Raw genomic sequence first — 72089 nt, forward strand, 5'->3', positions numbered from 1 at the left:
TCTCCGCGGCGTATATAAGCTTGGCATGTGCGGGTGAGCTATTTAGTCGCTGACCGTTACAGATTTATAGAAGAAGACACAAAACACGGCGCAATGGACAGCCGTATGTAAGAACTCTTTGCATTTAAAAAGTATGGAGGCAAAATCTATAATGTTAGTCCGTTGCGAAAGATAACGATGTATTGACAATAAATCCTAAACCGGTCATGAAGAAATTCAAATTTTTGTTATTTTTATGCTAGACCAGTGTTATGAGCAGTCCGACTAGCTTGAATCAGACTTTTTTTTTAATTATTAAGATTTTATCATTATATAATTAATATTAAACGGAAATGATGCTTGCGCAAAGCATTTTTTTTTATATATTCTTGTGAAGGACATGTGCTCAACACTTCAGTTCCGCTAGTTGCAGTACAGGAGCAGACGCCTTCACTTTTGGGTCGTGTTGATGCAGTTTGTTGTCGTCTGTGGTGTCGGTGTTGAGTGGAGCGGTGGGGCTCGGGAGTTCGTGGCCGGTGTTATTCGTGATCACTGGTGTAGAACGCTAATGCGTCTTTTTTTTTTTTTTTTTTTTTTTTTACACTGCCACGCTGTTACCATTCCGAACTTTGAATATACACGGGCCCGTAGCTCTGCATTATGCTGAATGGCGAGCTAATTCTCTGCTGACGTCGCTTTCCTGGTACCACTCGTGGATACTGCAAGCGTTTAAACAGTGTACACCGTCTCGCCTACATCCCCGGTGACGTATTCGACCTGATGAAACGTTTTGCTTCCGTCATATTTAAGTACGCAAGGCAGTTATCTCGTTGCTCTGGTTCCGGGTATAAAAGCAAGGCAAAACGCTCGTAGTTCCCGCCCTCAGTACACGTTGGACATCTTCCACACTTTGACACCGGATAACTGAATGAACGAGGATCTACATTCACTTCAGAAATCACTCTCGCCGCTTCCTCACCGTTTAGCAGCAGGATCAGCTGGCGACAAGCCGCGGATGAAAGCATTCGTGGCTTGTGAGCATCAACAGCCCAAGCGCACTCGGTGCCGACGCCGGCGATGCGGGTTTCTGTCAACGGGGAGGCCAGCACAAACCGTGACCGTTCCAGCTCTTCGTCATGGCACGGTGTTGCAGAGAGCAGAGTAAAATACAACTACACGGACCACCGAAGCAAACGCACTGCTATTGTAAATCTTGGCTTGTGATTGCGCCTTTGTAGATCATCCGAAAAGCGCGAAACACGGAGTCCGCATTGTCCTAAGCTTCTTCTGTTTTTTACCTGCAGTTTGTACCCGCTTTTAGATATGCCTACTGAAACTGAAACAGGGCAGTGCCATAGAAAACAGACAAAGTTGGGAAAGCTTGCTCGCTCTCTCCAATTTCTCAACTCTCAAGTGATTGTACCATAGTAAATGCACCAGCGCCTTTCCAAAACAAAGAAAAAGCCCTATGTTCACCACGCAAAAAATGGTCTCAGTTCATGCATCTGTGGGCAGGTAGGAAATCTTGCCCCAATTTATTCACACCGCATGATGAGCGCACCAAACTCGCACGAGATTTAAAGGAAAATATCAGGGGTGACTTAAATTTCCATGAAATTCTGTTACCGGTCGTTTGCAGGACCGAGTCATCTACTCGAGCTGTGTGCGTCGCTGTGCAAACGCAGTCCAACACGAAGCATAAAAACGGCAGATCTACACTGTTAGCAAGTGCCGTGTATTTGGTGAATATTTGGGGTGAAAAACACGCTATTTACACAAATTACCATAAATTTACACGATGAGTAACGGATAATACGTTCAGATATCATGCGAGGTTGTAAAAAACGTGTTTTGGTTCGGTCATACACGCATAACCGTGTAGCCGACCTCCATAACACGCATCGCCTCCGGCGACGACCGCGGCATTGCCGGCTATCGAAGCACCGGAATGCTTGGGGACACACTTAGAAAGGACCGTCGAGACAAATGCCGCGGAAAGAAACATGTCTCGGAAACAGATATGCACCAAAAGCAATTACGCCATGTCGCGGGACGTTGGCGAAACCCGCGCTTACCGTGGCTCGCCGCCATTTTCTGGTCGATGGCAATGCGGCTTCCCTCATGTCGCCCATGTTTGCATTTAGTTTAGGGCTCTTGATAATAGTTTCTTACACACCACAAATAAAGTCATGGGTCCAATTATTCGTTCAAAACAGTTAAAATGGATATAAAAAGCGTGTCTTCGATGTGAACACGTGACATTGCAGTTGGTTTCGTTTTTGCTTCAACCTTCAACTGCTTCAACTGCAAGCGATCTGGCCGATCTGGCCATGGCAAGCGCAACGTCGATGTACGGTGGAAGCAAGAGCCGGTTGGCTTTCGTTCTTTTTGTTTGACCGGAGAAATTTCTGGCAGCCGCTATTGTTTTGGTTTGACGGGACGCGAGAAGCTTCGCAGTTTGCGAGCACATAGTGAAGACGTGACCGGAGAAGTGCCCCTGTGATGTTCCCGGAAGACGGAAAGTACCATTCGTCGTGTGTGCTTTGAAAGCGAGGGGGGAGTCACGGGTCCACGAGTGCGCAACCACAAGCCAAGGTTCACGACAGCGCTGCGTTCTTCGGCGATCTCGTTCTGTTTGGGGCAACACGGCGATGCGAGAAAGGGCCGAAACGTTCGTGGTGTGTGGTGCGGTGCTTGTAGGTAGAAACCCGCACTAACGCGGAGCTCATATTGGTTGTTGTGGGGTTGCGTTTGGCGGGTTTAGCCCCGTCGTCGTCAGCTGATCCGGTCCAGCTGGTCGGGGAGGACGCAGCGAGCGTTCTTAAAAGTAAATCTTCCTTCGTTCCGTTTCAAAATGTGGAAGATTCCCGACGCATACCGTGAGTAAAATGCTGCGGACGTTTTCAACAAAATTACGTCGTTTTAATTGAACAAGGGACTTCGGATAGTTTCCCTAAATCTGCCGTTTCTATGCTTCGTGTCGTTAGACTGCATTTGCACAGCGACGTGTTCGCACAGCGACGCACACCGCTCGAGTAGATGATTCGGTCCCGCAAACGACCGGTTATACAGAATTTCAGGGAAACTTAAGTCACCACCGATGTTTTCCTGTAAATCTCGTGTGACTCGTGTGAGTTTGTTGCGCTCATCATGCGGTGTGAATAAACTAGGGCAAGATTTTCTACCTGCCCACAGATGCATGAACTGAGACCAATTTTTTACGTAGAGAGCATAGTGGTTTTTCTTTACATTGGGAAGAGGCCCGAATTTGTCTCTTTTCCCTCTGGCACTGCCCCAAGTTTCAAGTTGCAGTTTCAGTAGACATACCTACTAACAGGTACAAACTGCTCTAAAGCAGGTAAAAGACTGGGAAGTCAGGACGGTGCGGACACCGTGTTTTGCGCTTCTCGCAAGGTGACTGACGCTTTTGCGAGGTATGCGGAATATGCAAACGATTTTGTTATGCCCTTCGTTTGCGTCTCCAGAAAAAAGAATAAGATTATTTACAAATTTAGGCGCAATCACAAGCCAAGATTTACGATAACAGTGCGTTCGCTTCGGTGGTCCGTGTAGTGGTATTATACGCTGCTTTCTGCAACACCGCGTCATGACGAAGAGCTGGAACGGTCACGGTCTGTGCTGGGCTAGCGGTTGACAGAAACCCGCATCGGCACCGAGTGCACTTGGGCTGTTGATGCTCGAGCCTTTCATACGCGGCTTGTCGCCAGCTGATCCTGCTGCTCGACGGTGAGGAAGCGGCGAGTGTGACCTCTGAAGTAAATGTAAATCCTCGTTCATCCAGTTATCCAGTGTCAAAGTGTGGAAGATGTCCAACGTGTACTGAGGGCGGGAACTACGAGCGTTTTGCCTTGCTTTTATAACCGAAACCAGAGCAGCGAGATAATTGCCTTGCGTACTCCAAAATGACGCAAGCAATATGTTTCAACAGGTCGAGTACGTCACCGCGGATGTAGGCGAGACTGTGCACTGTTTAAACGCTTGCAGTATCCACGAGTGCTACCAGAAAAACGACGTCAACAGAGAAGGAGCTCGCGATTTTAGCGTAATGCAGTGCCACGGGCTCGTGAATTTTCAATGTGGCTATATAAAAATATAAAAAAAAAAAAAACGCATTAGCGCCACATTAATGATCACGAATAACACAGGTCGCAAACTCCCAAGCCTCACCGCTTTGCTCGACACCAACACGACATACGACAACAATCTGCATCAAAACGCCCCAAAAGTGAAGGCGTCTGCTCCCGTACGCGTACTACAACTAGCGGAAGTGAAGTGTTGGGCGGATGTCCTTCACAATAATATATATAAAAAATGCCTTGCACAAGTATAATTTCCATTGATTATTGAATACGTACTGATAAAATCCCAATCATTTGTTTTTCTATCTGATTCAAGCGAGTCGGACTGCTCATAACACTGGTCGAGCATGACAATAACAAAAATTTGAACTTTTTCATGGCCGGTTTAAGATTTATTGTTAGTACATCGTTGTTTTTCGCAAAGGACTAATTTTACAGATTTTGTCTCCATACTTTTTAAATGCAAACAGTTCTTACATACGGCTGTCCATTGTGCCGTGTTTTGTGTCTTCTTCTATAAATCGGTAACGGTCAGCGACCAACGAGCTCACCCGTACATGTCAAGCATATATACGCCGCGGGGAGACTCCGTTGTTAGTAGGAAGTGTCGGGCGTAGTGTCGGTGTTGTGTTTGTGTATGTGTCGCTGCTGTGTCCTACGTGGTGCTCGTGTTGTCTGTGATGTATGTAGAGTAGCAGCCTACTCGTGATAGTTCCCAGCGTAATAACCGACTTCTGCTTTTTTTTTCATTGGTTGCTAGAAATCGCACTAGGTGGCGCAAGTTACCGTCCGATTACAAGAGTTTGCTTGAGCTATTTATCCATGTAAGTTCAATATTCGTTTTTTTTGTTTTTGTTTTTGTCTAGCGGTTTTGTCGTAGCTGCCGACGCCACCGACCGCCGACGATGCACGTACAATCGGGAGCAAAAGTTTGCGGGGCATGGGAGCGCGTGCCGAAATGCATCGCCGCGCCTTGCGACGGCGCGCCGCCGCAATAAAAAGCCGCGCTTTGCGCATGCGCGCCTTTCGTGTTCGCATCCATGTCTCTTTCGCTCGTTTCCTTCCGACGCACTCCTGATAACAGGAGTCGGCGCCAGGGGCGCGAGTTAAGGCTCTGTTATACTCCGACGTAACGCGCGCGCAAGCGAACGCTGGCCGAAGTCGGCTACGTCACGTCGGTCACGCCGCGCGCGTCGAAAATTCGACCTCTCTATACTCCGGCGGCCCTGGCGACTCCCGCGGCGCGCGTCGGTGGGTCGCCAGCGCGGCGCATGCGCGGAATCTGGCTACGAGGGCACGTTTCCTGTGAGAGTGCGCCACTTCCGGTTCCTTTTTGTTTCAAATAGCAGACAAAAATGCTCGCGCTTCTTGGGCGCCAACAGGGGGGTAAAGGTGGGTGAGGAGGAGTGGCAAATCCCGTGCGCCGACATCCTGGGTCCCGAGTGAACGAACGCAAAAGAGAGCGACAGAATACGAGAGAAAGAAAGCAACGTTGCCATGGTAACGCGAAGAGTGAAAACTCTTAGCAATATAAACAGTGTTAATTTAACGTTGTAAACTAAATTATGAGCTATTCTAACGCTTATAAAAAGCAATAAACTCATTACGCTGCATTAACTTCCCTTCTGTCGAAATCTCGGAAATCTGGTGGTTGCGCAGTTTCGTATTCCTCAACCGCGCCCAGCCGCGCCGCACCGGCGAAGCCGGGTTTATGGTTTAGTTTAGCGTTAACGCGAGGCCGTACATCTGCGCGCTTTTCAAAAAGAAAGCTTCGAAAGGAACGTGAATATCTTTCCACCGGTAAGTTCGTGAATTGTTGAAGTTCACGAAACTGCTCTGATGATGTAACCGTGTTTGGGACCCAGAAGGTCTGCCTGCATGATCCGCCGCTTGCGGCAGCCAGAATGTATGGGAAAATGGCGGACCTTTTCCTCTAGAGTTAGTATGTATGATCTCTATGGGCGCCAAGTTCGAGCGAAGGCGTCGACGTACCTTGCACGACGAAAACTCGCGCTTGCACTGTTGGTGCACCACCTGCGCCGCAAGCGTAGGCGGTCAATGTACATACGGTACATCTTTGTCAAGCGCACGGTCTACGGTACTCAAGCTTCCTCGTGTCGTAGACACACGGGTGAGGACGAATTCCCTCGATCAGATTCTCGACGACCGAGTCCGATTCTTCAAACATGACGCCATACGGAGTGGTGCTCCTGTCGTCTGCTTTGCTCGTATTCGCCGCGCTGCCCGCGCGAGGGCTACTGGGAGCCAGCGCGTGATGCATCCTGGTCCGGCGTCGCTGACGCGGCCGGCGCGGAATAGGGCATGCTCCATTTTGGTGCCGAGGCGGTTATGCTGCGTCGAACGCCGCCGGTCGCGTCGGTTACGCCAAGACGCCGGAGTATAGAGCGTCGGGTTTTCGCCGACGTGGCGTCGCTGTGACGCGCTCGCACGCGCGCACGCGTTACGTCGGAGTATAACAGAGCCTTTAGCGCTTCGCTGGCTGTCATGCTGCGCGTCTGCTTCAGCCGCCGCGCTTTGTCACGGAGCTCGCGTAGGGAAGGGGAGGGGGTTAACCAGGCGCTCCGTCATCCAGCGCGGCTGCTGTGGCGGCTGAAGAGGACGCCAGCGAAACGGCAACTTGCGCCCCTGGCGCCGACTCCGGTTATCAGGAGTGAGTCGGACAGAAACGAGCGAAAGAGACATGACTGCCAGCACGAAGGGCGCGCATGCGCAAAGCGCGGCTTTTTAATGCGGCGGCTCGCCGTTGCACGACGCGGCGATGCATTTCGGCACGCGCTCCGGTGCCCCGCAAACTTTTGCTCCCGACTGTACGTACCTTTGCACGTAGCTACGTCCGCCGCTCGGAGACTGTTTACTGTGCATAAAAGACATCGAACGAGAACGAACGCGTCCTGTATGCTTTCAGTTCGGCTGAAAGGCGCGGCTGGCTGGGCTCGTCCCTCGCCTGTTCTCGGCTGCTGGCCGCCATGTTTCATAAGGAACACGTTGAACCGTGCTTCTCGGAAGGCAAACACGGTGTAGCGTGTTAACTTTACACAGCACCTCATGTGTAGACGAAAAATACAGATGGCTCCGTGTAAAACGAACACGTTTCGACGTGTCCGCTATGGGACAACGGTTTACACGTCTGGGCGTGTTATTTTTGCTAACAGTGTAGGACAACAATCCGGAGTCCATTGTTCAATTTAAACGACGTAATTTTGTTGAAAACGCCCACAGCTTTTTACTCACGGTATGCGTCGGTATACTTCCACATTTTGAAACAGAACGAGGGAAGATTTACTTTTAAAAACGCTCGCTGCGTCCTCCCGGACCAGCTGGACCGGATCAGCTGATTACGACGGACTAAACCCACAGCAACCAATTCGCGCTCCGTGTTAGTGTGGCTTTCTACCTCCAAGCACCGCACCACACACCACGGACACTTCAGCTCTTTGTCGCATCGCCGCGTTGCACCAAACAGAACGAGATCGCCGAAGTAAACGCAGCGCTGTCGTGACCCTTGGCTTGTGGTTGCGCACTCGTGGACCCGGTGACACCCTTCGCTTTCCAAGCACACACGACGATTGCGAATGATGCTTTCCGTCGTCCGGGAACATCACAGGGGCACGTCTCCGGTCACGTCTTCGCTACATGTGCTCGCAAACCGAGCACCTTCCAACCTTCTTGCCCAACCGAAAGAATACCGGCGCCATGTTAAACGTGCGTTGTTGCCAGATTTTCTCCGACCAAATAAAAAACAACGAAAGCAAACCGGTTCTAGCTTCCAGCTTACATCGGCGTTACGCCGTGGCCAAATTTTCTCTGTCAGCTCTAACTTAAAGATGACCCACAGATGCAGCAACACTGGACACCACGGAGCGCCGTAAATTCTGAGGAGGATGCATGGGAAGCGGCGGCACCTTCGCTTGCAGTTGGAAGGGTCGAAGCCAAAACGAAACCAACTGCAATGTCGCGTGTTCAGATCAAGGGCACGCTTTTTATAGCCATTGTAACTGTTTAGAACGAGTAATTATACGCCTAACTTTATTTTTGGTGTGTGAGAAACAATTATCAAGACCCCTAATATAAATACAAACAAAGGCGACATAAGGGAAGCCGCATTGCCATTGTCGACCACAAACAATGGCAGCCAGCACGCACGGTAAGCGCGGGGTTCGCCCCGTCTCGCGACATGGCGTAATTGCTTTTGGTGCTTATCTGTCTCCGAGACATGTTCCTTTCCGCGGAATTTGACTCCACGGTCCTTTCTAGGTGTGTCCCCAAGCGTTCCGGTGCTTCGGTAGCCGGCAGTGCTGCGGTCGTCGCCGGCGGTGGTGCGTGTTTTCGAGGTCGGCTACACGGTTATGCGTGTATGACCGAACGAAAACACGTTTTTTACAACCTCGCATGATTTTTGAACGAATTATCCGTTACTCAACGTGTAAATGTATGGTAATTTGTGTAAATAGCGTGTTTTTCACCCCAAATATTCACCAAATACACGGGACTTGCTAACAGTGTAGAAGGTAGCGGCGATGATCGACGTCGATACTGAAAATCGGAAGCGGGTACAGACCAAGCGTAACAAGTCGGTGATGACCACCGGTACCAATGATCAACACCTTGTATCTACTTTTAGAGCGCAGCTCTTAGGGGCCCGTTTCCGGCTTGAGCGGCGTCGCCGTCGCCGTCGCCGTCGCCGTCGGCGTAACCGCGCGGTGCATCATGGGAAATGTCCCATAATGCACCGCGCGAGCCCCCCCCACCGGGGTCACGTGACCTCGTGGGGGGTCACGTGACCCCCCCCCGAGGTCACGTGACTCCCCTGAGGTCACGTGACCCCCTCCTCAAGGTCACGTGACCCCCTCCTCGAGGTCACGTGACCCCCCGAGGTCACGTGACCCCCGCCGATGTCGCGTGACCCCCCGATGACGTCATCGTCACTGGTGACGTCACCGGCATCCACATCGTCATCGTCATCATCACTGATGACGTCACCGGCATCCACATCGTCATCGTCATCATCACTGATGACGTCACCGGCATCCGCATCGTCATCGTCATCATTACTGATGACGTCACCGGCATCCACATCGTCATCGTCATCATCACTGATGACGTCACCGGCATCCCCATCGTCATCGTCATCATCACTGATGACGTCACCGGCATCCACATCGTCATCGTCATCATCACTGATGACGTCACCGGCATCCACATCGTCATCGTCATCATCACTGATGACGTCACCGGCATCCGCATCGTCATCGTCATCATCACTGATGACGTCACCGGCATCCGCATCGTCATCGTCATCATCACTGATGACGTCATCAGTGACGTCACTGATGTCGTCACCGGCATCCGCATCGTCATCGTCATCATCACTGATGACGTCATCAGCGACGTCACTGATGACGTCCCCGACATTCGCATCGTCATCGTCATCATCACTGGTGAAGCCATCAGTGACGTCACTAATGACGTCATCGGTACCCGCATCGTCATCGTCACGGATGACGTCATCAGTGATGACATCATCGGCATTGGGGGTCACGTGACCCCCAAGGTCACGTGACTCCCCCCCCCCTGGTTAGTTTACCCCCCCCCCCCCCCGTGCCCTTCCCTCCTCCTCCTCAAGAGCTGCGCTCTAATTCGGCGTTACAGGGAGTTGTAAGCGGCTTTCATTTTTTACACCGAGCCCACTTTGAGGTCTGCAATTACTTCTTATGCGGAGGGCAAGTTCGTCTGCTTCTCGCGCAGGGGGTAGCGGTGACGTCAGAACGTCGAGCCCTGATTGGCTGATCGCGACCCCCTATCCGAGCGTCGTCTGCTCCTTTGCAACGTCGTCTGCTCGTAACGTCGTCTGCGTCTGTCTTACCTTTCCCGCGACTTGCGGAAGTGCAGAGGCCAGATTCACGAAACGATCTTACGCCAAAAATGTGCGTAAGACAAAACTTAAGAACAAATTCGTATTCAAGAAACGAAATTTTCGTAAGTTTTGCGCAGGTTACGACAAAATCCTACGACAGCTCCGAAGCTGTCTTACGCACTTCTTACGATCAAATCAGCATGGCCGACAACGTCGCGGTCGCGACGACCCACGGGTGTTTATTTTTTTACGTGCGGTTCTGACGCGTCCCGACTTCAAGCAGCAAGAAAAAAGTAAAAAGTACTTGAAACAGACCACGACGAACAAGAACGCTGGATCCACAAACACCCGGGAAAAGCTCCAACGGCCACGATTTCACCGAACGCGACCAAACGAGCTGGGCAGTTAGGCCTAGCAGGCTCTCCGCGACTCGGCGACCGTCTGCCCACGACCAGCTGGCGTGCTGAGTGGAATATGCCCGCGCGACCCTTGTGAACTCTTCCCGTATTATACTTTGATCGCTGACCTCAGTTTTAGATTAAAATGTCAATTTCTTCCTCTTTTTATCTCCTTGTTTCCCGAGGCAACGGTGACTCTCGTCGATGAAAAAGCGGTGAATCTCCGACAGACGCAGCAAAGGTAAAGCAGTCATCGCTTTGACCGCTTTGACTAGCAGAAGTAAAGCAGACGACGTTAACTGCGCCAACCCGCCGACGCCGTTAAAGAGTGAGGGGTCTCGCCGCACACGAATGGAGGGAAAAAGTATTTGGGAGAAAACTTGCCTCGGTTCTAAGCAAAAAAACCTCGGCGCCCCGGGACACCTCGCCAGGGAGTCCTTTGACTTCCCTCCTTGATGCGCGTCTGCTAGTTGTTGGACAAAAACAACGTACCGCTCGAGTTATTTCCTCTGCCCTCTCTTAAAGGCGAGGTCGAGTTCGCTCCGAAAGTCGCAGGAAAGGTAAGTCAGACGCAGACGACGTTGCGAGCAGACGACGTTGCAAAGGAGCAGACGACGCTGAGATAGGGGGTCGCGATCAGCCAATCAGAGTTCGGCGTTCTGACGTCACCGCTACTTCCTTTCTTATGCGCAGAAGACAAAAATGAGCCCACTTGCGAGGCGTATTGCAATCACCGGGTCAAAGTTTGGTCCACGGGCCGCTTTTGTTTGAACGAGCAGACGACAAAAAGCAGACGTTTGAAAGAGCAGACGAAAGTTCGAACGATCAGGCGGCCGTGTGAATTTGAAGACGCACTGAACCCGTGGGTGGTTCGGACAAATTGGCGGTTTTCTCTCGTTTATGTTGGAACAAAGCAAATACATCTGGCGACCACAAAGTGTTGCCCGCGCACGCAATCGTAGTTCGACAGCGACTCGTTTGCCCTTTTCACGGCTACTATCCACGTTCTCGGACGAACGGAGGGGGCAAAAACACATGATAACTGATCTTCAAACCTTTCCAGACTCTCTTGGTACAACCCTCGTCACAGAATTTTGACGAGAAAGCAGGTTTTTAGAGCGCAGCTCTTAGGGGCCCGTTTCCGGCTTGAGCGGCGTCGCCGTCGGCGTCGGCGTCGCCGTCGCCGTCGCCGTCGCCGTCGGCGTAACCGCGCGGTGCATCATGGGAAATGTCCCATAATGCACCGCGCGAGCCCCCCACCAAGGTCACGTGACCTCGTGGGGGGTCACGTGACCCCCCGAAGTCACGTGGCCCCCTCCTCGAGGTCACGTGACCCCCGCCGATGTCGCGTGACCCCCCGATGACGTCATCGTCACTGATGACGTCACCGGCATCCACATCGTCATCGTCATCATCACTGATGACGTCACCGGCATCCACATCGTCATCGTCATCATCACTGATGACGTCACCGGCATCCACATCGTCATCGTCATCACTGATGACGTCACAGGCATCCGCATCGTCATCGTCATCATCACTGATGACGTCACCGGCATCCACATCGTCATCGTCATCATCACTGATGACGTCACCGGCATCCACATCGTCATCGTCATCATCACTGATGACGTCACCGGCATCCGCATCGTCATCCATCACTGATGACGTCACCGGCATCCACATCGTCATCGTCATCATCACTGATGACGTCACCGGCATCCACATCGTCATCGTCATCATCACTGATGACGTCACCGGCATCCACATCGTCATCGTCATCATCACTGATGACGTCACCGACATCCGCATTGTCATCGTCATCATCACTGATGACGTCATCAGTGACGTCACTGATGTCGTCACCGGCATCCGCATCGTCATCGTCATCATCACTGATGACGTCATCAGCGACGTCACTGATGACGTCACCGACATTCGCATCGTCATCGTCATCATCACTGGTGAAGTCATCAGTGACGTCACTAATGACGTCATCGGTACCCGCATCGTCATCGTCACTGATGACGTCATCAGTGACGTCAGTGATGACATCATCGGCATTGGGGGTCACGTGACCCCCAAGGTAACGTGACCCCCCCCTGGTTAGTTTAACCCCCCCCCCCAGTGCCCTTCCCTCCTCCTCAAGAGCTGCGCTCTAATTCGGCGTTACAGGGAGTTGTAAGCGGCTTTTTTGTCTCGTTTCTTCCAAGGGAACACAGGAATGCATGTCTGGCACGGCGACTTCTGCCCACCGCCACTGACCGGAAGTGCGTCCGGCGCGCCACCACCGCGGCGTGACGTAGGAGAGTTGAGTTGGTGTATACAAAAAAAAAGGAAAACTTAGTTAAAGAAATGAAAGAAAGGAAAACGCATCAGTCACCATGTCTTTGAGTCCCTGTGCAGCAGTGTGTCTTGTGCTGTCGTTGCCGGCCCGCGGTTGTGGCTGGAAGTCAGGAGCGGGAGCGGTTGGCTTCCGTCGGCGGCCCCAAGAGTCACCGCAACCAGTGCTCGCGCAGTAGGAAGCCGGGCAGCGTAGGTTTCTATGCGCTGCCCTCGCTGGAACAGGCTGCTGGTCAGGCAGTAGGAGGCCGCCGATTGCCCTGGCCGATGGTGTCGTTCCGCTCTCTCCGCACGTTCCCTTCGGCCCGTCCTCTTCCACGCCGTTTCTGCACGCACTCCAAAATCCTTCTTCTTCGTCATCTTCCTTTCTCCGTTTGGGCCGATCCATGGCTTGACTTGCCCTTCTTCTTTTCCATCTTCTTTTCCACATTGAATCACATCATCACACCATGTTTTGAGCCCTAAAAATTGCATCTAATATAATAATCTAATGTCACCGATTCAGTTATGCTACATATGTATAGCTTTATTCTTATAATATTATTGTTTCGTTTTAATTTTTTCTCGCCAGCTTTTTGTCACTTCAGCTGCAAGAACTCTTGCTCAGCAGCAGCGACTGCCGAAGATAAAGCTATGTGATTAGAATACTCGCACTCAGAAACATCACCATAAAAATACAAGTATTTTATCAGACTGCTACTATAAAAATCGCCAGGAAAGCAATCACTATTGTACAAAGAATTTTTTTTTTTCCAAATCATCTTGAGTTTAAATAATTCCCGATGAATTTAGCAACGAGAACTGTAGTGTGCGCACTATTTTCTTCTATCAAAAATTGTACCATGGTGGCGACGCGGAGTCATTTTAATTATTGTTAGCACATCAGGTAAGAACCTAAAGTAGTCCTCAAAAGGAATCAAACGTACAGATGTGACTAGCAAGAGCGTAAAGTCGAGGGCCAATGTAAATGGGGGGGGGGGCCTTACATTGGCCCTCGATCTTTCGGGGGTTGGATATCTGGCCCCCGCACTCAAACGAGTTTGAGACCCCTGCCGTAGACACCAAAACGTGGCGAAGAGTGCGGTGCAGACGACACTCGCGCCTGCCACAGGCCCGCTCCAATCCCGCCCGTCGTTGGGCCGAGGATCACGTGACATCTCGTACCACGTGATGGCCATGTACTAGTACTTGGCGACCCGCGAGGCCAATGTTGCCGGACGGAGCCGAAGTTTCGGTTTCGATTTCCGCTCGTGTTTAAAATTAGATTTAAAAATAGATATCCCATTTTTCGCGAATGCAAACGACGCAGTGTGTTTTACTAGGGCTTTTTAATTCGAAATCAATCATTATCCCGAAATCTTCTGAATTGAGCGGAGTTGCCCTTTAATAATAAATGGAAATGATCCTTGCGCAAAGCATTTTTTATACATTCTTGTGAAGGACATCCGCTCAATACTTCACTTCCGCAAGTTGCAGTACGGGAGCAGACGCCTTCACTTTCAGGGCGTTTTGATGTAGTTTGCTGTCGTATGTCGTGTCGGTGTCGAGTGGAGCGGTGGGGCTTGGGAGTTTGTGACCGGTGTTATTCGTAAACACTGGTTTGGGCGCTGATGCATCGTTTTTTTGTTTTTTTGTTTTCTTTATTTGTTTCGCGGGTTTGCCGTGTAGGGGGCAGAGATAAAGGCGTGATGCCTGACAAAGCCTCTGCCCCCTAAAGTCCAGCAGCTCAAAGTAGTTACATAATAACAGATTCTACAAAACATCATACAGGTAAAATAAAACAAGAGAAACAAGTCAAAGAAACAAGAAAAATAGACACTATATTCATTTGCTAAAAAAAAAACTCTATAAACGAGTGTTGGTCGTAAGAAACCAAAAACAGTAACAACAAACAGTAACAAAAAAAACTAGAATACAATATTGTGCTCCTCCGACATATCAGCATCACAAGCAAGTTCTCATGAAGGAATACAATGAAAACAAATCTTTGAAATTAGCTATATCTTGTGATTGCATTCTTGGTGAAATACACTATCCAAATGAGAACGCGATTTCACTGCCAACCAGGAAACTTCTACAATCCCTTTTAAAACCAGGTAACGTGTTGTTAAAGTTAATGTTGAAGTCCGTTCTATTTACTGCCACCACCCCGAACTTTGAAGATACACGGGCCCGTAGCAGTGTATTATGCTGAATCGCGAGCTCCTTCTTTGTTGACGTCGCTTTCCTGGTACCACTCGTGGATACTGCAAGCGTTTAAACAGTGTGCACCGTCTCGCCTACATCCCCCGTGACGTACTTGACCTGTTGAAACTTATTGCTTCCGTCATTTTAGAGTACGCAAGGCAGTTATCTCGTTGTTCTGGTTTCGGTTATAAAAGCAAGGCAAAACGCTCGTAGTTCCCGCCCTCAGTACACGTTGGACATCTTCCACACTTTGACACCGGATAACTGAATGAACGAGGATTTACATTCACTTCCGAGGTTACTCTCGCCGCTTCCTCACCGTTGAGCAGGAGGATGAGCTGGCGACAAGCCGCGGATGAAAGGCTGGAGCATCAACAGCCCAAGCGCACTCGGTGCCGATGCGGGCGACGCGGGTTTCTGTCCACCGGGAGCCCAGCACAAACCGTGACCATTCCAGCTCTTCGTCATGACACGGTGTTCCAGAGAGCAGGGTAAAATACAGCTACACGGATCACCGAAGCAAACGACTGCTATCTTAAATCCTGACTTGTGATTGCGCCTTTGTAGTAGATCATCTATTCGTTTTGCTGGAAAGACGCAAACGACGGGCGTAACAAAATCGCTTGCATATTCCGCATATCTCACAAAAGCATTTACCCTGTCACCTAGCGAAAAGCGCGAAACACGAAGTCCGCACCGTCCTAAGCTTCCCGTTTTTTACCTGCTTTAGAGCAGTTTGTACCTGCTAGTAGATATGCCTACTGAAACTGAAACAGGGCAGTGCCAGAGAGAAAGAGACAAAGTTGAGAAAGCTTGCTCGCTCTCTAATTTCTCAACTCTCAAGTGACCGTACCATAATAAAAGCACCAACGCCTCTTCCCAAAATAAAGAAAAAGCACTACGTTCACTACGTAAAAAATGGTCTCAGTACATGCATCTGTGGCCAGGTAGGAAACCTTGCCCTAATTTATTCACGCCACATGATGGGCGCAACAAACTCGTTGCAGGACCGAATCATCTACTCGAGCGGTGTGCGTCGCTGTGTGATTTAGGAAAACAATCCGGAGACCATTATTCAATTAAAACGACGTAATTTTGTTGAAAACGCCCGCTGCTTCTTACTCACGGTATGTGTCGGGATACTTCCATAGTTTGAAACGGAACGAAGGAAGATTTACTTTTAAAAACGCTCGCTGCGTCCACCCGGACCAGCTGGACCGGATGAGCTGACGACGACGGGACTGAACCCGTTGCACCTCCACCCCGCAACAACCAATTTGCGCTCCGTGTTAGTATGGGTTTCTACCTCCAAGCAGCGCACCGCACACGACGAACGTTTATGCTCTTTTTTCGCATCGCCGTGTTGCATCAAACAGAACGAGATCGCCGAAGTCAACGCTGCACTGTCGTGAACCTTAGCTAGTGGTCCGCGCTCGTGGACCCTGTGGCTCCCTTCGCTTTCAAAGCACACACGACGGTTACGATTGATACTTTCAGTCTTCTTCGAACATCACAAGGGCACTTTCTCCGGTCACGTCTTCGCAACATGTGCTTGCAAACCTACGAGCTTCTAGCGTCTTTCGTTTTAAGTCAGAATAGCGCACGCTAAAGCTTTGCGTACGCAAAGAATAGCGTTGTCGCCACTGCGCATGCTCCGAACGCAAACCAGGTTTTGCGCTTTGCGTGCGCAATTTTAGCGTGCGCTATTTCTCGGAAATAGCGTGCGTACGCAAAGAGTCTTTGCGCTTCTCCTAGGAGGATTCGTGATGAGAAGTTGGCTAAATCCAAGACGAGCACAGTTAAAAAAACATGGCGGGATTATGTCGGCGGCTGCTTTGGCGGCGTCGTGAGTGCGACGTCGGCGGTATCCTCGCGACTGCAATTTTCAATACGGGACGACATTGTACTCGGTTTGGCAGCGATTACCGACAACCTGATGCTTGCGACGCGCGAACATTTCACGGCGAAGGTATGATGTGCGAAGGTCAGTACCATACCTCGGCAAACCTCACTCACGAGGGCCCTCACTCACCCTCACTCACCCTCATCTTCACAGGTGAGGTGAGGGTGAGTGAGTTTCTTAACCAGGAAAATTTATGAGTGTGAGGGTGAGTGAGGGCCGTGAGGGCGGTGAGGGCCGCGAGGGCCGTGAGGGCGGTGAGGGCGGTGAGGGCCGTGAGGGCGGTGAGTGATATGAGGGGCGTGAGGGCGGTGAGTGGCGTGAGGGCCATGAGTGCGTGAGTGGTGTGAGGGCGGTGAGTGCGTGAGGGGTGTGAGGGCCATGAGTGCGTGAGGGCAGTGAGTGGCGTGAGGGCCGTGAGGGCGGTGAGTGCATGAAGTGGGGTGTGGGGGCCATGAGTGCGTGAGGGCGGTGAGTACGTGAGGCCCCCTTCAGATCGAGCATCTTTCTCAGCAATTTTGGTGTTAATGGCGGGTTGTTCTCTAGCTTTCCCTAGATCGACACGAATTGCTGAGATCGGGTCCGGTTCAAAATAAGCAAGCAACTCGGAGCAATTCGAATACGTTTAAACCGGCTGCATCTAATCAGGGACGCAAACTTTTCACGTGATACCTCGTGCCGGTGATGATGACACCGAAAGACTTGGTTCTGGTTTGAAATCGATCGTTTTTTGGAATAAACTGTTTCAGGGTGCATTAGTATTCTTAACAAGAATTAAATGCATAAAAACATGTTTATAACGCGTAATTCTGTCTAAATAGTGCAAGAAAATAAAATTTTATGATGACGATGGCAAATTGCAGCAATTGGTTGCTGCGTGTGATCGCGGGCGGCCCGTGTTGCTGGTGTTGCGACGTAAAGTTTCTTGGCGAAATTGCCCCATCTGAAGCTGGCTTGAGTGGCGTGAGGGCTATCAGTGCGTGAGGGGCGTGAGGGGTGTGAGGGCCGTGAGGGCCGTGAGGGCGGTGAGTGGCGTGAGGGCGGTGAGTGGCGTGAGGGCCGTGAGGGCCGTGAGGGCGGTGAGGGCCCTGAGGGCGGTGAGTGGCGTGAGGGCTATGAGTGCGTGAGAACCGTGAGGGCGGTGAGGGCGGTGAGGGCGTGAGGGCCATGAGTGAGTGAGGGCCGTGAGGGCGGTGAGGGCCATGAGTGAGTGAGGGGCGTGAGGGCCGTGAGGGCCGTGAGGGGCGTGAGGGCCGTGAGGGCGGTGAGTGCGTGAGGGCCGTGAGGTTCAGTGAGGGTGAGTGAAGGGCTGAAGGTGAGTGACTGTGAGGGTGAGGGTGAGTGAGGGACTGAAGGTGAGTGTAGCTGTGAGGGTGAGGGTGAGTGAGGGGTTTAGGTGAGTGTGGCTGTGAGGGTGAGGGTGAGTGAGGGCGACCTAAAATGCCGACCTCTGGTCAGTACACGAGACCTTTCTTGCCGAGGCGACGCAAGCGGACAAGACCGCTCAACCGCTCACGTCGCGTTCTCATGTTTAAACAAATTAAAATGCTACTCTGGACCAAAAAACTCGTTTTTTTTTCTAAAGTTACAGCATTTCGCGTGTAAAATAAAAATTTTTACTGTATCTTGGTGGCGCCGCAAGCGCGAGATGCTTGGGCTTTTGCGTCGCGGCGGAGAAACGCTATTCTAAAACTCTCTTGCGTCGCGTGCGCTAATACAAGCGCTAAATTTAGCGCTAGCGTGCGCTAGAATTGCGTACGTTATTCTAAAACTCCCTATAATGACAATTTTAGCGCACGCTAGAGCTAAATTTAGTGCTTCTATTAGCGCAAGCGACGCAAGAGAGTTTTAGAATAGCGTTTCTCCGTCGCGACGTAAAAGCCCAAGCATCTCGCGCTTGCGACGCCACCAAGATGCAGTAACAATTTTTATTTCACACGCGAAATGCTGTAAGTTTAGAAAAAAAAAAATGTTTTTGGTCTCGAGTAGCATTTTAGATTTGTTTAAACATGAGAATGCGACACGAGCGGTTGACCCGTCGTGTCCGCTTGCGTCACCTCGGCAAGAGAGGTCTTGTGTACTGACCTTCGCACATCGCAGCTTCGCCGAGAAACGGTCGCGCATCGAAAGCATCAAGCTGCCAACGAGCTTGTTGCAAGTTGCCGGTGATTGTTGCCAAACCGAGTACAGTGTCGTCCCGTATTGAAAATTGCAGTCGCAAGGATGCCGCCGACGTTCACTCACGACGCCGCCAAAGCGGCCGCCGACATAATCCTGGAAGTCGCCATTTTTTTTTTTTAACTCTGCTGGTCTTGGCTTTAGCCAACTTGTCATCACGAATCCTCCTTGGAGAAGCGCAAAGACTCTTTGCGTACGCACGCTATTTCCGAGAAATAGCGCACGCTAAAATTGCGCACGCAAGGCGCAAAACCTGATTTGCGTTTAGAGCATGCGCAGTGGCGACGACGCTATTCTTTGCGCACGCAAAGCTTTAGCGTGCGCTATTCTAAAACTCCCTAATACCGGAGCCATGCTAAACGTGCAATGTTGCCAGATTTTTACCGACCAAACAAAAGTAATAGCGAGTTCGTTTCACACGCACTGGCACCGTTCGAGTTCTCTCCCAGAATGCATCGCACTCACAGAGTGTTGCACGGAAAACTGGACTCAAACGAACCCGCCAAATGCACCGAGTGCAGAAAACTGATGCTGCCGCCATCTATGTTGTAGAAAAGGTACCGACTTCAAACCAAAACTAGCGCCTTTCTGTTCTGAGTGATGCGTGGGAATGCGAGAATGCAGTCGCTACCAACGTTTATCTACCGGGTGAAACAAGGAGACGGTAGGCTCTTTAAATCGACCGGAAAATTCGGTTTCTTAACCTATCGCGCTACGACTTTGTGCAGCGTCGCCCACAGATTGTGCATTTTTTTTGTAAAATTTGCAAAGAGCGAACTTACCTGAGGAAAAAGTAAAGAAAGAAAAAGGCTTAGCTCCTATGGAAACGCAGCGACGCCACCGGTCTGCAACCAACACGGCGCCGTTTTGCACGGTAGACAAGAGATGGCGCAACGAACGCCGCCAACGAATGAGCATACGGCGCCGAGAGCCAGCGTTTTTAGCAGACGATCTTTTCGAATCAAAAGCGACGCGCGTTCCGCAAACGGCGACAGTTGCAGAAACAAAAACAGGCGCGGTAACAGCAAGAAACTGCAGTTCCTTGTCTGCAAAAGGGCCGGCTCTCGGCGTCGTCTGCTCGTTCGTTGGCGGCAGTTGGCGTCGCGACCGCTTGCGCCATTTCTTGTCTCCCGTGCGAAACGGCGCCGTGTTGTTTGCAGACCGGTGCCGTCGCTGCGCTTCCCTAGGAGCTAAGCCTTTTTCTTTCTTTACTTTTTCCTCAGGTAAGTTCGCTGTTTGCAAATTTTACGAAAAAAATGCACCATCTTTGGGCAACGCTGCACAAAGTCGTAGCGCGATAGGTTAAGAAACCGAATTTTCCGATCGATTTAAAGAGCCTACCGTCTCCTTGTTTCACCCGGTACAAACGTTGGCAACTGCAACCTGTAGTTTATAGTTGCGATGTCTTCAAGCAGCTCGGCTGCCGTAGAGATAGTTACAGACGGCGTAAATTTCCGCAACGAGCTCTCTACAAAGCAGCTGGTTGCGATCTTTCAATCCTTATAACCGTTTGCACTGAAGAAAACCGATGATGCGGTCCGAGCAGAAGCTTCATCCGTTTGAGCATGGTATTATGCGTGAACCACTGAAAGGGTACGGCTTACTAGCCTGTTGGAATATCCAGCAAAACTGGGACTTTCGATTTGGATCGTCATTATAGGTGGATTAGATATTAGCCTTGGTGAGGACGTCGAGAACGAGAGCTTTCTCGAACAAAATACGACGGGGCAAGTTAGCTGCGTAGGTAAATGTTAAACATGATGATGTTGCCCAATCCTCGGGTAAAGTCACCATATTTAGCTTTCTCTGATGCTTATTGTGCAGTTAGAGGTTTCTGCTGGGGGAGTTTTATCGACAAATGTTAAATTTTTCACCCGCACACGGATGGTGATAGACATCTCGGGGGCCGCTGTTGCGTTTGTTCTGAGCATTTCTTTACACACTGGTATATTTCAGCGTCTGTACGGCAGCGGAGCGTCTTAAAACCTGCAAATAAAGCACAGTTTGTCAATTGCCTCCTTAATGAAAAAGCAGACGCTCACAATTCAAGCTCGCGTTTGCTTCGTTGCTCGCGGGACGCGATTTCTATCAGAAAATCTACGTTTCTTCCTTTCGGTTCCGCGACACATCGTAGCAGACGAACCTTTGTCGTGTGCTCTCGCTGCTCGCCGGAGCGAGGCATGACGGGATTGCATTTCGGGGCACTCGATTTTCTAGGTGCAGCGAATGCATGCACACATGGGGTGCCAGCGATGAAACGAACTCGGAGGGTACGACCACTCGTGGAGTGCCGGCCGAAACGAACCCGCTCCACACTGCGAGTGGGCACGCGTGGGCACTGGGCACGAGTGCTGTGAAACGGACCCGCTATAAATCTCGGTGTAAGTTGGGGCGCCATCCGGCTTGATTAGCGTGAAGCGTGCACCTCAACTTCCTGAACCCGCCGCATCAGTGCGCCAGCGGCGGACGTGCATGTGGCGACCTCGTGCGGTGAATTGAAAAACTCCAGGCAGGGGCTTTTGAGTAAGTAAACTAGATGGCGCTACAGCTTCCGCGCGGGCCGGAAATGCCTCGAAGTTGATCTCACGCACGGACTCGCACAGACAGAGGACTAATCGACGATCGAAAGGGGATGTTCGGGTGCGCGGGACTGTGAAAGGAAGCAAACTAGAGCAGGAACATTTCAACAGTGATGCTTCGTCAGGTGTGATCGGATACTCCTCGGCCCGGCAGAACAGACAGCAGCGTCTCCAAAAAGTAAGCGAAAACGTGACGCTCGCTTTGGTCTCACTCGCTGGCGCCCCATAACAAAATGCCTCTTCTGTCACCGGAGGAGCTCTCGGCACGTTCACCTGCTTGAGAAAACTGCTGTAAAGGCTGCCAACCCTGGTCTAAAAATCGGTTCGAGTGTCTGGACTCCGTCTAACGGCTGTAAATGAGAGTTCGTCCAGTGTTTGCGAGCCGTGCGGCTTAATCTAGGCTGTTGGCTTCAGCAGGACCAGACTCCGCGCATGTGCTCGCTTCCAAGGCCGAACTTTCTTTTCTTTTTTTTTTACTTTTTTCCCCCGCTTTGTTACAGCACTCCGCGGCATAGGAATGAGTTTGCGAGTTGTTGATCCCCGTGCTGACTCATCTTTTCTTGACTCACGTAACCTCTAGGCCAACCACTTGGCCGCTCTGTCCCGGCGAAAGAGATTCGCGCGGCTGCTTTGAGTCCAGCCGGCGAGTGTTTCCGGGAAGATTTCTCCACGCTTGCTGCGGCAGGAGGGGAGCGCGTTGCCGTTCCGACTCTGTTTTTGTTTTTTTGGCGGCGTGGCATATCGCGATGCTCGCGGGCACTTCTGGATGTTCTCGTGAGGAGGTGATAACAGTGTCCCTGCGTTATCTCCCTGTTTTGAATTGCCATCCGATAGCGACGGGCTTCGGCGCTCTGCGGTACAAGGCTTGTTGGTGCTCTGCGGCACGTCCTCCCGAACTCGCAGCAAACTAAGGAACAGGGCAAACGAAATCTGCTTTTCCTCATTGCAGCGCTAGCTAACGCTACCAGTAAAAAAAAAAATAGCAAAAATACATTGTCTTTTTCATAAAGTATGCGCGTGAAAGGTTTAACGCTCGCTTTCGTCTTAGCTTTTGCAGACTTGGGCAGGGGACAAGCACTCTCTGAGTAACCGTCCTTTGGAGAACGTGTCAGTGCTCTTCGTGAGCAAAACAGAAAAAAAAAAAAAAAATAATAATAATAAAGAACCGCTTGTTATTTGGGGTTTTCTGTGCCTGCTTTCGTGAGTTATTCATTTTGGCAGCTGTTATATCTGTTTCGTGGTGCCTCGAATACATGGCGATACCTGTTTTGACAGCTTGCGGTCTGAATAGGTCCCACAGACATGCGAGAGGTTCGTTGCAGTTCCAGATTGAAAAGCAGCCGTTCGTTCAGGACCTAGTGAAGAACTCCAGTGAATCTGACAACTCTGAAAGCGGGCAGGTCGGCCTATGGTTCGCTGGAACCGCCAATAAATAGATGCTGAAAATGTAGAAAAAAAAAACAACAAAAAAAAATTACAAGAAAGAAAGAAAAAAAAAACGGGAGAGAGGGGAGAGGAGGAGGACGTACACTAGAATGGTTTAGTGTGCAACGACTAAACTGGGGTTGCATTTGGCGTTTCAAGGTCGATTTGCCTTTCATACGGATTTCAAGATCCCCCGACTCCTGTTCCAGGGTACTCAACTTTCTTATCCGGGTATGTCGCGGGCTGGGATAAGATAAATTGCTAGGGTATGAAGGTACGGTGCCATGGGCGGAGCCTTCTTTACTTTTGCTATTATTCGTAGTACTAGTTCAAATTCTCTCTGTCGCGAAATCTTCCTGCTCGGGATTTGCGATTGGCCGCGTTCTTATACCTTTTAAGCGGCCTTCGTTGCACGGTCCTCTCGAGCGCAACGGAAACGAAACGCGTGCACCCCGTACTGTATGAACTGCACTCGGTCTGGTCTCTTACTACGCCTACAGTTCGCACAAGTTCTTCTACGTCTCGAACTGTCAAAAAGTTCAAATATTAAGACCGGTTTCGCGTCCCAACGCATAGTTGAACTGAAGCTTTTAAAAACTGCTAAATAAACCGGGCGCAAAAAAAACAAAAAAGAAAAAAAAAAAACGGAGTGCGGTTTTAGCTGATATTGTCCGCGGTAGTGCTTTATCGAAGGATATCTTATCCATAGCACACCGCTCATGCACACAGTTACTTATGTAACCACGCTGTGTTTACTGTTGGTCTATAGTTCACGCGGTTGGCGCTGTGTGGCTCATGATACCCTCAAAACCTGAGAAATGAGCTCCACGAAGCCTCTGACAGGAAGTCAACGTTTCGTTAAGATTCTTTGCTTCTTTGGGTCTCTATACTTCGTTTCAGCTTCCGTCCGAGCACAGCCAAAGCTACGTGTGGCCGGAGCCAATTAGACGCCGGCAACAGGTCACGCGATCTCGCCTGCACCTTTGTATCACTCCGCTGCGCCGCTGGTCGTCCGCGCCGCCCGCGCTCGCCGAGTATTTCGTCTGCTACGGGTGGTATCGTCTGCTACAGGTTTAAAAAATGCCCTTTCACGTTCTGAAATTTAGTCACAGGGGATGTCAGTACGTAGGCTGGCCGCTGCCGTCTGTGTCCGAGCTTTCTACCTGTTCGGCATAGTTTCGATGACCCGGCCGTTGTTGTTTCCTTGTATTGTCTGGATATACCAGGGCTCGAGGCGCGGTCCTTTTCACTTCACAGCTTCTCGGCGTTCAATGTGATCGGCAGGTAAAGGGGTGCCCTGAGTTCGCCGTGTATCAGTGAATTGTAGTGGCCCGGACGCTTTTCTTGTTTACAACGCATTCGCGGTACGATGCGGCCGGAGTCTCCTGCCGAATTTGAAAGCAGACATCGCAGACATTCATCACGACCTCCCGCGCCTGACGCCCAAACGTACCTTTGAGAAAGGACGTTTTGAAGCGACTCGGTGAGGAAAGCAGCGAAGAACATTATTATGCCATTACGGGGACGAAATCACACAGAAAAACTGAGCGCTGCAGCCGTGTTGCCAGCGGATGTACGTGTTTTCACCAAACCACACGTATTTACATATATTAATAAAACCATAAACTTCAGATATTTAATTCCGTTAGTTGCAAATAATTATCAGCAGTAGATATCTGGAATATTGTGCACTGTTTACGCACAAAACAGTCATTTAGAAGAAAAATCTTTTGCGGACTACTTTGTGGTGCGTAGGAATGCTCTTCTCGAAGTTGCGAACCGTCCCTTAGCCTTTGGCTGCGCTCGGACGGAAGCTGAAACGAAGTATAGTAAGTTTTTATTACAATCTTTCTCAAGTTCATTCTATACTTAGTTACAGGTTAAGAAAGGTTGTGAGGGAAAGGAGGGCTGGGGAGAGGGAAGCAAACGGAACGCTGGAGAGGCAGGAGGAAACCTCCTCCTCTTTCCAGCGTTCCGTCTGCTTCCTCCTCCCCAGTTTTCTTTTCCCTCAAAACCTTTTCTTAACCTGTAACCGACTAAAGCATCGTCTAGTAATATACTTTGTGTTTTACTCAAGCCAGAGTTGTGCAGCGATTAACGATATTTAACCGAATAATCGATTGCGTTTGGTCGGTTGATTCATTGATGTAAAGTAGAGGTTGACAGCATTGTTCAGTATTGCAAAATTATATACATTACAATGTCATTTGGCGAACACAATTGCTGGGATAAGTATGGTTTTGTTGTGATGCGGGAAGAGCACGATTTGATAAAACCGTTTTTATTTTTGGCGGAAGTAGGGTTTAAGACAAAAATAAATGAATGCATGTTTTTGGTCACGTCGAGCTGCCAGATATGCTAAGTTCTACGTACATAGTTGGAAAGTGATAGTTTCAGGCATGTTTGATAAGCTCATGTTTTTGTGAGCACTTCTCAGGAAAGATAATCCTTCTTTTAATCTGCATTTACTATTTAGGTATGAATAAAAACCGGGCCTGTTCCCGAGAGAAGTCGCCATTTATCTTCATTTGCGTGCTTCGTTGTCCGCTATTTCCTCGTCACATATATCCGGATATCGCTTTTGAACTTGATAATGGCAAGTTCTGAAACTTTGGCGTCTGGTCCCATGCCGTTATACATTTGGGTCTAGATTCAGTGGTCGACGATGCGTTTTTTTTTGTTTTTTTTTTTCACAGTGTGAAACGTGTTTCTTTTTCTCTCTCTCTCTCTCGAACATTTGGTGCTGCGACTAAAAGGCTTTACCTCGCTGTGCCGTGTACGACGCACAGATCAGCCGTTGAAGTGAGAACACCTGCTAGGTGGCGGGAACCGCCGCCCTATTAAACAGCTTCCGTCGTATGCATCCACCCATCCATCCATCGGCGCAGGTGGGTTGTTGCAGTGCAACCTAAAAGACGAGGCCCGCGCATGACGTCATCGTCCGTGGCTCCCCAACCCTTCCCAACCTTCAAACACGCTCGACGAGAGACGGCGCAGCGCGGCTGACGCGTTCGTCTTGGCGTCGCTGCTTGCTAACGCCGCGGTCGTCGTGAGACGTTGCAAGACACTGAGCCAGGCGGCTCTACGTGGACCCACAAGTGATGACGTTTGGGGGAGGCCCAGGTCTTGTCTTCTGGGTACTAATTGGTTGTAGCCGTGGGTGTACCTATAGCCCCCAGTCCAGTTCACCGAACACAGCGGCCAGTGCCGGTGGTTGCGTGATTTCGCGGTCTGTTGGTCTCCTCTAGAGCTCCGTGGTCATGCTTGGCGCAGCAGCGCTGTGCACCCCGTTCCAGCATATCACGGCAAAGGGAGGAAGGGATACGCTTGCCGTGAGCCCCCCATCGGAGAAAACTAGCCTGCTAAGCGCGTGACGGCTCTCCGCGGGTGTAGAGCTGTCACGTACATCTATCTCTCCGACGATTCCGATTGGTTCGCTGGGGCCGTATTTGTCGTCCTTTGCCAAGTTATGCGGAAACAAGACGTACATTAAATCGTGACTTTGCTCGTGAAAGCGCGTCTCTTTGTTTACACTAAAAGTGTTTTTACTCCTTTTTTTTTTTTTTGCTTTGTCTTGATGTTAAGCACGTATCGAATTATCCGTAATTTCTTGTCGCTTGGGAAAATGTACCGCTTCGGTTATAAATAATAAACCATCGCATGGGTTATTTTCGAGCGTCTGGTCTCCCCCTCCATACTCCGGCTTATATTGCGATGGACCGCAACGGACGCCACGATCCACCGGAGCCAATGCCTAGCTCGGAGGATGTCACGTACCCTTCCGGCGGGGCGGAGCGATGTGGGGAGCGCGACGTCACGTGGTACGCTCCACGCTCTGGATTAGCTGCGGGTAGTCGTGGCATCTCCTGCGGTCCAGCCTAACCTGAGACGGATCATGATTCCTTGGGCACTACGGCACTTTCCAGGCTCGCTGGATCGTTTCTGCGCGCGGTTAATGTCCTCGGAATTCTGGAAAATACACCGGTGTTATCTCGATGCAGAGCCTCTATACTTTGTCTCATCCTACGATGGACTAAAGGCCAAAGCCACGGGCCGCCAGGTCCAATCACGTTCCACACTATACTATAACACGCTTAACACTGATTAGGGGTGGACGAATAATGCTCGAATCCTAAAGCGCCGCATCATTTCTATAGCTGCGACGCTTCAAAAAGCCTTTATGTTGTGCTTTTTTTGCGATGGAAAATTGTTGAGTCACTCAGTGCTCTTCGATTCGAAGCACTGTCCACCCGTCCCCTCATCAGTGATTCGAAACGCGGGCACCGATACGATTATCGAAGCGAAATACCGCACAATTCCTAGGTAGATCGTGATTGGATCTGGCAGTTCGTAGCTTTGGCCTTTAGTTCATCGTAGGGTGAGACAGAGTATAGTACAATCACGGAGAGCTTAAGGAGGGGAGGGTGTAGTGAAGCCCGAACGCCTCATTATCCTTCCGTAGCCAATCAGATCGCTGTGTTCATTGACGAGAATGCCGAGGATCTAATCAGATAGCGAAAAACGTCAACACACACATGTATATATATATATATATATATATATATATATATATATATATATATATATATATATATATATATATATATAGTCACTGATATTTTAAGAAAGGCAGGGTGCGGCTCATTGTGTTTATGGTTTTTGCATTGTGATTGGCTCTTCAGCGTCCTTATCAACTAATGCCGCATTCTCATTGGCTGTTCAGAGATAATATAAAGCCCGGGACCCTCTGCGCTACGGGTTTCTTGAGATATCACTGACCCTGTAGATGTTGTCGGGATGTGATTTAGAAAGTAGGCTTCGTGTGACGCTCGGAACGACACCTTTACTTACGGTCGGTACGCGACAACGTAGAGTTTATGTGCTGCGTTATTGCCCCGAACAAAGTCATTACTGACTGTCAGTTATATGAAGGAAAAAAATATCCTGTTCCGATATTTCGGATTCTCGGGAATTTGGGAAACGTGAAACGATTGCCGAGGTAATTGAAATATGGCTCGGGATGCTCGGGGACTTTTAAGGGCGTCGCTTCCTATTTTATTAGGAGAGTTCCGCGCAGCCCATTGGGAAGCATGGATGTGTGCGAGAGGTTTTCGAAGGAAACTTACTTCCCAGTCGCGGTTCCGGACAATCCATTTCGTCGAAACTATACGCTCTCAAACCTGGGCTTTTGGTTCTTATGTGTACCGCTCCTAAAACAGCCGTGCAGTTTGACGGAAGGCGTGAACACCGGATACGCGCGCTGTAAATTCGGCTGCAGTCTCTTTGAGATGACATACCGCGTACTACAACTCATATATAACACCCCTAGGGGCGCAAATTCCTGGGTCCGTGCGGCTGTGTCGGTGGCGTGTTCCATTGAACAGCTGGCGCTACTAAACACACGAGGCGTTCTGTCTGTCGTATTTTTTGATTCGTTGTGCACACTCCCATCATATGGCTACGTCTCCAGGGTGCTTGATGAAAGCACGCTATGTATTTTACCCGCTCTTCAGTAGCTTTAATGAAACACTAAACTGCCCGCCCCCCTTCCCTCCGAAAGGTAAATATACATACATATCACTAAACCCCCCTTGCCCTCAATAAATAAATATATATATATATATATATATATATATATATATATATATATATATATATATATATATATATATATTCTTTTTTTTTTAAGCGCCTGGATTTGACGGGTACGTCACAACATAATCTTGCTCCGAAAAAGAACAAATATTCAGCGCAATATTTACGGTATCGAGACTCGTTTTGACATAGAAGTGATTTCGAAACATGCTTCCAACTGAAAAATGAGTCTAGATACTTGAATATTGCTCTATTTTTTATAATGTTTATTTGGTGGCATACGTGTCATATCCGAGCACTAAACTATTACTTTATCTTTTATTGTTGTTGTTGATTATTAAGGGGAAAGGGGGAGAATATATAGCGTCTGTTTAGTGCAGTCGGATGGCCGCGACGCAGGAGCCCCCGGTAGCAGCGTTCCTAGCGTCTGTATAGGCGACAGGTGCGCGGAACCCGACGGCCGCCGTCTGCCAAGATGGGTTGATAAGCATCGACGCACACTCGGACGCGACTCTCCTATCGAGTTGCGGCGCGTGCCATCCGCTGCAGCGGCTGCCGTAGCGAGCATCCTCCACCTGCGGCCTGTTATTCAATCCGCGCGCCGACGCCTGATCAGACGGGCGCGCGTCTGTTTTCCGCTTCAGTTCCAGATTTCATCGCTTCCTCTCATCTCGGCTGTTGTCCCCCACCGGCAGCTGCGATCTCTCGGCCTCGTGTCGGCCTCAGAATTAGCGAACCCAAGGTTCGACTGATTCTCCGAAGCCTCGGGCGTTTGGGCGAAATTCAACCGAGTATCGATCGATGGTTGCTAACTGTACTTCCTGACGTCTGCAGTGGCGCTGCTGTCGGCACTGCGCAGAGGCTTCACTTCTCCCGAGTGTGGTTTGTGCGCACGCGCATTGCCCACCCTGGTTTGAACAAACGCGAGCGCCTTTGGAAACATGGAGGTAGGAAGCTTCTGGAGGAGACCAGAGGTGAACTTTCGGTTTGGAGGGACGTGCCCCCAACGTTGACCAAAAACGAACAAGACCGAAAGCCGCCATTGGACAGAAAGAGCGGCCTTGGTCACCCTTGGGGGCGTCCCTCATCGACCACGACCTCTACTTCCGGCTTTACTCGGGAGTTTCTAGTTTGCTTGGCTCGAGCCGGTATGTCACCTGCTCTTATTCCTGCATCCATGCGCGCGAACAACCTGCTGGTGTATATACCCTTTGTATCGGGTGGTAGCTTGCGCCCCCTAGCCGAGACAGGCTTTCATCCCTCTCCTTTTAAGGGGTACGGAAACCAAGATCAAAATAGACGGAAACCTTTCCGAAATGGGTGAAGAAATATTACGCATGATATCCGTAAATGACAATAGCACGTTCGTATTTTCAGCTAAGGCTAGAGTTTTCGTTTCAAGCGTCCTATTGTAGCGAGCGCTTCATTGAGGCGTGCGATGCGTCTTGGGAGCTCCGTCGCAATCGTGACGTCAGGCTCCTCAGCTCGGCCAAAGGCTGGCGCGTCTATGAGCGCGGCCACGCGGTGGCTTGTGCGTATCACAATTTGACGTTTCGGAGTGGCGGAGGACTGCACAGCTGCGCGATGACCGTCGGGAGGTATTCATTTCGGCCCTTGTAGTCGGCGGAGCGTGGACTCGAGAGGACGAGGATTTCGACTTCTAAGAGGACTCGGAAGATGTTAGCGAGGACGTTTAGTCACTGTCGCACACGCTGACGGACGGGCGATTCGGGCTGGAACCGTACGAACCATCCGACAGACCGGCCGTCCGTCCGACAACATCTGAAGGGGTCGAGGTCGCGGACAAATGTCTCGCATTTACTGATGGTCGGCAAACTTGTAGGTACGCGCTATTAGGTGTTTTATTGACAGCGTGCTCACTTACCAGTTTACTTCGCTTTTCGTGTGGTTCGCTCAGATCTTCCGCTTTTCTTTTTTTGGAAACCAATATAGTGGGCACAACCCCGTGTAGCGACCGAATATTTTTGGTAGGAAGAGCGTCCGAATATTCTTGGTAGAAAGACCCAGACTCTTGAGAACAATGGTTCGCCTATCGTAGGCGTCATCGGCCAAACGGTCATTGTACATGCGATCGGTTTTCGCCGGCGCCCGAGAGACGACGGACGCGCGAGACGGATTCACACGCTTCGGAATTTCCGATCGTTCGGAAACCCGTGAATGACGTCTCGCAGTTCTGCACGCTGTTGCCGCAGCCCTAACGGCCCTCTGCGTTGGCTTGCATCCTGCACGCAAACGTGATGGATAAACGCCGAAACAACTCGCCGTTACGAAAACAATTGCGCGCCGCGCGAAGCAGCGCCACTGCATCATTGCGTGGCACGGCTAGGGTATCTCTGTGAGTGAGGTGTGCTGCCGAGAGTGGCGCCACTGCGGGAGGTGCAGCACGTCAGGATCCCCAACAAAGCTTCGGCCACCCCCAATCACGGGGGGCAAGTGGGAAATCGCTCTGTTCGTTTTAAAATTAGTCTTCTCGCGTTTAAAAACGAAATACTCCTGTTCTCGGGTGCTGATGCGACGTAGTAAAGCGATAAAAGGAGTGCTAAAATTTTGTGTCCGTTCCGCTTGAAATGTTGCTGCCAATTGCTGCTGCTGTTGGTGCCAATTGCCAAAGGCCAACACGGAATCAACACGAACAAGGCTGGACTTTTCAAGACTGTTGCCCGACTTCTACGCTCAAATTTTAAATAAAAAATAAAAAAAAACGAGAATTTATTCTGTGATTTATTTTAAAGTCTAGAAGATGATTACCAGAGCTTACGAGCAGATATAAAATAATAATATTTTTATTTTCCAATAAAATCATACAATGTAAATAAAGACAGCAAAAAAAAAAAAGAAAAAAGAACGCTATTCAGAACAGCGTTGTGTTATTTGCTTCGCTATTTTCCTCCGCCAGGTAGAATCGGCTCGTTCTCAATTTCTCCGGCATGCGCCCAGTATTCCAATTCCGGTGGAACTTCCGCTGAACTTTGCGCAACAAGTTGGAGACAACGTCGAAACTGGTCAAATCTGAACCGGTTTCAGACTCAGCCATCTGCTGGCGTCTGGAAGGGCGGCATGCACGCCTTCGCCGTATATTTGTTTTTACTACATCCGCCATTCGGTGTTTTGTATAACCAACTCTTTCGCGAGGCGTTGAAAGGCCTTTGGCGAGCACAGTGGCGGCATTGAAGCTATCGTAACAATCGCGCAGCCCTCCAGCAAGATGCTGGGAACGCTTAGCGCTAATATGTGCGCACTGTTTCGGGCGCCAAGACGGGAAAGCGCCGGGGAGGGCGGGTGCCGAGGGGTGTTGATGCCACGCTGTAAACGGTTACGGAGTTCGGAAGAGGGGGCTCGTTTTGTCCGGTGCGAATTCCTCTTTGCAGCGTGCACGGAGCGTCATAGGGCTTATGTTGCGTGTTTTAAAGCGCGTCGTACACCGCCGTGGGTGTGGAGGGTGGGGCTGTATCGCAAATATTGTGGCTGCAGCGGTGTGGCGCGTAGACGTGCGGGTCGTTGCACTTTCGAAGGTTCTGTTCTAAATGAAGCATCCTTTCTTTGGCGTTAAAAAGTTCGAAACGCTGAAGCGGCATTTATCCTTTATTTAGAGTATGGTTCCATGTTTGCGGTATAATACCGAGAACGCCCAAAAGTTAACCCCCAGCCTGCTCAATAAAAATCTAGGAAAACCTGAAATCCTCGAATTGTATCTCTTCTCGAATCAGAGAAATTAACCCAGTCTTAACGGGAAGAAAATCTTCATTTTCTATTGACCCCGAAAACAGCCTCGAACGTACTGTCCGCGAAGCTGCTGCATTCGACCGATTTACGCACCTTATCTCGTTTTCTCGTCTTATCGCTACGGGGACGCTCTTATAGTTTCCGGGTCATGCGTACGTTCTTTGGAAGTTGAGAAATTCCTAGTAAAGACAAAGGCACAGGCGCGTGAGCATAGCTCAACAGAATGCTTTTGTTTGTGCGAGGACTCGTGCATAGGAGGCGCTTTCCAAAGCCGCGCACTCGTCCACATGCCTTTGTCTGCACAGCTGATGTTTGTGTTTTTCGTGCATCGTGCAGTTTTGACGGAAAAAGCGAGTGCATTGAAATATAAATTGTGTTTCGCTTCGCATCGGCGTAGCACGAAGAAACTGCGATGCCTAATTTCATTACGAACTTTTCGTAGATTGCACACGCAGCGGATTTCGGGTCCCGCGATCGCCAACTCAATCTGTGCGCAACTTGACGGCAAAAGCTCCTCTTAGTTGTACAAAGCTCTTGCGTGCGATCTACGGTGAGTCTATTCTTCCCGAAAGTAGGAGAGAGCCGCTCGCGCAGCAGTGGGCCAGTCGAGCGGTAGAAGTCGGGAATGGCATCGCGTTTTACGCGCTGAAAGGCCGTGAGAAGGAACATAACCATTATCTCCAAGAACTTCCGAAAGACAGAGTATACGCGTCTTTGCTTTCACGTAAATACAAATGCAAGTAAAGAAGTGATCGCAGCACTTTTATGGGCGCTTATGTTGGCCAGCCGTTCGCGTCGGGTGCTTAGAGCGGGCAATTTTGGCGAGGCGGGTTTGAAACACAGGCTTCTACCTGAAGCAGGTATGAAATCCGCCGCGCTATTTTTACTGATTTCATAAAAGTTCCAGGCCCTTTAAATTACAAACATGCTTAATTATTTTTAATTCGTAATATATTGACGTTCTTTTTTTCACTCCGCCCCCTTCTTTTAGACAAAGAGATGCTTTTCTGTCTGCTCCTTGCTCTCTGAAACCAAGGCGGTTAGTTCTTCTCCTCCTTCGGTTTTTGTCTCATTCATTTCTGCAGTGCAAGCGTTTAGCTATACTCCAGTATTCCTTTAAGCTGAGACTAGAAGCTCCGCCTTCAGCGCGACTTCGCTGGCTTCCGCAGGGCTTTGGTTGTTCGTGCTTGTGCGTTCACACTTCTGTTAGCAAGGGCAGAAAGCTCGCGCTGAAGGCGGAGCTTCTAGTCTGAGCTTAAAGGGACGCTGAACCGAAATCTGGATTCCGGAAAACACGCAGTAAAATCATGCAACGGGATGCTACAAACATCATAACATCACCCCTACAACGATATATGAAACGGATAAGCGTATTAAAAAGAAAAAAAAAAAAAAAAGCAAGAGGCGCATTTGACAGATATGTTCACGTCTTGTTTTTCCGAGAAGGAGAGGGAACGGCTTCGCGTCTTCTCCACCTCGCCGCCTTGAGGGGGCGAAACGAAGAGAGGAGGAAACGAGATATGTTGACGCCACGCGCCTCGCCGGCCTCGTTCCCCCCCCCCTCCTCCCCCCCCCCCCCCCCCCCCCCCCCCCCCCCCCACCCAATCTCGACCTCCTTTTTTCCAAAAATACGGCCGTGCATTCGAGATATCGCCTTTCGAGTAGGATTGTAGGGATTGTAGCGTCCCGCCTACAGCTCCTGCATGGTTTTCTGAAATCCAAATTTCGGTTCACCATACCTGTAAAGGCACACTGCGTGGAAAAAAAGTTTATATTTTTTCCTAAAGAACCTAGCCGGGACACGTATATATAAAAACACTTGAAATATTTTTTTCTGAGCAATATTTACGCCTTTAGACACAATTAGGTACAGAATGTGGAGTTTTCAGCCCGCAAAGCCCTGCCCCGTGCTTACGAAGTGCTCTCATTTGCTGGAGAGATGAGTTTTAAGAAAAGATGGCTGCCGCTTGCGTTCTCACGAGTGCCCAAACACACAAAGCGGTGTGGCCACCTCGACCTCGAGGCCGGACTTGCACTGGAAAGAAAGGGGGCGATTAACCCCTCCCTCAAGGACGCCGCCGGTACGTCCAAGCACGCACGCAGGCTAATGGCGACAGCCAGGTCGCTTATCGTCTCCTCATCACGGGAGAAAATGAGTTACGCTCGGTTTACGGAGGCTATGACTGGGCCTCCATTACGCACCCTGGGGGGTTGGAGGGGAAAAAGAAATATAAGAAATTAGAAGAGGTGGCACCGCCGAAAGCTGAATACGCTTCCTGAGCTCAGCCCACTATGGTCAATTATAGTATAGCAACCCTTCTTTTAAGAAGGTCCCCGAGTTCTCACGAGCCTCGATAGGTATTTTGTCAGGAAGAGGGATACGGAAGGGAGTTCCGAAAAAAGCGACCCGGGAACTCGTTTTGTTACTTAAAAACAAAAGAAAGGCGTTATTTTATATATATATATATATATATATATATATATATATAGAAGAGCCGATCGGGTGATCTGATGCTCAGAATGTCAGGATCTCAATACATTTCTGTGCCGTTTTCTCAAACCGCGACAGAAAGTGCAGCGTGCATGTGAACAAGTGTCCGCAATCAGGGCACATAGGGGCCTGCCGTCCGGGCAGCCATGCAATTTGTCGCGAATACGAACTGGGACCAGAAGGCCTCGCCAACATTCGGTCCTTTAAGGCCGCGGTTCCACACAGATCCTACAGAAGACACCATGTTCGCTGCTGACATAGGGACAGAAGCATCTGGGGACACGTCTCGACCATAAGAAGCCCGAGGCATTGTTTCTTCGTATACGAACATGTCTGCTGGCTGTTTTTGTTTCACCAATGTGACCGTCCTACAAGGAACAAACAAACTCTGCAGACTCTTTATCGTACGATTTATTGGCAGCGTGAACGCGGCTTCACGAGCCCGGATCCGTTCATCGAAAACATCGTTGAATCGATCCTGTAAAGAAGAAAGCGACTCCGCGGTACCGCCTTTCATCCTTCCTGTCCGATGCCAGCGAGGCGACGTGCCTGCAATTCTTCTCGCACCCATAGGGCCGACGGACGAACAACAAACATATAACTTACGCCGTCGCAGTCGTGGCGTCGGACGGGACGCGACCGACCTTGGTCACTCATCCGCATTCGCGCCCGATGACTCGGCTCGCAATCACAAGTACCTGTGCAGGCGCGAATACCTGACGAACGCGACACGGGCCGTGTCTTCGCTGGGCGCGACGGAACAACGGTTGCGTCCATCGTCGTCGTGGGAGAGAAGGCGAATCGGCGACCAACAAAGGCCCGAGTGCTGGGATTTCTACGTCACGTACCGGAGTCCGGCGCGGGGCACGGTTTGGATACGAGTGCTCCGTCAACGTTCGGCTGGTATTCCTGCCCAATCCGTGAGCACACGAGTCCACGCCGAACGCTGACGCCACACTCGTGTCCCCTTTTCCCGCTGGCCTTCGATAGGTGACGCAGAAGATGCAACACTACGGCCTTGCCATCTGGGACATATTGCTCGAATATACGGACGTGTTCTGGGTTCCGAGAAGCAACGGCCGACTCGACGCGTGGGACGAATCGCCTCTAATGGTTCCGACCACCGCCGCGTGCGCTCGATGAGGCCCGGCGTTGTTAGGCCTAACGGGGTCACTGCCGTTTTCTCCCGCCTTGTCGCGTTGTCGTCGAGGGGTGAGTGAGACACGCGCGGCGTCGGGTTCGCTTCGTGCCTGCCGAGCTTCGAAATGGGCACCTCGTGATCGTGTCATTTGGTTGGGCGAGCTGCAGTTTGGCGGCGACTCCGTAACGCTTTACAGATAAAAGCAGTGATTTGATTGTTGCGCCATTTGCGCCAAACTGTGCCACACTGTTTACCCTGCTACACCCTGCTACATTTTCACAAAATGAGATGAATTGGCGCCAACGGTGCGCCAAAACGTAATTGCACTTTATTATTGATACAGAAAATATAACAGCTGGAGGCCCGCTGAACGGCCGGATCGTTACGGAGGGCTTGACCGAATTTTGTGAACTTTCGAAGAATTCCTTAAGTAACGTACTTCTAGATTTCATTTCTTTGTCAAAAACTGACCGTACTCGGAGGTCGCGGAATATTCTCATGTTCGTGGTCTGTTTTGGCGGGTTCGGTAGCTTCGTTGAGTGCGCTTCTTGCTGTGCACTGGTGCACTGCTGTGAAGGGAACACCGCGGAGTTGACATCGCGATTTTTCGTTTCACGCTTCACCGCAGCGCAGCCGCGCACTGTGGGGAGAACACTTTCTCGAAAGCGAGGCGCACGCGTTGTCAGGTATATATGCTGAGAGCAAGTCGTCTGCTTCTTGCTCAGGAGTTGCGCTGACGACGGAATGACCCCGAGCTCTGATTGGCGATCTGATTGAAAGGGCAGTGGGAAGACCTGAATGCTCGATGCCTCGACGTTTACACACTATATTTGTTTTCAATCAGCCAATAAGCGCTCGGCGCTCTGACATCATCGCAGCCCCGGTGCCGGAAGTAAACGAACCTGCGCTCTTGATACATATTTAAAAAAAAAATAATAATATCTTTGTAAGTGCTCACGTAATACTCTACTTTGCACTAAAAGAGAAATCTGAATAAAGCTTCGACTAGTATATTTGATAGACTGCAATATTAAGATTTTTGTATTGAAATTCGACATTCAGCGAGGATACTTGTGTATTGCGGGAAGATTTATTACAACGTCTCTATAAAATTATTTTTATCTCTGGTTTAGTTATTACCTTTTCATGTGTTTAATTTATACGGTGGCAGAATTTTCCGATACCGATTCCCGATAGCGGTGTGACACATGCGCAAAGGCGTCGCCGAAGTATCGTGTATCGTTATCGGTATGGTCTACTAGAACTCCCCATTACCTCACATGCAAGCTTATTTTCGCGTGAAGAGAAGTTTTCTTAACACTCCGAGTGAAATGCGGGTTACTTGGCCTCAAGTCTCCCCCCGGATATATGAGCGGCCTTGTTGGCACCTTCGGTTCCGTAACGAAACACTTGGTTAGAAGGGGTCGTGCATTTTCCCGGGTTTTCTTTCTTCCTTTTTTTAATAAAAAAAAAAAAAAAAAAAAAAAAAAAAAACATAGGACGGATTTTTTTTCACCCTCTAGGACGCAAGTCACGGTGTCCTATCGTCCGTTGCAACTCAAGAAGCCGGGGGAGTGAAAGGAAGGCCGGGGAGGAGGAAGCAGACGGAACGCTGGAGAGAGGAGGAGGTTTCCCCAGGCCTCTTCACCCTTCTTTCTGCTTCCTCCTCCCCGGCCTTCCTTTCCCTAGCCCTAGCTTCTTGAGTTGCAACGGACTATAGTATTCTAGGCTGTAGTTGCGGGTCCGGGCAGGTAGAGCGGGTGATGGCACGACTTGTCTCGTGCACTACCGCCAGCCTCCTCTCTACTAAAGTTAGCCTGGATCACGCCTGCGTGGAACGCTTAGTGAGACCGGTCCTTTAAAAAGTGAACCCAACTTCACTCAAGCTCAAGGCCATCGCCCTTCACTATAGTTATTTATCTCATTTATTTACAAATACAACTTCCAGCTCCGAGGAGGAAGAAGAGGACGCCGAAGCGAACGGACTAGTTCCTATCGGCTCCGTCATTTATGGTTAATTTCGCAGTATTAATTTGCGCGATTCAAGGTCTTGTGTATCCCAGTGAGTTTGTGAAGTCGAGAGACGCCAACGGATAACAAAGTTCCCAAAGGTACGCCTTTTTTGCCGAAATAACAGACATTTTCCACCACCGTCGTGCGCGGGGCCGCTAGGCCTAGGTGTGCTCCACGAGCGATAGGCCTAGTCGCTGTCGCTCCTGCCGCGGCTCGCCGTTTCGGCGGCGGCCACTAAGCCCCGAGATGGAGGGGACGTCCGCTCGGGCAACGATCTTCGACTCCCAAATGTGCGTGCAAGTTCAAGGCGAAGATCTTTCACCAGAGGAATTCCACAGCGGCACTGGATGGACGCAAGTGGGGGAACGCATGTCCAGACTACGTCAACGAGACCTTGTCGCGAAGCTCGCCGGCACCGACAACCAAGTAAGCAAGAATGCGAAGGGTAACAAGAACGTTAGAGCCTCGGCCATCAAGGCAGCGAGAATGCCAGCCATGCCGCTGGAGGAAAACAAGATCGTCATCAGACCCCGTGGGGGATTGGACATTACCAAGATTGGCACCACGACCGTCGCCACGGCCATTCTCGCCGCGGCCAAGATTACGACTGAAGAGAACGCATCAGACACCATTTGCCCAAACGCGCTACAAAACATCATGGTAGTCAGCACGCCTAAGGAGGAAAACGCCGTCCGCTACGCGAGAATTCAAACGATATCCATTCAAGACAAGACCTTCGAAGTCAGCGCGTACCGCACGGCGCCGCACGATACCGTGAAGGGCATCATCCGCGGCATCCCTGTCAACGCGAGTGCCGAAGAACTAGACAGCAACATTGTAAACGACAGAAACCCACTCGCCGTAGGAGCCAAAAGAATCGGCAACACGACCACGATCATTGTAGCCTTCGGAGGACCCAAGGTACCGAACTTTGTCCGATACGGTGTCACGCTCATACCGTGCAACCTGTATAGAAAGCAAATAGACGTCTGCCACCAGTGTGGCCGGGTCGGGCATCGCAAGGACGTGTGCCCAACTCCAACCAACCGCATCTGCAGGGGCTGCGGCCAAACAAACCCAAAGGAAGACCACAAATGTACGCCCAAATGCAAACTTTGCGGAGGCGCTCACTTGACCGCCGATAGAGAATGTAAAGCCAAATACAAGGTTCCCTACGTCGTCCGCAAGCGGCAGTGGGAGCGCCGAAAGCAAAACGTCAGCGACTGGCTGCCGTTGGAGAGCAACTTCCCGCTACTCGACGAGCCAGCTGCCCGCAAGTCAAGGACGCCATCGAGAAACCGCGCGCCGTCGAGAAATAGCAGCAGCAGGAGTCAGAGCAGAGACGCGCGACAAACAAAAAGCCAAAGATCAAAGTCGCGCGAGAGAGTCAGTTGGGCCGACGCCGCACGAGGTATCAAGAAGACCAATTCGAACGACAATGCCAAGAAAGAAGACAAAGCTTCAACCAAGGAACGAGAAATCAACGAGGCCCTGAAACAGGAGAACGCGTCCCTGCGAGCCACCATCAACAACCTCACCAAGGAAATAGCGGAGATTCGCAACGTCTTATGCACCATCGAACAGCCAAGATCCTGCCCGAGCGACAACAACAAGGTCGAAGAAGCTACGACAGACGGAGATAAAGCACCGGCACCGAAGAAAAGGGCCTTCGAATTGCGTAAGACCACGAAAAACGTAAGCAGCTGCAGCTCCGGCAGCAGCAGCTCCGGCAGCAGCAACAACAATGTCGAGGCGAAACTCAGCAGCCTCGAGGATATGATCAAATCGATGAAGGAAGCCATCCAAGCCTTCCAAACGGAGAACGTCAACAGACTCAATAACCTGGAAAGGAGCTTGCAACTAACCCTAAGCAACCCAACGTTTGGGCCCCTACAGCAGCAAGTCAACCAAGCGCAGCAACCCGGAGAACTTCGAATAGGACCATCATGGCCTCCAGCTCCACAGGCATAACGATGTGGCAGTGGAACTGCCGCGGCTTAGTCAAGAAAAGGGCAGTTATCCAGCAACACATTGAGCACGCTGCGCGCAAGCCCGACGTGCTCCTACTCCAAGAAACGCTAACGGAAAAGCCGTCCCTCCCCGGCTACAGGGTGCACGCGGGCCCGTCCGACGGCAGAGGTCTGTGCACCCTGGTCAGGAAGGGTCTCACCTTCGTCGAACATCGACTAAGCAACGTCAGGATCGAACACACGCTCACCGAACTCATACCGACCAAGCAAAGAAAAAACAGCATCTTCATTTTGAATATCTACAGTAACCCATCGCAGAGACTGCAGAGGTTCAAAGCCATTCTTCACAAGGCAAGCACGACGGCCGGCCAGAGCACGCTGGTCGCGTGCGGCGACTTTAATGCTATGGATCCGGCGTGGGGCTACGTCAAGAGTAATGCGAAAGGCAGAAACCTATCCCACGATGCGGCGGAGCTCGACTACACACTCATAACCGACCCGGCTCTCCCAACGAGAATGGGCAACTCCGTGTCCCGAGATACCACCCCTGACCTCACGTTCGTCAAGAACAATGAACCGATCACGATCACGTGGAGGAACACGGGGATGGACCTCGGCAGCGACCACATGATAGTGGAAATCGTCATACCGGAGCAGAGCAGTGCTAATGTCAGGAAACATACGTGGATCGATTGGACCGCATTCAGAGATAACAGAAATCAGGAGGCGGAAGAAGAGACCGAAATTGATGACATCGAAACATGGACCAACAAGATCATTCAAGACGTTCAAAACTCAACCAAGAACATAGAAACAGACCTCGAAACGAACACAATGGACAGCCGACTGGCACACCTCATCGAGGCCAAGCAGTCCATACTCAACAGATGGAAAAAGCTACGCCTCAATCGTAGGCTACGGAAAAAAGTCGCAGAACTTAACAGGACAATCGAGGAATACTGTCGCACGCTATGCGCCCAACAATGGGACGAGATATGCAACGCCGCCGACGGACAGATGCATAACGGGAAAACGTGGAACTTGCTTAGGCATCTGCTCGACAAAACTAAGACTAAGTCACACCAAAGAGACCGACTGGCGAAACTCATCCATCGAGAGGTCACTAAACACGGAGCCGAGCATGTGACGAAGCGCATCAGCGACAGATACCTGCCGACTACTCCAACGGAGTGCCACGGGCCGTACGGGGGGCTACGCAACGAGCGTCTTGACAGAGACATAGACGTAGAGGAGGTTCGCACGGCGCTGCAAGACCTCAACAGCAAGTCGGCGGCCGGACCGGACCGCATCACCAACAAAGCACTCAAGAACCTCGACGACAAATCCATCGAAAGTCTCACGAGCTACTACAACAAATGCTGGAAAACGGGAACGCTGCCGACGCAGTGGAAGAAGGCCAAGACTATCCTGATCCCCAAGCCGGGCAAGCCACCAGACACCGACAACCTCCGACCCATATCGCTCACGTCTTGCATGGGCAAGGTGCTGGAGCACGTCCTGCTCAAGAGGTGGCAGGAATACCTCGAGAAAGAGGACCTCTACCCGGAAACGATCATCGGCTTCAGGCAGCACCTCAGTACCCAAGACGCAATGATTCAACTCAAGCACCAGATCATCGACGGCAACACCAGCGACAACAAAGCGATATTGGGACTCGATCTGCAGAGCGCCTTCGACAAGGTGAGGCACTCGGCGATCCTATGCCAAGTCTCGAAACTCAACATGGGAGAGAGATCATACAAATACATCAAAGATTTTCTCACGGACAGAACTGCCGAGCTCAGAGCGGGGGATCTCCAAGCGCAAGAGAAGAAGCTGGGAAGCACAGGCACACCTCAAGGATCAGTCATCTCGCCGATGCTTTTCAACCTGGTGATGATAGGAGTGGCCGAAAGGCTCGGAAACATCAAGGAAGTTCGACACACGATATACGCGGACGACATAACGCTGTGGGTGGAAGGGGGCAGCGATGCCCACATCGAATCCACTCTACAGGCGGCTGTCGACGCGATCGAAGACCACCTTGACGGAACGGGGCTCAGGTGCTCGCCGAGCAAGTCGGAGCTCCTTGTATACCCGCCCGTCAAGCACCGCAAACCCAAGAGCAGCCCGAGAAACTACGAGGCAATCAAAGTGAAGAGCAGAGAAGGAAACGAGATCCCAAGAGTCACCAAGATCAGAATCTTAGGAATGACGATCGAGACGCACGGCAGAAACGGTGACACTGTCACCCGGCTCATAGCGAAAGCGGCAAACGCCACGAGACTACTCAAGCGAGTCACGACCAAGAAAAGTGGAATGAGGGAAGAGAGCCTGATCAGACTCATCCACTCGTTTGTCATATGCCACGTAGCGTACGTGGCGGCCTACCACAAGTGGAAGAAGAGCGAGAGAAACAAGATAAATATACTCATCCGTAGGGCCTTCAAGACGGCAATGGGACTGTTCGAAACAACGAGCACCAACCGCCTCCTGCAGCTGGGGGTGCACAATACGCTAGAGGAGATAGCGGAAGCCCAACGCAACGCTCAACTCGAAAGACTATCTACGACCAAGGCCGGCCGGAAAATCCTGGACAACCTGGGAGTTGGCTACCAAGGCAGGGAGCGGACGCAGCTCCCCATCCCCGATGAGATCAGGAACAACATCAGAGTGGACTCTATACCGAGGAACATGCACCCGGAGTATAACAAAGGGAGGAGAGCGGCGAGAGCCAGGGCCCTGATAGATCAGCACGCGGCCGACGGACACGCACGCTACGTGGACGCGGCTGAATACGCCAAGCTACACGGTTTCACGACAGTTGTCGTCGACGCGACCGGCACCGTTCGCACGACCGCCAGCACGAGATGCACCAAGGCAGAACAAGCGGAGGAGGTAGCCATCGCCCTGGCCATCGCCGACCGCGACTGCCACACGGTGCTGTGTGACTCGAGGCAGGCGGTGAGGAATTATGCCAAAAGCATGATATCGAAGGAAGCGGTGCGCATACTGCAGTCAACCAAGAACGACGGCGGCAGCAAACAAGTGAGAATCAAATGGTTCCCCGCGCACGCGGGCGAGGCGTCGGATCGAAACGCCAACCACAACGAGACAGCACATGCCGAGGCGCTAACGGACCGCGCCTCGACCGACTGGCCGCTGTGGTTCAGCACCAAGGACCGAATGACCGACTACAACGAGATAACCAAGGCTTTCCGCCTAGCTCGCAGAACTCTCCCACCACCTTGCTCGGGGCTCAGTCGAGAACAAGCCGTTTTATTTAGACAGCTGCAGACGGGCTCACTCCCCGTTGCTGATGCATAGAATGGATCCCGAGGCGACAGACAAGTGCAGAGTCTGCCGAAGGGAGACGGCCGGCTTCGCACATATGCTGTGGGATTGTATCAAGTACCCGGAAGAATCAAAGTCTGGGAGCATCCCGCTGCGACTTGAAGCAGCCGTAGGGAGCGATAATCAAGAACAACAACTCTGGGCCGTCCAGCAGGTCATCGGGGCGCTGGCCCGGCAGGGACCCAGCGCCCAGAAGACGATGTAGGCCCCGTCCGGAGCGCGCGCGCAAGCGCGCGTTTTACTGCAGGCTAAAATAAAGTTTACCCACTCCACTCCAGCTCCGAAACATTATGGCAAGTACATCCTAGAATAAACATTATAAAAAATAAAATAAACTGGTCTGTTTAACATGGACATGTAAAAATCATTAAAGGCTGGCAATTAAAAGAAGGAGTTAAAAGCATGCGGGTTCAAAAGCAGAATAACTTTAAGAAACTCGAAGATGTTTATGTTCCATAGCAGGTTGAAAGAGAATTAAAATGTGGACGAACCGTCTCTGACGTCTTTCAGGAGAGTACGTCGTTTTCGATCGTGCGCTGTGGTCGAATCGACGAATAAGCACCAAGAAACCTATATAGCAGGGTGGCCGTCCTTCCATGTCCTCCAAAAGCTGCCGAAACTAGTGCTGACGCCGAAGCTCCGCAACGCCTCCCGGACGAACCCGGCTCGTCTAAATATGGTAGGTTTTCTATAGCGCCGCGCAAGGGGCGCGGGGACTCCTTCCGAGTGCTGCAGAGTTCAAGAGCAAGAACCCGCATGGAGCCTGCGCATTTTCCCATGCCCCAGGAGAGAACGCGTGCTCGCGGCGTGGGCGACGTGGAGCCGCCTTGATAGTGTCATGGCGGGCTATTTTCGTGCTGGGCTTCTTCGATGCCTGGGAACCACGGCCAGTTATGTGGGGAATGTAGCGTGGCGCAGCACCCCGCGCTGTTGGGGGGAGGGGCTCGCAGTCAAGAGGCTCCGTCGGGGTAAAGCCGCCAGATTGGAGAGTGTTCACAACTGCTCGATCAGGGTCATGTGGTTCGTGGGCCGCATGTGCGGTACGAGCTGCGAGGAGGCGAAGGCGGCGGTCCTCTGCGAGCCTCTCCAGGCTTTGTTTGGCCTCTCTGCGTACTCTCCTCATCACGCGGCAAAGCGCGCACGCATGCGCAGTAACGTCCAATAGGTACGGGAGGTGTCCGCCGTTAAACTGCAACCAACCACCGTGGTTCCTGTTGCTTCCTCTTTTAAACCTAAGCATGCTACGTCGGGGTCTCTTCTACAGCGCCCCCGCGCGGTGCGCAGTCAGGGTGGGGACCTGAGATCGGGCCGGCGGGCATGTTTTGGGTTGCCTGCAAATCGTAAAAAAAGACGAGGCTCGATGCAGCATGACCTAAACTAGGTTTGCTAGGTTGGAGAATGTATAAATCCTGTAGAAAAGCGTGCGGGGAAACCGCTGCAGTCGGGCAGGGAGACACCTTAAATATACGAGGTTCAGTTAAAAGGAAACCTTCAACAACTTTTTTTTTTTCTGAATGTATTAGACAAAAGTAGTACATATCTTTATTATTTTTTTATTTATGCGGGTCTTCCGGGGGCCCTAAACCCGTCAAAAACAAAGTTGGAGCCGAAGTTAACGGAGCGCACCGATGGGACAATCATGGCGACGACTTGGCGCTTTTGTCGCCAACGTCCAATCCGCCCGCTCCGCGAGCTTTGTGTTCTACGAGTTTAGGGCCACAGCATTTAATAAGTGCGTGTCTACCTGTAGTAAAAATCATCCCGCTGCTGTGCCTGAGGGGCGTGTGAAGCCCCTCAGGCACCATTTTGTCGGACCGAAAATGCTTTCCTCCCATTGCCTGCTTGAGTGGCACAAAAATGGGGTAATACATTCAAAAGCTCCATATTAAAAAAAAAAATATAACAAAACACGTATTTGATAAAAAAAAAAAAAATTCCACGGAAAATGATTTTTGTTTTTTTTTGCACAAAATTTACACCGTTTAACACATTTTTTAGGTGGAGGTGAACGCCTGCGATCTAAGCCCCACCCACAGATCAGTGGCCTCGCCCATTACTACTGCATTGCGAAGTTAAACTGAACAAACACGTAAACTATAAGACCATATGGTAGACAGAAACGAGCACGACGTACTTATGAAAGCGCAATCAAAGCAACTAGCCCAAATCCAAGCATTATTTTAGTCTACTGGATTGTCTTGGCTGCTCGGCCGAACACGCTAACAAGCCTAGTGTCTCCCTTTCGCGACATCCGGTGCGTCTAGTCTGGCGTCTGCCTGCTAGGCGTGTGAGCAGACGCGCGGTAGCTTCCGCCATCGTTTGCTACTCCACCACCGCCTAAAAACGTCTGCAACGCTCGCAAGACGCAACCATGAAAGCGGCGTTCCATCGTACGCGAGCCACTGTCCAATACAGGCGTCTGTCAGCGTCTGTCAGCGTCTGTCGATCTGCGGTAATAAACGACCGAGAGGACTACAGAAAAACAACAAGATAAATATGCGGTCCTTCCAGGTTTACTGTTCTTGTTAATTTTTTTATTTTTTTTTTTTATTTTTGCATGGCATCCGCGGGAAATGTGGGTGAGCGTCACGGCGCACAATTGAAACCTGACCTAAGAATATTCGCTTTAGAAATCCAGGTACATTGCTCAAAAATTAAAAGCAAAGCACCTTCTGAAGCGAAATGACGGAAACATACCTGGACAAACCTGACGCGAGGCGAATACTTGATTTTTTCCAGCCAAAATGGCTCGCACATTCTTACCCGTCTAGGTTACCTCTCAGCCCTGCAACAATGGTCGCAATCACGACAGCTGCAGTGGCTGCACGACTCTCAGAGTATAGCGGAGCCGCTTTTACGGGGACCTACATATTCATTCATCATCAAGGCACTCAAAGGAACAAATGAAGCTAGATCGAGCAAAACAGTTGACGTGGAACGCTAGGCTTAGGCCAGTCCCGCTACGAAAACCAGCACCCGCACAGCGCTTCGGAAGGAGTGTGCTTGCTACAGTTGCTTGCTGCAAACTACGTCGGTTGCGGATACCTTCCGCTAAGAATCTCTGTGAACGCGAGACGACATGCACTCCTAAAAACAGGCGAGCTGAACGAGCTACGCAGCGTGTCAAACGCTCGCCATAGACGCAGGCAGCCATGTTTGATATCGTTTGAAACTAAAACGGAAAAGACGATCTCGTGGTATTTTTTAAAACATCAATGACTATATGTAGTTTGTTTCTCAAACATAATAGAAGTAGAATAATCGACTACCACGCATACCTCGGCAAACCTCACTCATGAGTGCCCTCACTCACCCTCATCTTTACAGGTGAAGTGAGGGTGAGTGAGTTTCTGAACCAGGAGAATTCATGAGTGTGAGTGAGGACCGTGACGGGCTGTGAGGACCGTGAGTGCGTGATCGGTATGTGTGCGTGAAGGCCATGAGTGCGTGAGGGGTGTGAATGCGTGAGGCTCAGGATGCATGAGGTCGGTGAGGGGCGTGAGGGCCATGAGTGCGTGAGAGGCATGAGGACCATGAGTGTGTGAGGGGCGTGAGGGCCATAAGTGAGTGAGGGGCGTGAGGGCGGTGAGTGCGCGAGGGACTTGAGGGCCATGAGTGCGTGAGGGGCGCGAGGGCCATGAGTGTATGAGGGGCGTAAAGGCCATGAATGCGTGAGTGGCGTGAGGGCCATGAGTGCTTGAGGGTCGAAAGGACGGTACGTGAGGGGCGGTGAGTGCGTAAGGGGCGTGAGGGCCATGAGTGCGTGCGGGGCTTGAGGACCATGAGTGAGTGAGGGGGGTAAGGGCCATGAGTGCGTGAGGGGCGTGAGGGCCATGAGTGCTTGAGGGGCGTGAGAGCCATAAGTGCGTGAAGGCCGTGAGGGCCATGAGTGCGTGAGGGCGGTGAGTGCTTGAGGGCCGTGAAGTTCAGTGAGGGTGAGTGATGGGCTGAAGGTAAGTGTGACTGTGAGGATGAGGGTGAGTGAGGGGCTGAAGGCGAGTGCAGCTGTGAGGTGAGGGTGAGTGTGGCTTTGAGGATGAGGGTGCGTGAGGGCGACCTGAAATGCCGATCTCTGCTACCACGGCACGGAGAAACAATTTTACATAGAACGTTTCGCACGTCAATCATCCTCCAACCAGTAAAAGCCGAGAAACGTTGCTTAGCTAGCTAAGCACCGGGTGGGGCTTAAAACAAAGCTAGACGCCCCCTCCCCCCCTAAATTGCGTCCAACGGCGTAAATATTGATAACAAAAATGTACGTGGAAAAATTAAAATATATGCATATATATATCTCCCATTTAAACCTTTAAAAGAAAAACAGAAAAAAACACGTGTGTTTCTTGTTTTGATGTTTATTTAACGCAAGAACCAGGACTGGCATTGCCAAGTTTGGCTATTTCAGTCACCGTTGCTCGACAAGTTTTCATTACAGTGCCTTCAACTGCTAAAATGGAATCTGGGGTCACCACCCAATCTGCCTGACCCGTTCAAGGAGAGTTTGTCATAAAGCTCACGCCGTTTTGGAACTTTCTAGTGTGTTCGTGCACTTGCTTGAGTACCAAACAAGCGCCACTATATTGCCACTTCAATGACGATGAAATTCAATGATTTTCACTCTCTCGCCACCTAAAAAAATGAATGACAGAACGCTGCTCCTGTTTGGTGCATGACTCAAGTGGGGCGGCCATTTTTACGCTGGTACTGTGGCGTCATGGTGGCCGTCTGCGCTGTGCTGCCACATGTTTGACATATTGGTAAGAAGCCTTCCAACTTACAGTATAATGGCACAGTATTTCGAAATGTTATTGCCGTTTGAATATCTTCATTTGAGTCATCCTTATATGGGAGGGTCTCTGAGCACCGCCGCCGCCGTACAGCGTCGCTGATTTTGCTGAACAGTACAGGTACGGACATTTCGGCGTCTAAAACCTAGTGAACGATAAACATCGAAAGACTCTGCCACGGGAGTTGCCTGGATAAGCGTTTAGTAGGTGTCGTCCGGTCTTGCGGTTTATTCTTGCTTGAAAGTCAAGACAGGGACCTTTGAACCCCTGGCCGAAGACTCGGGCTCCTAATCTCTGGACGATTTTGTTCCGCTAGCGAAAATGCTTATGATTGACGTTGGCGCTGTATCCAGTAGCAATCGGGTCTGGAAGCATGTTCCCAGGACTGTTTTTTCCTCCGGGACCATTTGATCCTGTACTACAAGTTTCAGAACCACTTTCTCTTTGCCCAGCTTTTCCGTGACCATTTGTCTCTGAGCAACTTTTTCCCGAACCATTCTTTCGGTAACCATTTCATCTAGGAGGATTTTTCTGGGCCTATTTGTTTCGGGACCACATGTCCCGGGACCGTTTTCTCCATTTTTTTTTTCTGGGACCATGTGTTTTTGTATTAGTTGTTCCTCAGCCATTTGTTCGGTAACCATTTGATCTGGGCATATTTCTCTTAGACCATTTGTTTCGGTACCGTATGCATCGGGGCCTTTTGCTCTTTGGCCGTCATTTTTTTTTTCTTTTGGGTATTTGTTTATGAATTATCTGTTTCTGCGCCATCTGATCTGGGTCCATTCTTCCTGAGCAGTTAGTGTTCTTTTCCCCGTAATTCTATGTCGTGGGATCCTTTACTTTAAAACCATCTTCTTTGAGACCCTTTGTTCCGGGACCCTTTGTTCCTGAATCATTTGTCCTGTAGTCATTCGATCTGCTGCCATTTTTCTGGAACCATTTGTTCCTTAAGCAGTTATCCGGTAACCCTTTCGTCTAAAAACTATTTTCCTGGACAGTTTTTTTTTTTTTTCTTTCTAAATGTTTGGTGTCATTTGTTTAAGAATTATATGCCTCAGAACAGTTTCTTCTTACATTATATGTTCCGGGATCACTTATTCCCAAACCACCCGTTCGGTAATCATTTATTGTGTAACTATTTTTCCGAACTATTTGTTCCTCAACCAGTTATTCGCTTACCATTTGATTTGGGACCACGTTTCTGTGGCGATTCTTTCCTGGGACTCTTTTCTTGGGTCCGTATGCTCTTTGACCATTTTCTCTGGAACCCTTCATTCCAGGACCATTTGTTCCTGAACTGTTTGTTTCCGAAACGGTTATCCGGTAACCATTTTTTTACCGGGTCCATGTCTTTTGGGACCATTTCGTTCTGGACTAGTTGTTCCGAGACCGGTTTTCCTACAGCCGCTAAAATCTGCTCTGGCCGGTGTCGGTGGGATTTGCGTCACATTGGTGTAGAGGGTATACCTAATAGGAACGACTCCCAGACAAGTGGCAAAGCGAGTGGGTGGTCAGGGGTAGATGAAGCGGCGGTGTACAAAATGGGAATGTATGTGTTTCAAGGGAGAAACGTGACAGGCGGCGCGAAGATAGCGATGGCATAGGGAAACCCGAGCGATGTCGTAGTGGCGTGTGGTCAGCGCACAAGAATAGCGAAACACGTGGGCGTGGGAAGTACGGGCGGTCTAATTGTTGCCTAATCTCGCTCGCGTGCTCTGCCACATCATTGCGCTGGCCACGTTATTTTCGCGGACCTCTTTTGTCTTTACTTTTTAATACGAGGAAGTTCGGCGTCTCGGGAGCAACCAATTTGGAGCAGGCATCGAGTCCACGTTCGCGTTACCAGCAGCAGTTAGCTCACATCTGCGAATGCAAGCCGATATTGCGCAGCCTCTGTTCCCCAAGAGGCCGGGGTTCTAGGTGTGGCACGTAGATCACAGGGCAACGAAGCGGAAACCCGTAAGTGTCTTTCGGTGTCCGAATAATGTGTTGCATCTAAAAGCGTTTGGAGGCATGTTCTTCCCATAGAGGCGTGTGCACCGCGTTTCCGAGTGCTTTAGGACCTTTTTGGCAAATTGCCTCAACATCGAGAAGAATGCGGGGAACGAGGGTGCACTGGCGGTCCGCGCCCGCATTATCTGTAAAAAGAAAGAGAGATAAATATCCAAAATAAGGCGTTGAGGAACGCGCGTACGTTGATCGATGCATCATTTGTTTTGTTAATTTAGATTACTGCCGAAGGGCGTGCAGGGCCCGCAGCGCTTGTAATACCACTCGAGGCTCGCTCTTTGGTGCTTGGCAAATTTAGCAAAGGATGTATTAAAGCCGATCCGGTAATGCTTTGCTGGCATTCTTTAATTGGTCATTAGGAACGTTTAGTAGACGGTGCGCTAGAGCTTCACATTACTAGAGATTTTCAAGAAACCGTCTTTGCGCTTCCGATACGGTACGACGCTCGCCTTCCGGTACGAACTGCGCATTTGCTGCCGCAGGAGGCTTGCCCACACGCAGTTCGTATCGGAGTGCCCATCGTACCGTGAAAACGGTTCCCTACAGCTTTCTGCTAGCGAGAGCTCGTGCCGTCACTCCGAAGAAGACTTGTTCGGTACTCATTAGAAATAATCAAATTACTCGTAATCTACTTTTAACGCGAAACGTTCTTAGGGCAGGTGTTTGGCATTACTTGGAGCCCAAAACTGAAGCCTGGGTAAAAGCGTGGCCGCGAGGTTTGCCACTGATTGGTTTTGAGTGGGAGAGAAGAGTCCATCGCGTTTTGCTATAGGCAGGAATCGAACCGAGATCATTAAGATTATTAAGCGAGTGTCTCCACGCAATAACATTGTTTTTTTTTTTTTTTTCAGCAAGTTGAGACGTTGTTTGGCGGGAAAGCACCGCGGAGCACCCGTTCTGCGTCCGGCAGATAGGAAATTTACAACCGTCACACGTTTGTTGAACTCGGATTAGCGCCGGTATCAGCATCCCAGGAATATCTATCGAGTGTACATGCCTCGCGTTAAGCTGCAGTCGTTAAGCTTATCGACGAAGAGCGCCGAGAGCGTAGACGACACACGTTTTGCGAGCAACACAATTGCCCAGCGCTTTGCTACGTATTTCTTTTTGCTAAATTTGTAATCATTTGATTACTTCCACTGGGAAGTAGTCCCGAGATTAATCGAATTACTTTTGGAAGTACTAAAATTAATTGTAATTCTTACTTTTTTGCCTCCTCCTCTTTCTAATGGCGCCCCTTCGTACAGGATTCATCCCCAGGAATCCTCGAACCACGACTCCGACACGAGGATTACTTACCAATATTGGTCGACCAAGAAAATAAGTAGTTTTTAATTCGGTGGTTCTAATTCAATAATGGGCAGTTCAAAATACCCACTTTCAAAACTTGCAAAAAAAAAAAAAAAAAAAAAACTGTCGTTTTGAAAATCTTAGGTATTCGAAAACGTAACAATTACTTTTTCAACTAACGGCCAATTACTTTTCTTCTCGAGTAAATCGAGTGATCTAATCGGATGCTGTTTAACCGAGTGTAATTGTGATTATAGACTGGCCTGCAATGCGCAACGTACGGTCTACTAAAACTTTCCACTGACGTACAGATCTACGTTGTAAGAGGAGACTGCCCGGCTTGTAAAACCGTATGTATCGAACTACGAAACTTAGTGTACTACAAGTTCCCTAATTCTACTTTCTACGTGTTAGAACTGCGTAACACCTACATATTATTAAACAAATATGGCTATCGATTTTCAAATAAAAAAATGTTTTTATGCTTGACGTCTTACGTCCGGGAGCAACGGATTCTACGAGATATCGGAGCCAATCCAAGGCCGTGCGAGTATCACGTGACCTTGGAGAGGGGGCACAGTGACGCGCGGAAAGTGTATCGCCTCACAAAGCCTGCAAATCGCCCCGAGAAGCGGCCGCCGTAATGGAAAAGGTGGAGCGGCAGACAACGGATGAGAGGAGAGCCAGGTGACGGGCGCTCCGCTGCGGCGAGACGCCGAAACACACTTCAAGTAGTGTGTTTCGGGTGCTCGCCGCCGCAAAAGCTGTGCGCTGACGTCCAGGTTCCCCGAGAAATGGCTGTTTGATGTTCTGTGCTACCAGATCCTCGCGCTCCAAACCTGCGACCGGGCACTCTATGGCTCCGTCGTCGAACTGCCAGGCTTTGTGAGTATAGAGGAGGCTATGGTATGACACGCGTGCGTCCACAGAGCGGGATTGGCTAGGGTAGCTCGTAGGCGTCCGCTTCATCTGGACGGAAAATGATAATGAGTATGAAGTCAAAAGTCGGGGTTTTTACGTGCCAAGCCAGCAGCGCCGGGCACCTGGCACGCCCCAGCGGAGGACTGATGACGAATTTCGACCGCCTGGGGATCTTTTGACGAGCAACCGAAAGCTCGATTACACGGCGTCACCTTCTCCGCGATTAGCCTCCGCCAGATTGCGAGCACCTCGGCCGGAATTCGAAGCCTGGGCAACGTTCGCATCCTTTATTGAGAAGAAGCGCACCGGCGCCGTGGGCAGGCGGACGGACCGTGACGGCTGCACTGCGAAAGACCCATGGCTCGGTGGCGGTGGCTCCCAAAGAAAGACGCTAATACTGACTAGGGATGTCGTGAACCTTTCTCGAACCCGAGGTTCGAACTTCTTCGGCGAACTTTCGAGGTTCTGACAAATTTCGACGAAGTTCGATTTTATGAACAGTGTTGCCCGACGTCTGCACGTAAATGTCAAATTTCATATTTTAAATTACGGGGAAAAGTATGGATTAGCTGTGGTTTTTATTATGCATTTTTTGGGCAACAACAAACAATGTTTCCATAATATATAAATAACGAACGGGCTTTTTTTTTATTTAGTTAGCATTTTAATGAAAACAATAATGGTCGTTGCGAGTATAAAATATTACTAAAAGACTCTGTCTTCTCTTTGTTTTGTTTATTTCGTTTAAGATCTAAAATGTGTTCTCGTAATATGACTTTTCTTTCCCCGTACCGGTACTGCTGTGTCCGACGCACAACCTCCCTTGGCTTATGCGGAAAACAAATGGAAACATTTAAAAAAAAACATAGTAGGCCAACCGCAAAATGCTTGCTAGCTGTCATCATCATGCCCTTCGGAGCAGCCATACTGTGTTTTGTTTTCTTCCCATTTTCCAGTTGTGGACAAGGTGCATCTCCAGAGGTTGCTGCTTAATTTCGGTTTAAGGAAGAAAAGAGAGCGGCCGGGAAATTCTGGAAAAAGAATAGAGGAGCTCCAATAATCGTCGCATGCAACACTGCGCGCTTTGCATTATGGGACCTCTTCGGCCATGGAGAGGATTGGCATGGTTTTAATTTCGATTACCCCGTTGGTGGAGTAGTACATCTCAGCACCGTATGAAAATAAACTCCGCGTTCGCTCGCATTGCACCCATTCCTCTTCGTGAGAGCCCTCGTCAAAACACGAACCTCCAGCGGCCGTGAGAACTTGCCTAGACTTAGCGAGGAGTAGGAGTACGGCCGGCCACGACCCATACCTGTCTGGTATAGGCTGGCTATACCACTCCTGAGTGCAGCATGACCCTCGCGGGCCACGGATCATTCGAGGAGCTTGGGACATTGAGACGGTGGAACACGGTGATCGACCCAGTACACTCTTGGTCTTCTTTCTTTGTTTACCTGCGCACAAACTCTGGTACGTCGGGAGCCCCCAAGAAACGTGCCCCAACATTTCATTCGTAATGGTACGTAACACCTACAGTATTATAAATGTAAAGAAAGTCGCCTATTCGAATACGCAAGGAGCGTATTTGGTCGTGACGGGATGTCATGAATTGAGGTGTGCACAAAAGGTTACCCAAAAGGCTTTGCGGCGCCCTACGCTATCTAAGCGTTGTGAAAACTCACAGTCACCCTGGTTTACTAGGGCCCTAAAACGCCTCTCCAATAATAAAAAGCGTTTATTTCGCGTTGCAAAATTCAGTACATGTGAACGTCGCTGGTCGAGCTATCGCACTGCTGCTGAAATGTATAAAAAAGCAATTGAAGACGCCAAATTAGATTTTTTTTCACACGCAGCGTACCAGCAATGTTGATAAGTAACCCTAAACAATTTTGGAACATTATGAACAAAAAATCCCATTCTTCAATCACACTAATGTCTTCAAGTGGTAAAAGTATGCCTAGCGAAGTCTGCGCAAATGTATTTAATCGCGTTTTCATTGATTCTTTTTCAAGTGATAGACGCCTTGATACCCCACTGCTGGTTAGCACTGATTACCTGGCGATGGATTCGATTCCTCTTGATTATGTTGGAGTGATTTCAATTATAGAAAATCTCAGATTGTCCTTCTCAACAGGAGTGGATGGTATCGATTCAAAATTCCTCAAGAATACTAAATTTTACTCATCCATAATATTAACTATGCTGTTCGAACAGTCAATCAAAGATGCCGTTCTTCCTCTCGACTGGAAGATAGGGAAGGTGGTACCTATACTCAAAGATGGTAACAAGCATTCTGCTCATAATTACCGCCCAATCTCAATAACCAGCATACCTTGCAAACTACTTGAGCATGTCATCTTCTCCCACATTGTCAACTTTTTAGAGTCTAACAATTTTTTCAGCCCTTCCCAGCATGGATTTCGAAAGACATTTTCATGTGAAACTCAGCTTCTCTCTTTCACCCATGACCTCCATTGCATTTTAGATCTAGGATCCCAGGCAGACTGCATTTTCCTAGACTTTGCAAAAGCGTTCGATAAAGTGTCTCATAAACTTCTGATTCTGAAACTTTCCAAGCTTAACTTAGATCCTAACATACTTGCATGGATTCAATCTTTTCTGTCTGATCGCTCGCAGTTTGTTACTGTCAATAATAGTAACTCATCTCTTGTATCTGTTACTTCCGGGGTTCCTCAGGGATCTGTTCTAGGGCCATTGCTATTTTTAATTTATATTAACGATCTCCCGGTTAACATCTCCTCGTCTATGTGTCTGTTTGCTGACGACTGTGTCCTTTATCGTGAAATAATAGATAATCATGGCACCAGTGTTCTGCAGTCCGACATTAACACTATCATCGAGTGGTGTGATTTATGGTCAATGAGCCTTAACGCTAACAAATGTAAGTCTATGCGTGTATCTCGACAATCTTCTGACAATCCTAACTATTTTCTTGATCAGGTTTATATGGAGCCGGTGTCGTCTTATAAATACCTCGGCGTGCACATAACATCTGACCTTTCATGGAGGAGTCATATTCAGTATGTTTCCTCTAACGCTAACCGCATGTTGGGTTATGTTAAACGAAATTTTTCATTAGCTCCAGTTGCACTAAAGTTGACTCTTTATAAAACATTAATTCGTCCAAGGTTGGAATATGCAGCCTCTGTCTGGGATCCTGAACAAGTCACCCTCATTACTGCATTGGAAGCGATCCAAAACAGATCAGCTCGTTTCATTCTTTCTAACTACCACAACACGGCTAGCGTGACTGCCATGAAAGCTACTCTATCATTGCCGCCTTTAGCCTTGCGCCGTAGCATTTCTCGCCTTTCTTTATTCCATAAGATTTAGTTTCACAATTCTATCCTGCGCGACAAATTAATATCCCGTCCTTTTTACGTTTCTTCTCGCAACGATCACAATCACAAGGTTGGTATTCCAATTTCTAACACAACAACATTTCATTCATCGTTCGTCCCTGGTACATCACGAGAATGGAACCACCTTCCCGGGAAATTGCCACCATCACGGACTCTGACCTTTTCAAAACTGCAATTACTAATCTTTTATTCGTTGAGTGTGTTTAGCTTATTTCTAGGCTTGTTTTCGTTTTCTGTATTTTTCTTTGCTCTCCCCCTCTGTAATGCCTCTGGCCTTGAGGGAAAAATAAATAAATAAATAAATAAGCCTTTTGGCTGCTATTTTGCGAGAGGTCTATTGTCAGCGACGAGGTCGCGAGACTCGTCACTCAAGCAGTGAACTGGGCTATCCAGGTCAGTGAACGCTGTTTATCCGAGACGCTGTGTGAACGGCTCGTACTGAACTTGCAGCGCGTGATCACATTGTAGTCCTACGACTGCCACTTTGCCATGACCATTGTCTCTCGGGCAAAAACTATCGCTACGGGAACACCCCAATATTGCGAAAAATAAAATTGATGGCGAGTACACTAGAGTGCGCTTTTCTTTTTACATATGGTCTATGAATTGTATCGTATTGTATCCTAATATCCACCAACACACGGTTTGCAAACAACTCGGCGTCTGCGCGTGCGCAGTGCCGACGACAGCGCCACCTCAGTGGCGTGACGTCAGGCAGTCGGGTCGGTGTATACCCGATATATTTTCCAACATTCCTCCACCAGGCGGCGTCAGCTCGTTTTCAGTTACCGCGCATGCGCATAACAGACGGAGTTCGGTCGAACTTCTATCGAACTTCGCGTTACAAGTTCGGAAAAGCCGACCCTGGACAGGTTCACGACACTCCTACGCGTTGTTCCGGAGAAAAGCCGCCTTAACTTTCCGGTTGGACGAAAGGCGGCCGCGCTAAGCTCGCCGAGTCCTCTCCGCTCCCGTGCGCGCGTGCGGTTGGCGACACGCACCGCGCGTCTTCGGGGGAGGGGCAGCCCAATGATCGGTTATTATTAACCGCCGGCGCGTGACTCCGGATCTCTCCGGGCGTGAAGGCGATGGATCGAGTCGAGCTTTCCTGGTCCGCACCGCACCGCCCGTTTATGTCGGTTGGACGTCTTTTGTTCTCATCAAAACTCGTCACTTCGCTCTTCCAATGCCATCGCCTTAAAAAAAAAAAAAAAAAAAAAAAAAGCATTGTGTGAAGTATTGTTCGGTCGTGTCTTAGCCACCGATCAGGCAGCCTGCAATATTGTTCAATAAATAAATAAATAAATTTCTAAACGAACCCTACGTGCTTACACGTTTGTCGGTCAGTTTGGAACCGACCGAAGTGGGCCTCACTGTTATATACGTATTTCAGTTACGCAAAACGGCGAATAATGCGACCAGTGAATATGAAATATGTTTGACTGTCAACGGCAAATACATCTACCGAGAGTCTTAACATATTTATATACATATTGTACGGGAGGTATCTTTTAATTGAAGTAATGCTAGAACACAAATCGTTGGTTGGTGGGATGGGGTAATTGAAGGCTTCGTGGACGTGGACGGAAAATATTTCTGGGATTTTCACAATAAATTAAAAAAAAAAAGTTTTAGAGTATTAGACAGCGCAAAATGCTATAGGATTTCAGCGACAATCTGCGTAGTGCTTTCGGCAGCGATATTAGACAGTTTTAATATATCGTTGCTGGATCTTACGTACGCAATAAGCAATAGTATAGCGTACGCTAAAAATGACCTGCTAGAACCGAATTTAGTTGTGCGTTACGTTTTCGAGTGAACGCCGCGCATGATCTTGGTTAAATTTTCTACAGCCGTAGAATTCCGCGTGCTTATAGCGCAACCATGCTTGTGGAAAGAAATATTGAAAAAGAAAAAAGTGTCCAATCATTTTATTTCAGATTAAACCAAGCCACAGCTGCCTCGTCAAGCGCGCTTTTCTGCGGGGTACAGAGGCTACGAGTACGAGTGCGTAGCCAAATTCGATCACGGAGCCTCCGTCGGTCGTTCCGTGGAAACGGCACCTTTTATCAATGCTATCGCGGAATGAAATTCATGACCCTGATGTCCAGTGCATAGCGAGAACTTCGGCGATTTCTTTTAGAGTCGTTCGTCCGTCGGCGATGAACTGTGGGAATAGGCTTAGCGTTGAGCAGATCGCAGCGTCGACGCACACTGCGAGTGGCGAACATTTCCACGGTGCACTCCTTCAGCTGCAGGGCGATCTGATTCGACCGCGGTAGGTCCCAGAAAGAATCGCCGAGCTGAACACCACGCAAGTTCACGTAACACAGAACTTCGAAAACACCACGACGCCCTTGCTGCGCCAGTCGAGGCAACCGCCATCTTGAAACTGGCGCTCTCGTTGGGTCCGAGATCTCTCGAGAGCGTCCCGTAAGGCCCGTTAGCCAGCAACGCGAAATCCCTAGCGTTGCGTGCGTACGCAATACGCTAGCCCTTCTATTGCGTTCTGCGCATGCGCACTCACGACGCGCTATCTCCTTGCGTACGCAAAGCTATAGCGTACGGTCCACTTAAACTGTCTATTAGCGCAGACTGTGTTAAATGGCTGGCACAAATGGCTGGGTTAGGTTCCAGTCAGCCGAACCTCTTTCTCGAGTGTCTCTGTCTTCCTCCCGGCGGTGGTAAAACATTACGTGTTTGGATATACATCGGTGCTATGCTCCGTTAAAACAAGGGCGCTCCGGGCTTCCCCGGAGAAAGAACGCAAGAGACGGAGCAGTTGAAAAGAAATTGGCCGCGACGTTTACCTTCAAAGTCCTCTAATACGTGAAATGCATTATGGGGAATTGGTGCGTCACGTGACGTATATTTTCCCGCTAAATTTAGCGGGGAAACCGGGTTTGGTTTTTAGGTCACAAGACGTGAATTTTCCCGCTAAATTTAGGGGAGAAGCTGAATTGATGTTTTAGCCACAAAACGTGAATTTTCCCGCTAGATTTAGCGGGGAAAATGAGTTGAGGTATAGTCCCCGCGCGGCCAATGTTCACGGTCACGTGACGTCAAGTGACGTCACGTGACGCCGCTTTCCTCGCTAAATTCAGCGGAAAATGCGCGGACCGAAGGGAAAGACAAAACTTTAAAATTAAAAAAGGTTAGAATTAAAAAAAAAAAAAAAAAAAAAAAAGAAATGTCACGCTTTAAAGAAAAACGACAAAAAAGCTGACACTTTGGCCGCATCGGGTTCAGGTAGTTCCCCGACTCACTTCCGAGCGCTTAGTTCTCTTTAGCTGCGAGATGGCGCCAGGGCTCTGCTCGTTGCTGCCGCGCTCCAGCTCTGTTTTCCGCACGCGCCGTCTACCACCTAGTAATGTAGACAGTTGGGCGAGTTGGCATCGATTGAACATAGTTACAGTTGCGCACACAAGGACAGAGAAAAGAAGCATGTAGACGGCAGTCGTCTACGGGTTCCTCGTCTCTGTCCTTTCGTGCGCAACTGTAACGGTGTTCAAACGTCTACCGCGTCTCACGCTCCAGCAGGCTCCGAGAAAGTCGCATTTAGAGTTCAACCGCAGAACATTGCGCCCACAAATAAGACAGCCACGGCGCGCTCAGGCGCTTACCTTGCACGACATAGTGTTGCTTCGCACGATCCAGGGTCCACATGCGTACACACTTTCTCCACACTAACACATTAGATTCTGTGTTACCACTGCCTTTGCCAGGCAGAAAATGAGCGATGTTTTTCTTATTTTTTATTTCACAGACAATGCGTTCAGTCCTAGCATTAAAAAAAAAAAGTTAAAAGGAAAGTACCGTATTTACTCGAGTAATAGCCGCACTATTCATGAACAAAGCCCTTGCGTCTGCTTTCCCACAAAACAGATATACAGCCAATCATTGCGTCGCGCATAAATAACAAAGCCAATAACTAGATAGAGAAGACGATTCTTCATTCAAATTCAATCTTCACAGGCGGTATCTTCGCACGAAGATGTTATCTTTGTCCTGTAAAACGCTGGTATCATGCTCTCGATCGCGGTGATTGGCAATCCGCGTGCTCCGCTGAAAAGCGAACCCCCAGGTCTTTTTCATAAACAGTGCGGCTATTACTCGAATAAATACGGTATTACGTGTTTTCTTCGATACATCTAGCGGGGCAACCTGACCTTCTGTAATACACCAATTGAAATTCTTCGCTAAATTTAGTGGGGAAACGCTTCCATGGAAGCGTATTTTATTAGCTATAAACTTTACCTGCAGGTAAAGTTTATAGCTAATAAAATATCAAAAAAGACAGACAGGAAGTAGGGAACATTCAGGGCAGCTCGAAACTTGCTGCACCTTGTGTCTCTAGTTGTTGTCCGTAGGATTAAGATAAATATTATTATTATTATTATTTATTTATTTTTGGAGGATAGGGCCCAAGGACTTTCGTCTCTTCCGTTTCTTTTCTTCTTGTTTTGCCTTTATGTGTCACGTATCTTTGTTTCTCGCATCCTGCTGGCTACTCGCCGAGATTTCCAAGCATATGGGAATCAGAATTCCCCGGAAGAAAAATGTCGGTCCTTCGGGGTGGTAATTTCGCGTGGAGCAGGAAGTGTACCCACAACTGAGAGAGATGGCTCATACGATCTGACGCCTTCGTGCTTCATACTCACGAGATATTTTATTTAAATTATTTTACCTTAAAAGCATCTAGCGAAGCAATAATACATGAGGGGGAAAGCGAGAAAGTGGGGGAAAAGGGATTTAAAGAGATAAAGGATACATGGAGAAAGTAAATCCGCGGGCGCGCTGCTAACCACGCAAGTCCTAACCGGCTTCGGTAGACCTGACATTTTGTACTGTTGATCTTGATCGATAAGGACTGTTATTATTAATATTATTATTATTTGTTAATCGTCAGCAAAAGGCGGTGTCTGAGGCTTGCATAACGCTCGCTCCCGTGATCCAAATACTGTCTGCAGACTTGCATTTATTTATTTATTTCAATTGACCTTCAAGACCCCCTCAGGGAGGGTATTACGGCAGGTTTTAACTCTCGAGTTTCTAAAATTACGAAAGTAAACAAGAACAATAGGAATAAAATGACACAAGAAAGTATACATGGTTAAACTGAAGTCAGTCGAAAACAAAACATTGTAAGGGCACTTTCGTTTTCTTTGCCTTTTTCAACTATGAGGCCGCGGTGAGAATGACTTCGTTCATTTCTCTTTGAAATGAAGGGGATATGGAAACGATGCTGTGGGAAAGGTTATTCCATCCCTTCGCTGCGCGAGGGAAAAATGAAGCAGACGAGGTCACTGGTCAAGTTTTGGTGCGTATCACGTTGGGTGGATGACCGGTACGATGAAGATTTCGTGCGGATGGCATGATGTACGGTGAATTTGCCTGGAAATCGTAATAAAATTTGTGAAAGGGTGTTAGTGTAACGTATTTTCGGCCAAGTGATAGGTTATCTAGTTGAGCACGTTCCTTTAGGCCGGTGACACTTATTTCATATGAATAGGCAGAAAAAATGAATCTGACTGCACGATTTTGAATTGCTTCTAATTGATGACTGAGGTAATTTTGGAATGGGTCCCATAGAGTGGCAGCGTACTCTAGCTTTAAGCGGTTTAGTGCTTTATAGGCGGCAAGTATTAAGTTTAATAGTGCGAATTTTAGGTTACGTTTTAGTTGTCCGAGTGACCTGTTAGACTAAGAAATGACATGGGTAATTTATAGTGCCCAACATAGGTTACTAAAGAAGTGCACACCTAGGTATTTATAACTTAGTGGTGACGGAATTATGGTCTCATTGATAAGACAGTTATATAATAATAACTTTATTCACCATATCACATCTGATGGGAGCTGGAGAAAGAAGCTGACAAAGCAGCTTGAGGGATCTCCAGCCCCCTCAAGAGGTACACAGCGGGGGCCAAGTTTCATACAAACAAAAAATAAGTAACAGCAAAATGAACGGAAACAACCACAAAACGCTATTGTGGCAAAACAAAAAGATGTCTGACAGGCCATCAAATACACGGAAAATCAACAATGAAAAAAATTACGCTCAAGGAAATTCTGCATTAAGACAAGACAAATGATAAAGAACATATTTATATCAAAAGTAGACAGTCACGTAACTCACGCGCGTTAGAAGGTGTTATATGAACATTCGAATGTATGAAAGTGTTTAGTAATGTTGGAAGTGTATTTCTAATCATCTGAAGGCCGTAATGTGTCCGCGATGTATCAACCACCCAGAAATCTGGGTGGTGAATAGAATGTGTAAGTTGTCTTTTTCTAAAGGATGCCAAGCTTAGCAGGAAGTTATTTATCGCAGGATATTCTCGGTTATACTTCATGATAAGCCTGTATTCGTATTGTTGATGTATTTTATGTACCCCGAGTTTTTAAAAAAATTTGGTCCATGTGAAAAAGATAATGCACGTCACACACGGGTCGTAACGCTCTCTTTTGGAGTAAGAATATTCTATGTAAATTTGTTTTTGTAGTGGTACCCCATACCAAATGACAATAGTTCAAATGAGATACAAATAATGTGTTTTACAGCCGTAGTTTAACCCTTGATGGAAGAATTAGACGGTGTCGATGTATCACACCTATTATACGAGCAAGTATTGAAATAACGTAATCTAGGTGCGCTGTCTAAGATACGTTAGGTGAAAACAACACACCCAAGGTCTTCAACGTGTTGACCATTTCAATGGGGGACGAGTACAGAACGATGTCGCTCGAAATGGTCATTTTCCTGTTTTTGGGAATAAAAAGCATAGCTTTAGTTTCGTGTTTATTTGTTATTAGATTATTTGATGTAGACCAAGCCTCCAGCCTTCTCAAGATGTCGTTTGCTACTTGTACAATATCGCTGCCATTCCCCGAGACGATATAAAAATACTAATATCATTAGCGTAAATGATAAATTTAGATTGTGGTGCAATATTAACGATGTCGTTTATGTATATATTAAAAAGAAGCGGACCAAGTATACTTCATTGGGGTACTTCCGATTTTATAGCTTTTGAATCAGAGGAGTGACCCCTTATATGCACACATTGACGCCTGTTTTCTAGATAGGACTTAGTAAGTTCTGCCGCATGCCCTCTATGAAGTTTCTGAAGAAGCAAATCATGGTTAATAAAGTCGAATGCCTTAGTAAAATCTATAAGTATCCCTCACACAACATTTTTCTCTTCAAAATTACGTAAAATGAATTCTTCTTAATCCAACTAACCTAGTTCCGTGGAACGTTTCCTTCTAAACCCGAACTGGGATTCCGTAAGGATGTTATGTTTTTCTGTAAATGTGGTAGGACGACAAAAGATAATTTTCTCTAAACCTTTCGAAAAAACTGGAAGGAGAAACGCGCGGCTTATAGTTACTTATGTTATTTCTGTTACCTTTTTTGTAAAGTACTTTTGCTATTTGCATTGTTGGAAGTGAATGTGGCAGTTTCTACGCTGGTCCTCGAAGCCATGTGAGCTCCGGGGACGTGTCCGACTCTCGAGCCGTACCAGGCGTGAGGGGTTCGTCGGTCCAGTAAGTAGAGGACTATGATGACTACTGGTGAAAGAAGCCGATTTACGACCCAGTGGCGCAACACGGTCGTAGCCCCAGGCAGGATGAGGGCTATTGAAGTCTCCTAGAAGGAGGATGGTGTTGCGAGCGCTAGAGGTAGGGAAGAGGGCTTGGAGTGGCGAGAAGTGCGCTGAAGGTTGATTAGGGGTCCAATACGCTTTGAGGGTGAGACGATGATCGCTCGTTGTTGTGACGTGTTCTTGAGTGGGGGTATTGACATGCATGGTGTCTTCTTGGGTAGCGGGGAGGCTTTTGCGCACGATGGTGAGCGTCATAGTGGGGTGGTGCTTCCATCAGCGGTGCCTCGGCAGCGATCTGTGGTGCTCGGTTGGGCAAACATGTCGTAGCCCCTGGAGAAAACGCACCCCCAGCTTCCTGAATGACGAAGATGTTCGGATGAGTGCCTATGAAAATCATGTGATTAAGGAGCAGGTTTTGTTTTTGGCGGAGCCCATGGGAAGTTCCACTGCCAGATAATGATAGGGCAAATTGGGGCGGTTCGGTGCCATGGGAATGCTGGTCATGCTGCACGAAGTTGCGTTCCTGCGCTAAAGCAGATGTAAGCATATGGGGAATGCGGGGCTCTTCTAATGCGGTAATACGAGCTGTGTGGTCTTGAAGGGTGTCGATGAAAGCGGCAAGAGTTAACAGATGGGTGATTGAATGAAGACTAGGATTGTTCCTCCAACTGATTGTGCATAAATCGAAATTATCTATGGACAACATAAACATAAGAGGTGATGTTATGATGAACAGAATGTTTAGCTGCACCAAGATCTGATGAGGGGTTGTAAAATATCGAGGAATTGTATCGCAACTCGTGCAAGAGGCGATCTGAACCGAAGGAGAACACCACGTATGGCTTCTGATATGGCCTCGAGGAGTTGCCCTGTATTTCTCTCGGCATCTCTTGCTGGGCGATGGTTGGATGAATCCTTTCGTTGTCGTCGTTTATTTCTGTATTTTGTGACGCGGCAGCTTTTGTGAGTATCTCTGTCCGCATCTTTTTGGGGCGGAACAGGTTGTGGTGGTGTGCGGTTCTTGACTTACTTGGTAGGATTCTTTAGACTCGTAGCGTAATTCTGCTGCACTTACGTGGGGATCAAAGCTAGCTGGCTTTCGATCAGGTGGTGAACTTTGAGAAAAGCTGGCTCCGACAATGGGCACAAGAATGTTCGTTTTCTCCTGGGGCTTAGTGGAGGAATCGATCTTCTCAATTGTCGACTCCACATTCTGGGTGGGTTCACCTTTTGAGCGGGCTGCTTCACGAGCCGTGATGAAATCGACCTTCTTCTCTCATCGGTAGAATTGTTTATGCAGTATTCGTCCTCCCATTTCGGGCAGAGCGTAGGTGTAAAAGAATGCGGGCCTCCACAGTTGGTGCATCTTGGTTTCGCGTTGCAATCCTGTTTTCTGATCTTCAGCCGCACAAACGCTGCATCGGGCGATTGGTCGGCATACGGCTGTGCGATGTCCGTAGCCTCCACATTTCGAGCATTGAATCGGGTGGCTTTTGAAAAGCACTCCTGGGTACCTTCCATGCCCCAGGGTGACGTAAGTTGGCAGACATGGCGAGGCAAACACAACACGAACGCTTGTGGAGGTTCCTATACCTCGTGCGTTGGTGATGGGGCAGCTGGCTCGAAGCTGTGACTGCAGTTTTTTTGTTTGTGGTATCTGCGGAGACATATTTGATTATTCCAATAGTGGATGAATTATTGCGTGCTTCATAGGGTGTCACGGCGATGCCGCAGAAGCTAGTGAGTTGAAGAAGTGTTTTGATCGCTTGTCCGTTCCGTGTGTCAACAGCGATGACGTTGAGGCGAGCGTTATATCTAAGTAAGACGACACAATGTGACGACACAATTTGGCTTTCACAGGGTTATACCTCCATCTAATTGGCAAGGCAGCCTCTCCCTTGTGCCCAGCCTGTCAAGAGCCACAACACGTCTACCATCTTCTCTGCGCCTGTACAACCTACGTACAAGAGCGCGAAACATTGTTACTAAAACATATAAAATAGCGCAACAGAAACAAGGACAAGAAGTAAACAGGACAGGCGCTAACTTTCAACTAGTTTTATTCTGGAAAATCGAACACATATATACACACGCCAGGCAAAGCAGCACCACGTAAAAGTTGATTAATTTTTCGCCCGATCATTCAAAAACTGAAATTCATTACAATGAAGAACAATAGAAGTGTCGCTGACACATGCCGTCCCACTTTTTTTGATAAAGAAAGCTTCCAATAGCTCTCGAGCGACCGTCTCTCGGCTTCTTCCTAGTATCCGCATCTGCTGAAGTCGCGGAACACAGCCACACGTGTTGCAATGTATGGGCAAATGCGAGCCATATTTATTTTTTACTGATAATGCGTGCTCGTCGCGTGATCGGGGCGAGAATGAACACGCACTTTCTAGAAAACAAAAGCAGGGATAAATGATAGAAGTTACGTGCGGTACATGAATAAACGGGAACTTTCTGGAGGACCGTGACCGAGCGTTGCTTTCTCAGCCTTGCGCGTGGCAATATGACACAACTGGACCAAGACACCATTTCCTGTGCTACCTTGACGGCATGTTAACTGGCGTCTGTGTGTGTGTGTGTGTGTGTAGATGGGAGTTTTTTTATTGATGTGGTATGAATATCTAATGTTTTTTCTTTGTTGTGCTTTTATTGGTGTTTTTTTTCCTTTTTTTTTTCACAGAGCAGCCAACCACTAAAATTCGCGGTGTGAACGTTGTCGTCTTTATTGTTTTTTTCTTCGTCAATGGAAAAAGACAGGATGGGATAGAATTCTGTAAGCTTGTGACAACTTCACGCTGTTCAGCGTTGTTAGGACATTTGTGAAGTCCTTTGGAACAGATACCACCGTGAGTCCTGTTTGGTGACCTTGAGTGGAGAGGATAGTGCCTTTTGATGAGTTTGAGTTTGTGGCAGTTTTTTTACGTCTCTTCGTCGCCTCTTTGCTGCTCGCATTCTTGAAATCGGCGTTCATGGATTGCGCTGTGTGAGATTCAGCGTCCCCAGTGTCATCTATCATGCGTTGTTCTACCTCGTGGAGTCTTTGATTTTCGGCATTGTCGTCTGACACGAGCGGAGGAAGAACGGAATCCACCATCTTGTTAGAGCAGGCGCGTAGCCAGGATATTGATTCGGGGGGGGGGGGGGGGGGGGGGGGGGTGCCGGCGCCTATGACAAAATCCTGTATGAGGGGTAGGGGGGAGAGGAGGCCCCAGGAAAATGCAAAATTTGGGGGGGGGGGGGGCGGCATGCCCTTCCCCCTGGATACGTGTCTGTGTCAGAGCCGATGGAATCCCGCAAGCCAGAAGTTGCTCGCTCGGGGTAAACCGCTTCGTTTTGATGAAATGCAAGTACGGGTCAGGATTCCAAGATACTTTTTCCAGAAAGTTCTTGGTCGTTTGGTTACACGGGATGTGCAAGATAAATGGAAATACCTCAGAGGAGCGAAGGGGTCAGTGCAATCCTTCGACTTCGTCGTCTTCCTCATAGGCGAAAGGAGGTGCGGTGCGCTCCTTTATCGGAAGAAGTATTTATTGGTACTTTGAGAAGTCCACTCTTTGGTCATTTCTTCTTTATGATTGTGCTCACTACATTAAGATAGGAAGCTTCTGGAGGCGCCGCCCCGAGGGTGACAGAAACAGCTGTTTTGTCCAATAGCGTCTATTGGTTTTGGTCATCGGTGGGGGCGTGTCCTTCCACACTTCTGACCTCAACCCTGGTGGCCTAATGTCGCCTCCATAAGTTTCCTACATCCATGGATCTGTATGTTCAGTATTTGTGCTCAGTGTTTGTATGTCGTAAGGCTACAACAACTGCGAGAAACGTGAATCTGTCTTTCTTTTCTGTTTTTGGACGCTCTCGTGGAGTGTGTACCTTAAACGGTGTGAGCGCTGAAAGATTGTCGCGGTGGAAGGTCGTCCGACAATGTCAACACACTCGAAGAGCGTTGTCTTTTGTTGTGCTGCTGTAACCTTGTTGATAACCGCCAGGCTTCGCGGCCCGTGCTTCTCGCCGCTTGGAAAACGAGGCTGTTACCAGGCGGCCGAGCAGCTGAGCGCGGCATTGGGCGCTCGGCGCAACGCGTCTCTAATGGCCGCAGCCGCGCTCTTTCTTCAGCTCTATTTACGATAATCCTCCAACAATGGCCAATCAGGCGGTGCCGACAGCGCAATTTCGCGGCGTTCGTTGCGTCGACGTGACAGCGACCGAATTATGACGGTTTGCGTAACTTGTTTTAAGGCAGTTAGGTACTTCGAACCATTAAAGTGCGCTTTATCTCGCACGCTTTCTTCAGTGTCGGATAAACGGGCGTGGGTCATTGGCTCTGTAGAATCCTTTGTATGCACGAGCACGCGCTCATTCAAAGGGCTTACGAAAATCAAGGCGCTCGCGCCTGATGCCTTTGCAGACACCGAGGACAAGCTTTTCTCGGGACTACTTGTGGTATTCAACTGGAAGCATGGCATGCCGGCTGGATATCGTCGATTACGTGCATCATGCGCTGTTCCTATAGAGATGGCGCCTTTCAGATGCAATCGTGTATAGTTTCGGGACGATTCGATGTGATGAAAAGTCGGTTGTTTCAAATATAAGTACGCGTTTGTGTCTATAAGCACCCTACAGTGTCCTTTCCGATAGGATCGTAGTGAGCAAACTGGGAAAGAGTACAGAAGGGCGAAAACAATGCCCAGCGTTCTTAAACCAAATCGCCTCAGGGGACTTTGTGACCTCTTTTCCTATTTTTTTTCTCAGCTTTCCTTTTTTCTTTTGTTATTGCAATGTAGTGCGGAGAAAAGAAGGATGAAAGGTGGGATGCTGGCTTTGTCCCTTCCTTTCGTGGCGACTCCTTGCACCATTTCGACTGTAGGATGATCTCTCCTCTCTCTGCCTCCCCCTCGTCGAGCTATGCTGGGACGGGAACCGTAGGAACTAGACAATAGACAAGGCAATTTATTAAAAGTTACTAAAAACCCGCCTCATAAGGGATTTATAGTAGTTCTTAAGATACTTTTCCTCTAAATATATTGAGTGGAGTATGAATACAAAGAAAGGTAATGCGATTACTTCTAAAGATACTTCCGCAATGCGTAATTTGCATCGACTTGACTTTTTGTTTTGTTAGAATATTGAGTCAGCATCTTTCGTCCTGGCTCGTTTCCTGTTCAGTGTTAGGTCGTTTTTGCTTTAAGTTTGCAATCGGTTCAACTTTGTGCTGGGATTGCGCCCGATTACTATTCCCTAAAAATATTCCCTCGACAAATATTTAAAAAAAAAAAATGTATTTGACAGAATCGGTACAAGGTACGGAGACATGTAATTTAGATTGAGCAGCAAATACTTTCACTTCAATGTATTTGCAAGATACTACCAAAAGTAATTGAAATACACTATCTCGAGTAGACTATTTGAGAATGGCACAGGTCTGCTTGGAAGGCTCGGGGGGAGGAACGACGCGTTTGCCGTCGCAACGACGAAGCTAACGAACGATATTTTTTCTCGAGGAATCAGCGACAACTTCGGCCGTCTCGATGCCAGTAGAAGGTGTCGTCTTGCGATGGACCGGACACTCTACGAGCCATCCAATCCGATGCCGCGTGAATGTCACGTGACCTTCGGGACGTGCGCAGTGACGGGGGTGGCTGCGTGTGCGTTTGCTAACACCGGCTAAACCAATCACACGCCGAAAAAAGCGTCACGATGCTCGATTGATTGGCCCCATCGAATCGCAGCGTGGAGTTCGCTCAGTCCTAAATTGTGACACGTTGCATGGTCACTGCGCTTTGTTCCCCGAGTTGTGATTGGATGGGGTTGGCTCGTAGTGACCACCGCGGTCCATTGTGAGGTGGAGCCTAAAGTACGGTCGCTCGTCTGGCCCCGCGACAGGTGTCTGCCGGAACGCGCGCCGAGGGCGACGCCTTCGGCTCTAACTGCAGCCTAACTTAGTTCCCTGCCTTCCCGACGTGTGCGGGAGGGACGACTCCAAGTCTGAACTACGTTGATTGCCTAATTAAGAACGTTTGTGCTTGGGGGCGCTCATGCTCGCGCTCCTCGTTCGGGCGTCGAAGGCAGCCTTTTCTTTCGCGCTGCTTATTTGGAGACTAGGGTTAGTTTGAAGCTGCGTTGTAGGCGTTACCGATGGAAGGTAACGAAATACCTTACTCGTTACTTACAAACGAAAGGACCGAGCTACCTTGCTTCGGAATATAGAAGGAACGCGTTGCCGTTGCCGATAAAAAGTAACGCGGGTTACTTTTGCTTTTCTTTTTATTCATGAAACTCGGACGTTTCGAGAAACATTTATTTGTTGGTTTCGTCTTATCACACAATGGAATAAAGTAAGGCCGATGAGTAGACGGCATAGTAGGTTATTATTGCTACGTGTGTCCAACTTATTAACCTTAACAAAAAAAAAAAAAAAAACTTAAATTAGAATTAAATGGATTCCTTAAAATTTCGCGTGAGAATTAAAACCTTATAGATACTTCCATCCAAATGTTTTATGAGGAATGATGGAGTAATTGTGTGAAGCAAAATCCGTTCCATGCGCCGACAGCCCTGGCACGAAATTCCAGCTTTTTTGAACTCAGTTCTCCACGCACACAAGCCTCATAAGAAGGGAGGCTCGTTAAAACTTACTAATATTCGTCTCTCTCTCTTTCTTTTTGTTTCCTTTTTAGAAAGATAAAGCTCTTTAGACCTTGGGGGAGTACATAGATTTACATAATATTTATAGTACGTGAAGTTCACATAATGTTGAATGTGACCAAAAAGCGCCGTTAACGCGGGTGACAACATTACTCCCGATGCTTAGCTATTTCTTAAATATAGCATTGAGGGGCCCCTCCTTGTTTTGAGCTCTCGTTGATAGGTCGAATGTTTTCGACAAAACTTGCAGCACTCCGTGCCTTTTTTTTTTTTTTTTAGAAGAGGGGGGGGGGGGGGGGTTGCTCGTCGGGGTATTATGATAAGTTACAGGTCAAAAAGGGAGCGGCAAATGCCCCTCAAATTGATTCATATATCCCTCCGCCACCTCCGCATTCAATAGCGTCCCATCGTTTCCGCGACGTCGTGGCCAACGCGCGAGGAGGGTCTTGCCTTTCTGTACGTATTTGCTTTATCTTTCGACTTTGACTTAGCATTGTGGAAGCCACGAGAGGGAGATTAGAATTTTCCTCCTCCGGTGGAAACAAATACGACTTTGGGGGGTGAGGTTCGCGCTCCGATGGATACAACGGCCACTTTCAGGGGCTCGGTTCCCCCTCCGATGAATACAAAGGTCGCTTTCTTATAGCGAGTTCGTTTCACACGCACCGGCACCGTTCGAGTTCTCTCCCAGAATGCATCGCACTCGCTGAGTGTTGCACGGAGAACTGGACTCAAACGAACTCGCCAAATGCACCGAGTGCAGAAGACTGATGTTGCCGCCATCTATGTTGCAGAAAAGGTACCGACCTCAAACCGAAACTAGCGCCTTTCTGATCGGAGTGACGGGTGGGAATGTGAGAGTGCAGTCGCTACCAACGTTTATCTACACACGTTGAACGCTGCAACCTGTAGTTTATAGTTGCGATGACTTCAAGCCACTCGACTGTCGTAGAGATTAATGTATTTATTTATTTATTTATTTATCAATACTACTAATCCTCATTGGAGGATTTTTGTAGGGTGGTACAAAACACAGCTGCATACCCATAGTGCAGAAAAAACAGTTATACAGAGGGTAAAAAATATATGAAACAAACGGAGTGGATGAGACATGGTATTTTCACATCATGAGCGCTTCGACATCATCCATGAACTGTTTCAGCGAGCTAGCGTGGACAACGTGTCGGGGCAAACTGTTCCATTCCTGGACTGCTAGCGGCAAAAATGCAAATTTAAAGCAAGTATTTTTAGGTGGGAAACTCACTGAATACTTTCCCATAATTTGAACGGGTTTCTCTTCCATCGTGGGGAATAAGGTACTTAGATTTTTCTACTTTAGTCAAGTTATTGGCTATTTGGTAATTTAGCTTTCATCTCGCGAGCGGGTCCATATCACAAGAGCGAATGACATTTTAGCGAACGGCGACATTTGAGCGAATGGTCGTTTTAGCGAATAACGGGGGCGCGCGTTAACCCATCCGTCGCGCTGCGCTTTACGCCGCTTCGCGGCGACAGTCTGCGGCAACTCATTACAAAAATATGAGCTCACTCGGCCCACCCGAAAACGCCGCTTCGCGGCGTCCGACTATTCGCTAAAGTGTCGTTCGATGAAACGTGGGCGTTCGCTAAAACGTCATTCGATCAAGTGAGTGCCTCCCCTCGCGAGCTTAGCTCTTTTTTCTAATCGCTGCACTCCGAGCACTCTACATAGCGCAGATGGTGAATCACGCGTGCCAAACTTATTAGTAATAAATCTTACAGCGAGATAGTTTCAGACGGCGTAAATTTCCGCAATCAGCTCTCTACAAAGCAGCTGGTGGCGATATTTCAATTCTTATAACCGTTTACACTGAAGAAAACTGATGATGCTGTCCGAGCAGAAGCTTGATCCGTTTGAGCTTGGTATTATGCGTGAACCATTGAAAGCGTACGGCTTAAAATTAGTCTGTTGGAATATCCAGCAAAACTTTTCGTGGGACTTTCGATTTCGATCGTCATTACAGGTGGATCAGATATTAGCCTTGGTGAGGGCGTCGAGAACGAGAGCTTTCTCGAACAAAATAGGACGGGGCAAGTTAGCTGTCGTAGGTAAATTTTTAACATGATGATTTTGCCCAAGCCTCGGGTAAAGTCACAATGTTTAGCTTTCTCTGATGCTTATT

The sequence above is a fragment of the Ixodes scapularis genome, unplaced genomic scaffold, assembly GCF_016920785.2.
Source record: "Ixodes scapularis isolate PalLabHiFi unplaced genomic scaffold, ASM1692078v2 PGA_scaffold43__4_contigs__length_2004386, whole genome shotgun sequence".
In the NCBI taxonomy this organism is placed as follows: Eukaryota; Metazoa; Arthropoda; class Arachnida; order Ixodida; family Ixodidae; genus Ixodes; species Ixodes scapularis.